Here is a 63071-nt window from a genome sequence, read left to right on the forward strand (position 1 = left end):
GTCCACAAGGAGACGTACATTTCCATTGGATAGGGTCCCGATGATGGCTTTCTTCTTCATCGCATATAGCCCACTGCTGCTATCCGGCCACCCTGAGAGCAACCGGATCGTCCCTCGCTACTTCAGAGAGGACACTTGCACATACCGTCTAGTTTATGCCACATTTGGACCATCTCTTGCCTTTGGGCGTCATCCCATACAAACGCGAGATGACTCCAGCGAGGAGACTCGAGCAAACCGTCAAGAATCTAAGAAGACCGTCTTTTGGTTATTCAGGCCGATGGGTGTCCGCGGGAGCCTACTACCTCTCTGTGCATGACGTCGGCGTTATTGGACCCTTGCCCTCCGTTGGCTACCCGACGGCTGCATGAATATCGTGTAAACTGGTACTCTACAGCGAGTCGATCCAAACGCACGTGTATTCACCGTACCCCTTCCTCCACTCTTTCGTGAAACCGCTCCAGTCTGTACGTGGATGCGTTTTCAGCAGGTACTGCGACGAAGATCGGCAAAAACGGACCTTCATTCTTCAAAGATTCTGGCGCAGAAGCTTCCAAAGCTCGGGTCACGCTACCGAGCCAATCTACAACAGTACCGAAGACGTCAAACACGTAGGCCTCGACGCCGTCAAGAGGGTTGACTTCTTTCGACATCCCGCTGAGTGATATCGATGTACCCTCAAGGTCCGAAAGACAAGACGGTACAGTGGGAAGCGGCCGGCCGTGCCTCCGCCTGTCATTGCGCCATATTTACCCCTGTTGTCTCCCGTGACTTTCCGAGCCCAAGACCTGAGCTACCTTCAGCATAGCGACAACTCTATCGTCGATACAAGAATACAAAAACAGCAACTCATGCGGCAGCGACCGTTACAGTGGTCTTTTCACCCTTACCCGACGCGCCGATCTCGGCGGCACTGATCTCCAGCGCGCCGTTCTCGTCGACGATTGTCGTTACTTCTAACCGCGTAGTCCAGCGCGCACCCTTCTTTTTCGTCGCCTGTTTCGCGACAAACGAGAGGGACGCAAGGAGGTTTTCCTTCTCTACCGTCTTCTCCTTGACCTCCTCTTCCTCTTCCTCCTCTTCCTCCTCGCCCTCTACCGGCTCCTCGTCTTCGAGCTTGGGGAGCTTCACCTTCTCGATCTTTACGCCCTCGTGTGCCTCCCACACCTCGAACCCGACCCTCTTCTCACCCTCACCCTCGCCCAGGTCGACGTCAAACGCGATGATACGGCGCGCGGGCACAGGGGTCTCCTTGATGACAGCGGGGATCCACTGGCCGCCCAGAGCGCTTTCCGCGTTCTCCTCGGGGAAGAGGAAGCCAACGGTCTTGGACGTGACCTTCGCTTGCGTGTACTGGTGGCCATGCGTGAAGGACGCCTTGACCTCGCGCTCCTCCTCGGTGCCCTCCGCGAGCTGCGCAAGGATCCTTGCTTGGAGCGCGCAACCGCGCGAGAGGATGGTCGTCGGGTCACCTGTGCCACCGCCAACGACAGTGCCCTGCGTGAACGGGGTGACAATGGTTTCTGGGAAGCCCTGCGAGAGCGTCTCGTCAAGCCCCGGAAGGCTCGCAGAGCCCCCGACGTACACGATCTCGTCGACGTCGTAGAGGTCCAGCCCGGCGGCAGAGACGAGCTCCTTCACCTTCTCGTACACGCGGTCGTAGATGGCGCGCACCTCCATGTCAAACCGGAGACGTGTGATCGTGCCAGTGAAATCGATGCCATCCTTGAGCGATTCCACGGAACACGTCGCAGCGCCAGGGGACGCGGAGATGGTGCGCTTCGTATGCTCGAGCGCGAGGCGGAGCTTCGCCTCCGCGCGCTTGTCCTGGGTGTCCGTCGCTGGGCAAACCGTGAGCGGCACTTTCGTTTTCTTAGTGAACTCTTTCGCGAAGTGCTTGATGAGCTTGTCGTCTAGTGCGTCGCCGCCAACGGAGTGATCGGAGAGCGTCGCGAGCGAGTGCACGAGGCCATGGCGGATCGAGAGTAGCGAGAGGGAGAGCGCGGACGCACCGAGGTCGACGAGGAGCTGCGTGCGGTCCGCACTGAGGCCTTCGGGTTGGGGCCCACTGGTCGTCGTGACCGCTGCAGCGCCCGCTTCCTCGAGTAGCTGCAGGACGGTGATGCCTGCGTCGCTGGCGGCCTTCTCGAGCGCATCCTTTTGCACTGGCTCAAACCAACTGGGGACGGAGATGACCGCGCCCTGAACCTTCTTGCCAAGGAAGTCCTCTGCAGACTTGATGAGCGACTGGAGGAAGATGGTTGTCACTTCGGACACCGTGAGGACGCGCTCGACCTGCACGGGCTCGGATCGGGGGGTCACGGCGGCCGAGGCGGCGGGTGTGTTCGTTGCAGTCCTAGGGAGGGGAGAGGGAGAAGCCTGGAGAACCTTGACCTTGTAGGCGGGCTCATCGGCGACCTCGGGGTGCTGAATCACGGGGGCAGATACGGAGAGGGTGTTGGCAGGGATCTCGGAAAACCTAGGACGGTTATTAGGGTGTGCGCAATTCGTGTGAGTTGGTATGACTAGACGCACTTCTTTCCAAGGAGATTGCGGAAGCCGGTAATGGTGTTTTGGGAGTTCTTCACAAGCTGGTGCTTGGCTTGGTTCCCGATGTACTGGACAACTTGGCGTTAGCTCTAGGACGGACAGTAACTCAATGAAAGCTCACTAGTTCCTCGCCGTGGAACGAGATAGCACATGCTATCTGACGCTCCCCATCCTCGTTCGCGATGCAGTCCGCAGAACCCTCCTATGTGACCTTTCAGTTGCAGTTGTGAGTGTGGAGGTTTTTCGACGAACCTTCGTGAGGACAGCGATCGAAGCGTAAGAGTTGCCAAAGTTGATTCCAACGACAGTTGGGAGGGAGGAGACCTCTATGGGTGCCTCTGCAGTTCCGTTTGGCTGGGCCATCTCTCTAGGCAAGGGTTGATGGGGAAGAGGTTTGCGAGAGGATGTACGAGGAGCGGCGAGCGGCACAACTTGCACGCAACTAAAAATTAGGACGCGTGATTAGATAGACGCTCGTTATATTCAGGTATAATGGCGCTTCTATCAGGTGTTCAGGACGTCCACCATCTCCGTTGTAATATCTGCGACGGAAAACATCTCTTTTCGTTTCCTGGCGACGTAAAAGCAATCATCCAATAAGTAGTGAACTCAGGTATGATCTTTGGCATCGATAAAGGGGGACGGGGATGGCAGGTGGGGCGCAGCACTGAACCCCTACCATCTACCAGAAAGCCATCTCCGCCAAAATGTCCTGCGGTCACATCGGAGACATCGCTCGCTTGCAACCACCTAAACTATCCCAGTCGGTGCATCGTGAGGAGTGTACTCAATGCTTTGACAACCAAGTGCGGAACTAAAATCCTGTGACACGCGTGGTACGCCACTCACCGCCCCGTGCAGGACAGTCCTCTCGGAGTTGATGTTTGCTTGACTTGCTTCAATGGAGCGTGCCTGGACAAGGAAAGGCACCACGCGCGATCTCACGTTGCGAAGACGGGGCATTCATTCACTTTGAATGTCAAGCGCAAGTTGAAGCCATCGGCTAATAGGGTACGTGTCCCTTGCATGTTCCGCCTCCCACATGTAGGTTGAGTAGCGCGACTTGACATCAGGCTGAAGACGAGGAGCCCCCTGCCAAAATGAAGAAATTGGCTATCGTTGAAGAGCGTGAGGAGGACAAGTACGAACACAAGACGGTACTGAAATGCTGGAAATGCGACGCCCAGAACGGCCTTGAGCTCCCGGACGCTTCAGCAGACCCGCATGTGCAGTCTCTCGTTACGGGAGTCATGCAATCACTGTCATCCGCTCGCCAGTCCGAGGTTAAAGCTTGGGAGGAGGAGATCGCAGCTTGCGAACACACCCTGATGCTGGAGCAGCTCGCTACGGGCCCTATTGCTGCTTCTGGTACGTTCCATTCCTGCAGACGACGAAGTGTGTTTGATGACATGTACCTGCGTGTAGGTCTCGCACATTGCCAGAAGTGCGACCTGAAGGAGAACCTCTGGCTATGCCTCACTTGCGGTTCGCTCGGCTGCGGTCGTCAGCAATACGGTGGTTTCGGTGGCAACGGGCACGGTCTTCAGCACTATGAGGAGACGAAGCATCCAGTGTGCGTCAAGCTCGGGACCATCACTCCAGAGGGTACCGCCGGTACGTTCCGTGCGAGCCTGAGCGTCGTACGCTACGACTAATCCTCCAAGTAGACATCTACTGTTACGTTTGCAACGACTCCAAGCTGGATCCTGATCTTGCGAGACACTTAGCCAACTTCGGTATCAATGTCCAAACCCAAACGAAGACCGAGAAGTCTATGACGGAGCTGGTGGGTGTCACAACGCATACTGTATCCTAGAGTGCTAACCTCTCTCGTACATAGCAAATCGAACAGAACCTCAAGTTTGACTTTTCCCTGACAGGAGAAGATGGCAAGGCGTTGGAGCCCGTGTTCGGCCCAGGATTAACCGGCCTCTCAAACCTCGGCAATAGCTGCTATATGGCATCCGTGGTGCAAACGCTCTTTTCCCTCGCGCCTTTCCGCGAGCGCTACCTCCCCACCGCAGCAACGCACTGGGAAGTCTGCCAAGAGTCCCTTCCCGCGAACTGCATCGATTGCCAGATGCACAAGCTCGCCGATGGCCTCCTCTCCGGGCGCTATTCCCACCCCCGCCCGCACGCCGCATCCTCCCCCTCCGCGCCGAAAGAGACGAACCCGCTCGTGCCCGTGTTCCAGGAGGGCGTGAGACCTTCGGGGTTCAAGGCGCTCGTGGGGAAGGGCCACGAGGAGTTCGCGACAATGCGGCAGCAAGACGCGGAGGAGTTCCTAACGCACCTCATCACCGTGCTCCGGCGGCACGCGAAGCGGCTTGGGCTAGACCCCACCAAAGAGCCGACGGGGGTGTTCGCATTCGGGATGGAGCAGCGGCTAGAGTGCGGGGAGTGTAGGCGGGTGAGGTATCGCGTGGACGCGACGGATGCGGTAAGTGTACCTGTACCGGCGAGGGAGAAAGGAAAGGATGCGGAGGGGAAGACGGTGTATGAGGAGGTGCCGTTGAAGGAATGCTTGGACATCTTGACGGGCACGGAGGCGTTGGAGTATCAGTGTCCGTCCTGCCAGAAGAAGGTCATTGCCACGAAGTGAGTACATTGTCCACTGCGTTCGTAGTAGGATCGAGCTAATGGTGTGTGCTAGGTCGACCAGACTGGCGACGTTCCCGCAGGTACTTGTCGTTCATGCGAAAAAGTTCCAGCTCGTGAACTGGGTCCCTGCGAAGCTCGGTACGTCTCGTTTACGCCACAGCTCTCCACGACTGTATCAAATTGTATTTTCCTAGACATCCCTGTCATTCTGCCAGAGAACGACGTCCTCCAGCTCGATGAGTACCTCGGCCGGGGACTCCAGCCAGGCGAGACCGAGCTCCCGAATGACGAAGCCGGTACGTCCCTTTGCTTAATTTCCCTAGCTCATGTCACGTCACTCAATGCTGACCGAACGTTTCCAACGCGCTAGTTGCAGCGCCAGGGCTCCCGCAATTCAATGAAGCAGCGATGGCTCAGCTTGAGGGAATGGGCTTTCCCACCATCCGCTGCCAAAAGGCACTCCTTGCGACGGGCAATGCGGACGCCGAGGCGGCGATGGAGTGGCTGTTTGCGCACATGGACGACCCAGACATCGACGCGCCCATTCAGCCCCAGGCTGCTGGTGGAAGTGGGAGCCCGGAGCCGTCGGCGGAGCAGGTGGGGATGTTGGCGGATATGGGTTTCACGGAGAAGCAGGCGAGGAAGGCGTTGCGCGAGACGGTGAGTCTTCCATGGTCTTGTCTGGATATCTGGTTCCGCACCGGAATGGTTAGCTCAGCCGCCGATATGTGCGGCTTACGGGACCCGTATCCCCAGGGGCATCGTCGCTCTCGACTCGTCATCACCTCGTCATCTTATGTGCCTCATTGCGGATGCCGATCTGAGCCTCTTGTTCTCTCCTTCAGAGCGGCAGTGCAGAGCGCGCGGTAGAATGGCTCTTCTCGCATCCCGATGATACCGGCGAGGACGCGCCCTCTATCTCCGCGGTCCCGAGCGGCCAACAGCAAAGCACGGAGGTTGGCGGCTCTTCGAAGCTGCCGGCGCGGTACCGACTCAAGGCGTTTATATCTCACAAAGGGCCATCTGTGCACTCGGGACATTACGTTGCGCACGTCCATACAGCGACGGAGGGCTGGGTGTTGTTCAACGATGAGAAGGTCGTCAAGGCCGACGCGGAGAGCGTGCGCGAGCTAAAGAAGCTCGCGTACCTCTACGTGTTCGAGAGGGTGTAGGGTTGCGGTGTCGAAGCTCGGGCCTCGAGCTCAACAAGCGATCTCGACCTCAACTTTCCACCGAGATGTGATCAGAGGCGAGTGTAGGTGGCACGGTGATTACGATATCTGGCCACAAGGTTTTGCAAGCTGTGGCCTCGAGACTTGGGCAGAGGGTGGGACGATGGGACGATGGTGCTAAATTGTTGCACGCGTAGGCAGCACGAGTGCAGCGCGGACCTGGCATAAGACGTTTGTAATTTAGCTAAAATCAAGTTGCCCTCCTTGGCGTCAAGCATCGTGTAGATAGCCTGATATCGATCTTTGTCCGTGACTCGGCATGCGGATATGTTCTGTGAGGAAAAGAGCAAGATTGTGGTCTGGAAAGAAACTGAAGCAGGTGCTGCCTGGGGAGATTGAAACTCCGACGCAGCAGCTTTTTGCGTGCGCTTGAGAGATTGCGGCCTTTGTCTGCTCTACGCCATCTCTGTCTCCTTTCCGTTGCAATCGTCTCTCTCGCAGCCCATAAGAGACAGCGTCCAGCTAACTCGCACAACGACCATGTCCTACAACATCCCGATCAACCAGGTCGACCCGACCGCACCCACTCCGCAGAACACCCCCTTGCAGCATGCGCCGATCGCCCAGGGTCTCTCGCGCCCAACGGTCCCCGACATCACGGAGGACAATGAAGGAGAGGAAGAGGAGTCCACCGGCGCAATCCAGCAAGCGATGCTTGGGCTCGTCCATGGAAAGCTCTCGGGGCTCGTCGGCAAAAGCTCTGGCTACATCGAGAGCCTGCCGGTAGAGGTGAAGAAGAACATCGAGGCTCTCAAGGGCGTGCAGGTCAAACAGGTCGAGCTGCAGAATCAGTATAAGCGCGAGTGCCTCGAACTCGAGAAGAAGGTGCGTGTCTTTCATTGTGGCCTTCCTTGGACGGACGAGTATGTGGGGACAGGATCGTTGGGCGTTCTTGTCTGACTGAGACGGGGCGGGTTTGGTCGCTGCGTCATAATCGTCATATTGGGAGATCTGCGTTTTCATGAAGCATTGGGAAAGACTGTTTGCGTTCGTAAGGACGCGTACTCCTGGCATTGTGAGAATGCGGGGTAGGCAGGCGGATCAAAACCTTGTCTTCGGAGCCGATATCTTTCACTGCAGTGGCATCCGACGATCTGTTCTTGACTTTTCGCCGTTAGCTTTAAGCCCTTCTCGCGTACCGAAGATAAATATGTTACGATCTCGCGAGAGTAGCATTATGCATTTTACGTCTGCGACCAAGACAGGCCCCTGAGTCTTTACGCGTCCTTCCCACTACCCTCCATTATTTCTACAATACTGACGTTTTCTTTCACAGTATCTCGAACTGCAAAAGCCGTTGTATGACCGCCGTCATGCGATCATCACTGGTGCGGCACAACCCACTCCCGAAGAGATCGAGGCTGGTGAAAAGCAGTCGATCAAGGATGATCCCGACTACACCCCCCTCCCGAAGGATGTGCAGCCTGCTCCCGCTGGCATCCCCGAGTTCTGGCTCACTGCTCTTCGTACACACGCCCACTTTGGCGAAGTCATCACCGACCGCGATGCTGACGCCCTCAAGTCGCTCATCGATATCCGCATCGAGTATCTGCCTAGTACAGAACCCAAACCTGGCTTCAAGCTACTGTTCAAGTTCGCACCCAATGATTATTTTGAGAACGAAGTGCTCGAGAAGACGTACTTGTACCAGGAGGAGGTCGGCTACTCCGGCGACTTTATGTACGATCGCGCTATCGGCACGGAGATAAAGTGGAAGGAGGATAAGGACCTGACAAAGGAGTTTGAGGTCAAGAAGCAACGCAACAAGAGTAAGTGTTGATATGTTTCGATCGCCCTCCCTCGCTTTGGATGAGCCTTGTCCGGTCGGCTAACTTCGTATCCCTGCTCAGACACCAATCGCACTCGTCTAGTCAGGAAAGCGCGCCCCACCGCGTCCTTCTTTAATTTCTTCTCGCCACCCCAGCCCCCCTCAGACGAGGCCATCGAGAGCGGTGAGCTTGATGAGGATGAGCTTGAGGAGCTCGAGGAGAAGCTGGAGATTGACTACCAGCTCGGTGAGGACATCAAGGAGAAGGTGCGTCGGACCCATATTGCCTTTTGAGATATCCTAACGTGATCTTCTATACAGATCATTCCTCGTGCAATTGACTACTTCACTGGCAAGGCGCTCGAGTACGAGGACTTCGACGATGATGACGATGACTTCGAAGACATCGATGATGAGGACGACGATGAGGACGAGTTCGAGGATGACGTATGTTTGTACCAGGTTTCTTCGTTTATGTTGTACGCCACTCACCTTTGTTTCTTTCTTGATTCTCAGGATTCCGACTCCGATGGTGATATCCCCGCGAGGAGACGTGCGCCCCCCAAGGGCCGCGGCGCCGGCGCGAATCAGAACGTCAACCCTGAGGAATGCAAGCAGCAGTGATTTTTTCCGCCCTGTTCACTGCCACTCGTTCGTTGTCAAATATTGCATCTTCCCGATACGTACCACTCCTTTGCATCGCATCGATTGTTGGCGTTCCGGGCTTGCGTGGGGCGTGATCGCTCCCGTGGGTGCGATTCGCGTAGTCACTCTCCCTCATCCCAACCTTTCCTCCCGTGACATGCTGTCCCGCATCCCTTTCACTCAACCATATTCATCGGTACATCGCTTCTCCTGCAATCCTGCGCGTTCCCTTCTGCTGGCATAAAGTAAAGCTGTAATCGCCGTCGTCTTTGCCTTCATGTGTACTACAATCGTCTCGAACTAGGATCCGTGGTGCTGCCTGTGCTTAGGCTGTGTAGTCTGTTACATTAGTCCTCCCTCCCCTCGTGCGGTGTCTGCTTGCGATAGCGACGTCGCCGATTAGCGCTGTCTTTCATTAGTCTCTCAGTTGTGTCGATGTAGAATCGCCGAAATGGAATGAGGATGCGCGGAGAGTCAAAGACCAGTCAGTGTTTATAATGCCTGGCAAGTCGCCTAGGGATTGGAAGGCTTACGAGACGACTTCGCCGACGAAGACGGCGGACGAGAACGGTGAAGTATCAGCATGATTCACAGAGAATATGCCAAGCAATGGCATACTCCGCAGGCTCAGGCATTTGTTATATAATGCTTATGTGACGGGAACAGATCTGCTAAACTATCACGTTTACCCAGGGATGAACACAATGGTCTTAGTAGTGGTGTGTGCCGATGATAAGTTCGGCAGCGCTGGTGTAGTCTCAGAGAGACATGGAGGCACAGTATGGGATGTTGCTCTGACCATGATTTGCTTGTGTCCATTTGGACGTTTAAAGGTTGTCGATTCAAGTATATGTCTTCCTGGAAGTTTGTATCAACGAAAGTCCGATACTTCTGAAATGGGTAGATTGTCAGTCGTGCGGACGCATCGTCTAGGCTGGGCCGATATCATCCGCTACTGACCCTGCTCAATATCCGAAAGCAAAGAAAAATGCCCTCCGAGACGTCACTTACAAAGTGCTTCCGGGCCAGCTTAGTGTACGTAAGAACCTGGCTCACCCTTCAAGCTTCAAGTATCACTAATGTAGTCCAAGGTCAGGGCCTATGACTCGGATGGCGCGGGGGCTAGTATTCTGAAGCTCAGTAATCTGTCTTTCAGATCCAGTCGAGGAGACCATCATCCTTGGGGGGCAAAACACCTCCATGCTAAGGCTCTCCGAAGTCCCTAATAGCGATATCGGCTTTCTTCCGGGGCTATACAAGGATAATACTTGAGCTGGAGGGACAACATGGGAAACTATGGCAGTTGCAGGCACAGGCATCGGCTTCTTGAACATTCGCCTGGATCCTGAAAATATCATGAATGTCATAATGAACAGGATAATATCTTTCATATTAGACGTCCATGCGCACCTGCTGAACGACAGAAATAATGTTCTCCGCCGCCGCTGCAGATACTATGATCGTGCTACCCAAACGTCGACATGTCATATTAAGAAAATTTGGGTCATCAACTGAGATATTGTTGTTGCCGGCCCGATACTCGTATAGTGGTTAGCTCGCGCCTTCCCCTTTCTACTGAGCAGACGATCCAACGGATCAAGGGGTGTTGAGTATGCTTTCTGGATATGGCAGCTGCCGCGTGGAACCGTAAGCGGGACTGAATTCTAGATCTCGCGTCTCCCACGCCGCGTTGACGTTTAGCGCGCCGTCTGCTTAACGTCGTGCTCCTTCTTCCCCGGATCCCCGTCCCTTGAACTCCTAGGGCAACATGCCCGAACGATCATATTCCGAGCTCGCAAACTGGAGTGGCAGCGTCTCTTCGGCTGCAGGAACCGTACACAATCTCGACATTGTCAAATTTCCCTCACCATCTTCATCGCGCTTGGGAACCGCTTCTTCGCCGAATCCAGATATTCATACTACCTTTGGCCACAGAGATTCTCGTACGCAAGTCCCATTGTCGTCGGTTACCGCATCAACCTCGAAGACAGGAGTCGCTATGGACGGGACACGCTCGCCAGCGGGAGAGAGACCGCAGGATCCAGCAATCGTGGCTGTGATGAACTCAGACGTGTCCGAGAAGACGAAGGTGGGTATCCGTCATGATCTCAAGATGGCGAAAGTGGTTCAAGTATTGACTCGAACAATTGCCGTTAGGACGCGACGCGACAACGCTTGAGCGCTGAACACCCTAGCGATTTGCCCATGGGCGTTGCAGCAGAGGTGCGCTTTTGTACTCCTTCTGACAAGTGATAGGCTGCTACTGACCAACGGACGCGTAACTGTAGCGAGTTCCCAACGGATCCGGTCACCCACCCGAAGCACCGTCTTCCCCCTCCCATCCGCAACCGAACTCAATCTCGCCGCGCAAGCCGCCGAGTAAGGCTGCACATCCGCCACGACGCTCATTCCAAACAGACAGCGGCGGATTGACGGGACCTCCTGTGGGTGATGACGACGACACTAACTCCTTGATGGACGCGGACGGGGAGACCGACCACGAAAGTTCAGTCTCCGTCTACCCTATTCAGAGCAATATGGGGTCATCAAGCTCTACCACGAACGTAAGTTGGCCTCGGGAACGCCAGCTGTATCTAACCCGACGTTCAGCAGACCGATACGAGGGACTCGACCGAGGCGACCACAGTCATGCGCACCTCTCCCGTTAACAGGAGACAAAAGCGGGCAAGCAAAGGGTCATATAACGGCCAGTTCATGGATGCTGCGCAGAAGTACTACGTAGCGTTATCGGCGAGTTGATTCATTTCGTGCACTGCGGCAGATGTTGACGCCACGCTTGCGACACCAGCCATCTGCCCAACCCTCCGCTGCAGGTCTCTCTCCCTCCACCGCGCCCTCCGGTGCCTATTCTCAAAGCCAGGCGCAGCTCATGTCTGCGGGCGGTCGTGTCGTATGTGATCTATCGCGTCGTTTCCAGATGACAGACTGACTACAGCATGTGTTGCAGTCCTCGTCTCGCCGTCGCCGTCGGTCAAGCTCATTCACCTCGCCGGAAATTCCCCTGTCAGCACTTGCTAGCTCCTCTAGACCGGCGAAGAAGCGTCGGCCCAACCTGGCCTACGTCGAGGTCCCTCCCCTTCCCCCGGGGCGCCGCCGGGCATCGTATCGCCCTGCCTCGGAGATCCGCACGCTTCAGGACCAGATGCGGCACGTGCCCTCAGACGAGGAAGAGGCTGGAGCTGACTACGCTGCGGGCCTCGGGTGGGCGCTGAACACCGCGGCGGCATCGAACGGACGGCAGGTGAGCGCGTCGCCAGCGAAGTCAGGGCGGCGGTCGGTGCGGAGACGCGTGACGGAGCCGGTGGCGCAAGAGATGAGCACGAGCGTGCGGTCCGACCGTGCGATGAGTGTGACTGTGCCAAAGAAACGTGGTCGGCCTCCGAAGGTCATCAAACAGAGGGCCGACGAGGCAGAAGTGGAGACCCGGCCATCTCGCAGAGCGAAGGCGAAAGGGAAGGACAGGGCGTACGAGGCTGATTCTGAGCCAGCGGACAGTGACGGCGAGGATGAGCGTCGACTCGCAGGGCAAGACGAGGAGCAGGCGGAGGACGACAGTGGCCACGTTCTCGCAGACGAGATGGATGCGGAACCAGCGCCGGCGGCAGACGCGTTAGAGGAGTTCTTCCCGTCCGTGAGGATCGACATCGACAAGTATCCACTGGCGGCGGACGGGGTGCTGCATGTGGCATTCCGACGGCTGCTCATTGGGAGTAAGAGTCTTCATTGGCCTCCTCGCAGCGAGCAGAGCGTGACGTCGAGCCTTCCACAGGCACCGCCTGTACTTGAACCGGCATCCAAGGTGGACGCGACGGCTACGTCTTTTCCAGCTCGAAAGAAGCCCTCGATATCCTCAGCTGTGCCACTTCGCTCGTCTTCCATAGCCATGTCTCAGTCCTCTTCGTCTGTAACACCCACGACTTCGTCCGCCACGAAGGTCCGACAACCGATCAAACCTCTTCCGAGACGTCACGTATCCAAACAGCACACAGCTCACCTGGCCCATGACGCCAATACACCACCTACTGCTCACGCTTCGACGAACACTGAAGCTGCATCTCCCGAGAGTCCAGCTAAACGAACGCGTCTCCGAACGTCACGCACGTCATCGACGCTGACGGCTCCTGTACAAACACCTCTGAATTCTGCGTACGCGTCGTCAATGTTTCAGCTATCTCCCCTTCGAAGTTCTGCCGTCGTCTCACAGAGCACATCTACCGTCGCGTCCCAGCCAACTGTTGCAGCCCCCCATTTCTCTCCTACGCCATCACAGCCCTCTCCAACACGTCCATCAGCTCTTCCTCAGCCCTTTCCTGGCTTCTTACGGACGGACTCTCAGCAGAGCATCGACTTTGGCGCGTCGTTCGCGGATTGCGACATGTTCTCCATTTCCTCTACTGCCGTTGGGCCAAGTTCCAGCCCGCATCCTCTGCCTTCACAACAGCAGTTCGGATCACAACCGCCGTCCACTGAGTTCCGGACTCTGCAAGAGATCCTCGAATACGTGGAGGACAACGGGCTTCAAACCGAATTTCCCCAGACCGGTAGCGAGGTGGGGAACGAGCTCAGGCAGGCGACTTTTCAACTCGAGAAGGCGCAAGCTCTGGCGCTGCCATCACCTTCGATTATCTCTGGGGGCGAGTTCCTCGCACAGTCAGGACTAGGCACTCTCGAAGAGTGTGGCAGTGTCTATCCTTGGATGCTTGAAGGAATCGGCCAGCTGAGCGCAGACGTGCAAGCGGGCTATTCAAGCGGCTTCATAGACCCGTCTCTTCTTGGAGGATCAGGTCCCAACGCATCCGTGCAGCTAGAGGCACACCCGCCCTTGTTATCTCCCCAGACATCTCAAGAGTCGGGCCCCGTCGCAGGCCCCTCCCGCGTCCCGGAGGGTCGCCGCCAGCCGTCGCTCGAAGGGTATTCTCGGACGCGCTCGCGCTCGTCCTCTCGGACAGGCTCTCCTACGACGCCCTGGGAATCGGCACCGAATGGACCCCAGCGACAGTTCTCTGTGCTGTCTCGAGACTTACCTGCTGTCTACAAGGAGGGGAAGCGGATGCGCCGTCCGACGGAGCGCGCGATATCCATGCGCCATGCACTCGAGATCACCGACGAGAGCGAGGATGAGTTCCTGCCTAGCACCCCTGACAAGAAGAGGAGCGTGCCGGGGAGGGAAAGGGGAAGGGGGAAAGGCCAAGATGCCGGAAAAGATCAAGCGAAGAAGGGCGCGGGGAAGGGCAAGGGCAAAGAGAAGGCTATCGAGATGACCGCCGATGAATCCATGTCTATCAGGCAGCTAGTGGAGGAGCCGACGTTCTGTCATCAGTGCAGGAACAAGACCCTCCGGGATAAGATGCGCTGCACGTCCATCCGGGCCTCAGGGCAGAGATGCGGCTTGCGATATTGCCAGCGGTGCATTGAGCTCAGGTATGTGTCAGGTCTCTTTTCCATTTCGAGTTGTATATGTACGGCACCTGGCGTCTGCGGTTTCTTGCTCGTAACCTTGACGATGACCTCTGACGTGTGGTCTCCCTTGATAGGTATCCCGATGTATCGTTCGACTCCTATGCCGTCCACTTTGTCTGCCCGCGTTGCCAAAATATTTGCAACTGCACGGCCTGCGCTCGTCAAAGAAACGAGCCTTACATATCCCTCCGCGTTGGAAAGCTACCGAAGGCTGGCCCCGCGCTCATGAAGGAAGCTGAGAGAATTCCCACTCCCAATCGTATATCACGCCAGCAAGTGCCTTCACCTCCCCCTTCCAAGCTCGACCTGGTTCCTGAACAGTTCTTCGGAATAATCTACGGCTTGCAAGGGGAGCGTATGGGGCAGGGCTATATTGCTGATATTCCACGGGTTGTCATCGAGCAACAGACAAACGCTACAGCTACAACGAATGATGCGCGCGCGCCAGTTCGACGGAAGCAACCACGGCAGTTTGGCAAGCCTATTGCGTATATCGGCAAACGGCGAGTTCCGTTTGTGTTACTCGACCCGACCAAGCACCAACCACACCTTCCTTCGGCGGATACTGCGAAGTTTCAAGATCCGCATGAGCACGACTCAGTCGTCGAGATCGGCCAGTCTGCTATCTCACCTACGCCGCTCGAAATGCTGCAAGTTGTCAAGCCCGGCCAATCGATCGAGAAGGCACCATCGGGCCCACCGCTACCTCCACGTCGAACGTATATAGGCGATCGCTCGGCACTTGACAAGGGCACGTATGTATCCATGGACGAGCTCATCAAGCGCGCCCTTCGAGCGGAAGAGGATGGCTCGCTTTCAGACTTACCTTTTGTGGACGACCGGGAAGGCGTCACGGATGTCGCGCCTCCCGTGAGCGCGCAGCACAGCGCCCTGGACGTGCAGTGCGCCATTGCGCTCGCCTTCCATAGATTACAAGCCTCGCCGAAGGACCAGGCAAAGGTCGCGGCGGCGGATGCGGTGAGAACTTAGTTGGTGGGCCTTTCTTGACGAACCATCGAATGTCGCTCATCTCTTGTTCATCTTGACCTCGAATTTGACGCAGTCTCTCATACATAGTTATTTCACTTATAACGTTTTGTCCTCAACTTTGTTATGCGATGCGGAGTACTCTGGGCTGCCACCTCTACCTTATCTTACATTCAATACCTGGACACTTGATTATTCACTGGCCGATTACCCCGACGATACAAATCTAATGCTGGAGAAAGAGCAGATATAGCTAGCCGTGTGTGAGTTTCATGTGAATGAAATCTGGCGAGCTAGGCTGGGAAGACGGGGACTTTGGCTCCTACAGAGAACTGGTGGAAACGGGACATTGGCAGTAGGGACCCTGTTGAAACACAGTAGGCGCAAGTTTCTAGGAATCTATTAAAAACGTAGGACAATCTCTTACGCGCACTCAGGCCATCCTTCCTCGCTGGCGACAGATAGCGATTTCGTTCGTAAAGTCGTGTCCGAATACATGCTTCATTGTCATGGCAGCCTTGCGACGTTGTTGGACGTGCTGAGATTTGCCGTGCGCCGATGTTCACGACAGTCACCACGATACATCCAGGCTCCCACTAGCAGCCTTTGTAGGCCATTCATAGGAAGATATAAGGCTCGTCTCCTGGTCCACCGGGCCAGCATTGCCAGGGGTATCGAAAACAGGAATGCATACGCCGGATACTGATGCAAGTCCTGCAAGATCTGTTGTCAAGAGTCTGACCGAGACATTTGTACGAGTCGACTCACTGGTCCGTGGATTTCGTTCGCTAGATGTGTGATGCAGCGTACCCAATCATCCTTATAAGAGTCGGGCAGCAACGCGTCGCAGAACTGCATTCCGTTCATCCCGTTCAATATCGTCGCGGAAGTGATAGTCCAGGTGGTTTCATCCGACCACAGATTGTCGTGCCACCATACCACTTTCTGCCAAAGACTGCCGGAGCTGTAGGCATCTGTAGACAAAGTCTGCATCGCTTCGCTGTCGCCATACCGACAGCACCTACCCTCAGGCAAGGGGCTTGGGCTTTGATTTCGGCAAGGTTGTCACGGACTCGCTTATGTAGGCCTACGTTCTCCGGCACCTGCATCAAAGCCTTGAACCTTTGGGCGGCCAGCTCAATCACGAGAAGATTCTCGTCATGATAAATCATGTCTCTCTGCTTGAGGTGAGTGTCAATGCCCGTCGAAAGCACTGAAGCGGCCCACAGAGTATATCTCCTTCAGGCGCAGAGACGTCAACCTGGGTCGAAACGCAGTGGTCTGCAGTATCGATAGTAGCGATGCACGACGTATGCCATGGCAAACGTAGGTACGGGGGCGAAGCTTATCCACTTCCACGTAGCAGCATCATCAGGTCTAAGAAGGAGACTGTGTAGAGTATTTGCACTCACCGAGATGCGACGTACCCGAGAGTTGTGGTATGGTGTGAGTTGGACTGAGTTGAGGAGCTCTGGAGACTTTGGGAGAGCAATGTCCTCGTATGAGCTGAGATCTGATGGAGACATTGCTTGCCGTGTCATTGCGTAACTAGTGAGATAGTCGTTTGAGTTGCTACAGACCTGCTGTCGACAAACACAAGACTAATGAGGGGGGGTCAGAAACAACGTGGTATGCCTGCCGTGGATTGTCCCCGTCGGTGTCGGCACAAAATCGGACATCGGACCGCTGTCCAGATAAAGCCCACGCTCTATCCGTTCTGAAAACCCGTAACTATATCTCACGAAGCATATTCATCCGATGTGTCTTCGATCGCACGCGATTGCTCCTCGAGCAGAACACACATGCTGACAAGAGTGGTTATGCCTATGAAACATTGTGTTGTGGGATATAGACGGGATGGCTGACATTCTGGAAACAACGTTACTTTTGCGATCATTCCCTAGTTTGACTGCAATGCGGACTGGCTAGAGCATGGACCCCTTGGCCAAGTCCTCATGTTGCGTCTTTGTGTATTTGAGAGTGCGGTGATTGTGGTGTGCCACTTACCAAATTGGAGACGGTTTCGCAAACTGGACACGGATGGCGAGACATGGTACATCTCCTGCATGGCCTTCTACCGACTCACATGTATCTATCTTCCCAGAACGCCGTACCGTCATATATAAGGAGACAGATACGGTACAGACGTCGGCGGCAACCTCGCCCCCGATCTCGCGACATGCCCTCGCGTCATGTGACAAGGTATAGACAGATGAACAGCTGACCGGACCAGGCGTCAGTCGAGCGCATCGTCTAAAAGCAACACAACGAGCACATACCAGTCCAGAATCCGAGGTAAGTATTCAGCAGAGCATGCCAATCATACGGGATCGGGTGGCGAGGACTCGTATTCAATACCCATCTCCTTGAACTCCTCGTCAAAGTCGCCGAATACGTCGATCATCAGACGCGCAGCGACATCCTTCTCCCGTATCCTTCGAAGATATCCAAATTCCCGAAACCCAGCAGGAAGCTCCACATACATCCATGCTCCAAGAAGCAAGCGCTGCCAGCCGTTCATAGGCAGATACAAGGCCCGGCGTCCTGACCAGCGTGCAAGCATCGCGAGCGGGATGGAGAGGCCCATGCCCCATTCAAGCGCCATAGACAGCCGTTCCGCCTATGTATTCGGTGCCACAGCATGTCAGCGAGCTTAACCGAGACAAGTGACAGAGATGAGATGAAAACTTGCTCGTCTGGAACTATAATTTGCAAGATGAGTAGCACAGATTTCGAGGTCTTCGCGCGGGAGTGCGCTGATAGACTGTTTCTCGTCGAGCCTGAGAAGGAGTAAGAGGGCCCATTTATTGAAGGTGTCCTGGTTTGACCACATGCGGTAGTCCCACCAGGCAAATTTCCCAAAGAGGCCTAATGAACTGTAATCGCCTACGAGACCGTCAGCCTCACGCCGGCCCTTCGTACTCGCGCGCACATTGGTATACATACCGTCACGTACTCGCTTCATAATCTGCGCTATTTCAGGTTCCACTGAGAGCGACCTGAATATCTGGATTCCTTCCGGGTTGTTGAACGTGGCCGCAGCACGATCTCCGGCACGCTCTAGGATGTGAAGGCGTTTATCATCGATTATGTCGCCGAGCACAATTCCTTGATGTAGTGTCCCCATTATCGAGACGAACGCTACACCATACAACCCAGGCAGCTTCAGTGGCGTAAGAGGGGGTAAGCGTCGAGGTCTGTGGCGCCGGTAGTAACGGTGCAAGGCATATGCGGGTGGGAAGGCAGCAGTTGGCCACCACTGTAGCCACTATGACACTCGGTATAAGTTACTCAGTTTGAATGGCCAGATATGGAACAGATTCTTTACATTGAAGCCTTTTGCTAAACTCGTTGGCTGCTCTTCAAGTAGTAGGTGGTCTGGCTGCGGCAGATCACTGAGAGTGCTAGTAGTGTCACAGCTTGTGGGATTCGGTAGTGGATGGGTAGCGTCGAGCTTCCTAGGTAGTGAGTGCAATGGGCCATCCGACAGTGTTGTCCGATCACTGTTGCTCATGATGTATGTTCCAGTGAGTAAGGAGGTGCAGAGACAAACCCACAGGGCTCAACTCACGTGGCGATGCCGAGTTTGGTGATTATTGCCTTTACGTAAGCATTAATGGGTCGGAGCTGCCAGAGGTTCAACTCCCTGGTACATGATGCAACTCTTTTCGCACAACCTGCTTGCGGCGGAAGATCATCCTCAGGCTTCATCTGGGACTCGGGACGCATCGTCGCATCATAGTTATTGAGATACACCATTTGCTCCAATGATAGGAGTCGCTAAGTACACGAACAACTGGATTCGCTACAATGGAAGACTTGTAATAATGGTACGAGTAGTCAGCCTTTACTTCCATTCCACGCTGTGCGGCTTGTTCAAGTCGAGATTGAGTGCTTTGATGACCAGTCTGTAGACATGAGAATCATACTGCCATGCAGCTGTCTGAACGCCGTCGACCGTGACTTCCGTCGGCAACGTCTGAGCAGCTCCCAAGACGGTCACAGTATGGAGCCGCTGTGTGATCCAGTAGTCTCCGTTGGGATATATTGTCACTGCCCCCTTCCGGGCCTTCATCGTAAGCGTTGTGTTAGGCGTAGGAGGAACCGTCTCTCCGTCGTCAATGTAAGCTGTTCCAAATGCATATCCGTCCGCAGCCTGCGCCACGAGGAGGGAATATGGGCCTTGCCGCGTCTGGGCAATGGTGTACGCTGGTTCTTCGTGAAGTAGAATTGCAGATCCGTCGCGGATGTGCACGTTAATGTGCCCGAGGGGCGCACCTAACGTAGTGTTCGTTGATATGGAAGCGTTGACGACCTCCTGAGTATACCAGTCGCGCCAGATCACGCGACCCTGTCCCGGAAAGATACCTGGAATCCAATTTAGATCCAATGTCAAGCGGCACGAGAACATTGCAACGGAACTGACCATCCACTGAGGAGACATTCGGGGTAAGAACGGGTGTGACTAGCAGGTCCCTTCCGATGAGATACTGGCGGTCCACGGCGAAGAGCTCGGGCTCGTCGGGGAACTCAAAAAAGAGCGCACGGATGGGCGGGCTCCCGTGAAGCGATGCATTCGCGAACAGTGTGTACTGAATGGCCGAAGCACACATAACGGAGAAATTTGGTCAGAATTCGAGCACAGCACCTGCATAACGGAGAAGTGGATCGTACCCAGTAAGGGAGCAAACTGTAGCGGACGCTGATAGCGGTGCGGGAAGCATTCGCCACGCTGTCCCAGCGATACGGTTCCTGCGAGAGCGCGCTTCGGACATTGTGGTTCCTGTAGAAGGGCAGGAACGCGGACAGCTGCATCCAACGGTTGCAAAGCTCTTCGTCGGTGTTCCCTTGGAACCCGCACGTATCTGCTCCAACAAAGGGGATCTGGTAGAGCTGGAATTGGAGGACGCCTTGGATGCTGAGATACATGTATTGCCACTTGCTGATGTTGTCTCCGAGCCAGTGACCAGTCCACTTTCCAGAGCTGGGGAACGTGGAACGACTAATCAAGAACGGCCGCTTCCCCGGGTGAATGTCGAGCAGAGCGAGGTGAGTGGCCTTCTCCTCCATGAGCCCCCATACGTTGTGAACATCTAACTCTACGACTCGGTTCGCATGGGTCGCGTTTGTAGAGACGGTATGCGTGGACAAGATTCCATCCGCTGCCGTCACCAAGGTGTTAGCATCCGCATGCTATGACAAACAAGGTGCGCACCATTGTGGATAGCGTACGGCGGAGTATTGAGGTTTACGCCAGACTCGGCTGCAGCACCAAGACCGCGCTTCGAGAGCGCATTAGCTGCGCTGTTATTCCCAAACGTCAATGTACCGTTGATTGTGATATTCCCGCTTGGACCCCAGATCGTTGCGTTGTACCTGGAGATTACCGCAATAAGTCCCGACATGAGGAACAGGAGCTTCATATGAACCACACGAACCCTTCAGGATAGTCAGTGACCAAGTTCCCGGGAGTTCCGGGGAAGAACTGAGTCGGAATGGTCGCCGCTGTCAGATTAGCACCAGTCCCGCTGCCCAGCGGCCGATTAAGCGTTCATTGAAACGACGAAGATGCGGACCCAACGTAAGCTTACCATGAGCCGATACAAAACGAGGAGGGCTCGTTCATGTCTAGCCATATGCCCGAATAGTTGACGCCAGATTGGGACCAGTTTCGCAAGGCTTCCGTCCAGAACGACTGGGTATTGTTCGCGAACCAGTCCGGGAAAACCTGCGAAGGCCATCGTCGATGTGCGAACTTACGGCAGCGCGTGAGCAGGACTCGTTACGCACCGTGTACCCCGGCCACACCTGACCGAGGTACTGAGAGCCATCCGGATTCTTGAGGAAAACGTCGCTAATCGGCAAGGTAAGCGAGATGGGTGATAGAGCGATCTTACCCCAAGACAACGGAAAGTTCACGCACAGTTCAGTGCCCCTAGAGTACGGGTCGTACTGCGCGTGGACATGTCAATCGCACGGACAGGCGGCAGCACGAAGCTTCCTTTACGTACCACGTCGGAGTCATTGACCAGGATTGGGATGGCGGCGTCGACAATGGGAATATAGTGTTGCTGATTGGCGGTCTGTACCAGGCTTAGAATGAGGCTTTCTCCAGACGCGCGAAATGGAACGGCAATATCTCACCAGCTCGTCAATGAACGCCCGTACTTCTTCGGCGGGGAAGCTGACGGGGTCTGTCGTGAAGTCGCGGATAGCATGATACAGGTCAATGTCATTCCACATGACCTCCAGTGGAATGTTCGCCTCGCGCATCTTCACCACTTGATCCCTCGTGTCGTTCACGTCACTGTAGCCCCACCGAGAGAGTTGAAATCCGAATCCCCAGGCGGGTAGCCACGTAGGGTGGCCGATGAGGTCTCCATATTGTTCGATGACCTTCTGAGGACTAGGTCCAGAGAAAAAGTAGAAGTCAAGCGTGCCGCCGAGGAGCCGGTATTCGATCACCGAGACCGGAGAAGAAGGGGGCGTCAGCAGGAGGATATCAGATCCCGCGGCACTGTGGGAGAAGGCGAAGTCGTATCATGTGCGTCAGTCTATGGTCCGGTGGGCATTTCCAGGGAAAACTCATACCCAAAGTGAAAAACACCGTGAGATTGAGAGTGTCTTGTCGTCTGGTTGTAACGGTGTTCCAAGTAGATGGGGTGCGAGCCATACCTAACCGAGAGGCCTGCGTGAGGTCGAACTTAGATCGTCGTATTGAAGAACTCACACATTCTGGTTTATAGGATCCGGGCTGTCCCGTGCCCATAGCGTCTGTATGGTTCCAACCCCGCCATCCGTACCTATGTCTCTCCGGAAACCACTACTGGATAGGACTTCACCAAGCCCGTAGATGTTGGCACCCAGAGGAAGCGCCGACGTTAACTGCAGATACTGGTCCTCAAAGACAAGTGGAAAGCCGTCCAGAGCAGTACTGTTATCGCTCGCGATGATCGGTGGGATTGGAGTAGAAGGCAGCGAGCTTGTACGAGTGTCGAACAGGGGCTGGGCGTCTGGTTCTGACCGCCGAGTGATCCAGAACGCAAACGGGCTAGACTCGTATTGAAATTCAAGGTCTGAGTTCCTCTTCAGGGAGGGATCGTCCTCCGCATCAGGTAGAGCAATTACGTCTGGCAAGATTGTAAACTGAGCCTTGTCGGTGTCAAAGATGTTGACGTGAAGTCTGAGCGGATATGACTAGATAAGTAAAGTGAAGTGGGGCGAGTCTGACAGGAATACCGCATTACCGCGTTTTTGTCTCGTAAGTAACTTTCACAGTCAGATTTGCGACATCGTGGCCAAACGCGTTGCAAGCAGGACCTGCAAGGGTCAGCCATGCCAATATACCGTTTTTGTTTTCTGATTTAGAAAACACTGTGTAGCCTGCAAAGAATTTCTCAGTAATGAAGACGAGCTAGTGCTAAAGGGTCCATCAATATTGCTGTTGACATCGAAACCCAAACTCTCACACTGAGTTCTTAAGCAGAAACCGTGCTACGCAAGCACTCATGAACATCACAGCGCGTTAAGCACTTCAGGCCGACCTGCAGGGCCGTGATGTAATAAGCCATGATCGACCACATGGTACTCAGGAAGACAGTCACATGCGAAGGACGCCATCGCCGACCGCATGCTCAACCATTCCTTAGATACCTGCATTACTGTTCCTTGCATCGCAAGTTAAACGGAAGAGACTTCGGAATTCTGTATGGGAGAGAAGAATAATGAATCGCGAGCTCGCATCTACAATAGATGATGTCCCGCCTTGGGTCAGGAAGGTCTAGAGACTAACGGTCAGGAAGAGAATACTGACATCGTGGTCCGCCTCTAGGCTTACACGACGGTCACGGAACGTGAGTCCCGACATTGACTGTGATCGACGTTGGCGTTCATAGTAGTAACTAATCGGCAAAATGAAAGAGTCACCCATAATGGCAAAGAACGCACCTGGACAAGACGACACGTTGAAGGACGGGATCGTGACGTTGGCGCTTCTTTGCAACAGCTCTCGTTCAAGGTTGGAGGATTTTCGAGCTAGAACGGTTTGCCGTAGGAGCAGGCCACTGACAAGCAGGATCGCCAGCATCGTGTTGCGCGGACGCAGAGGGCGAAACGTGGCCGAGAAAGCCCCGTGTAGCTTTATACTCTTGGGAAGCTGAGTCTTCCGTGTATATTGGTCTGATTGTGATGGAGAGCAGACGCCATGTTGCGAGCAATGAATGCGAGGAAGATCGCGCTTGGGGGCGACGTGGTCTCATGACCCCGGAATGTCGTAAACAAGCCAAGCAAGGCGTCTACATGACGCGACACTATGAGCAATGCAGGGCACTCAGATGAACCAAGAACAGATTCACCTTCTTACAGGCTACTTCATATCGATCCGCCGAGGGGCATCCCCTCTGGAATTGTGTCGGGACCGTCTTCAGGAGCCACGTCATGCCAAGACAGTCGTGACAAGTTATATCGCTTCAGCAACATGCACATGTTTCAAGACGACAGGAAATATACATCTTCTGAGCAGCAAGGAGAGTTACGGGGTGCAGGGCCAGTGTATTGGGATTGACTGACAGGAGTTTGCCTGCCCCTTTGCGCAGTGGCGGTGACCTTGCTGTGGGCGCTCGAGCGGGAAGTGGGCGGGCGGAAGCGGCATCTCCCGAGTCGCACATGTATGATGTGGCACCACCGTGTCGCCCGAGTCGCTAGCGGAGTCGGAGTAAGTATGTTAGTAACAACTTCACGATGGCTACGTTTACTCAGGAACATCCCCTCTCGAGACCAGAGTGGCTCTTCATACATAATATTGACCTCGAGTGGCCAGCAGCCGTGGTTCGCGATCAAGGTCAGCTCGGGATATTCTCGGTGAGCGTCGTTACTGATTCGCTGTTCCCTTCGTCATCTAGTAATCTCCTCCACATTCAGGTCTACCGTCTCATAAAATCTATACCTGCTTCCGGATGAAGGCTTTTTTGCTCGCGAAGTGCATAATTGCTTCTGGGCACACCGCAAATTACACATCATTCCCCCGAGTTTCCTCCTTGCTGGCGGCCGCAAGGAATCCTGGACCTACCCTACTTGTGGTAGGAACTTTCATGCTAAGGAAGACACATCGTTTTATCTCTCAGAGGAAGTCGGCACCAATTTCTGTCGGACAAGGTCTACTAGATGATGTCTTGCGCCATCAATTTCATCTTCTGCGAAATGTTGCAAGTGTGTTCCTTGTTGAAAAGTGCTCCTACACTTCAGGCGGAGCCTAAGCTACGGCATATCTGATACCACGTCACCTCCAGGGCTTCTCACACCACCCGCTGCCCAGGCATGTCTCCGAACACTCGCCATTCGATCAACACCCTCTAAAAATGATCGATATTCTCCGTGGTTGAAACCTGACCCTCAAGAACCTACCTTCTCCCCGGCGAAGGCGCTCCACCAACCTTGACGACTCACCTTGGCCTTGTATGGCGGTGGTGCAGAGGCGTCTTTTGCTTTGCAACACCGCATCTGGGGGATCTATGGTGCAGAGCCCAGTAGACATGGTCCGTAACCCACACCGCACATATGGCTTTCTGGAATAACTTCGTGGGGAGCTGCACCCGCGTGCAGCCTGCCCGACCATCGCAGGAAGCTCAGACAACACCTGGTGCTGCCGAGCATGGGTGACTCTCCGGCCCGCTCGACATCTCTCCCGCTACCTCCCCTGGAAGAAGTCCAGGCCTTCTGATGATGCAAAGCCAATCCCTCCGTGGGGTCTACATCCCCCGCGCGAAGCCTCTGTACTGCATGTAGCGGGGCTGCGGAGCCGTCCGAGATGGGTAGGATAACCCCGGCGCGACATCCGTTCGGCCCTAGCACGCACTTTATCCGACTCATCTGTCTACGAACCCTCGAAGATGTCATACCCGCGTTCTTCTCTTGGACGGTCGTGCTCCCAACACCTGCGCCGCACCTGCCGCGTCTCACGTTGTCTAGTCAGATGATGTGCGCTGCTCTCCTACCTCTGGTGTTCCTTCCTACGCTCAGGGTCCATGTATGTGCCTTACCTATTCCATGCATCGCCGACCGCATGCGCATCTGAGAACTTGTGAGGAAAGATGCGACGTGCCTCCTTCCTAATCTTTTCTCTCGGCTCCTCGTGCGCATACACGGTTCCCCTTCTCGTCTTCCGGTAGCATGGTGGAAAGCCTGGCCGGACCCGGCAGGCCTCGAGGTTTCGCTAGCAGCAAACCCCAAGGTGCCAACTGAATGTTATGTGTGTTAGACTTCTCTCGTTCTGGATCATCTCGTGCAGAAATATCTCTTTCCATGCGGTCATTCAGCACTCGATCGGACCGCCCACTATGGTGAGCCGTAGCCAGCGTCATTCAACAAGGTCGTGGATGCTTCCGTCTAGTGCGTGTTTCGAGCGTGCCACTACTGGAAGAACCAGCGACGCCATCCGGTACCCAATCGAGCTTCTTTCGCAGACTGTCTCCTCTACACCTCCGTCTAAATGCGCGTGGCTAAGTCCTCCATTTGTGGAGAGCTTCATTATTACGCTTCAGCTTCACCGGCGTGTCGCCGTCCAGACGACGAAGATATTCGCATTGCGCAGCCCGAGATCACTCTTGTAACCGTCATTTACCTTGTACACCCCCACTCGATAAGTAGTGGTGGATTGATACCACACTTTTCTGCCTACTATGCATGACAGAATTCCTTTCACGCTCCTCAGCCGTAAAGTCTTCATTATTGACGCGTATATAGGCGCCCAATGTTCATACTTGACCAGCTGAATGGCTAACCAGCAACATATAGGCCGCTATTGGTCACACCGGCTGTGTAACCAGATACCCAGCATGTCCAGCACATATCACGGCTCAAGATCGGCCTAGATAACCAGATTTCACATAGTAACTTATCGTACATCCACATCGGTCCACATTCCGTGGCAAAGCCGGCGCGATGGTGAGAATAGGCAACGGCCATTAAGGAAGTGTTCTAACGGGATAACCTCGTATCCACACGCTGGCCGCGCTCCGTGCCGAATGCCGCTATGAGTCATTGATGCACTCAAAGCCGCGGCTTGATGAGGTGCGTGACTGAGTCCGGATCGAGCACCGACTGCGGGTATGGCAGCTGCAACGTACGGAGGTGCTCGCTTGCACCGTCGACCGCAAGCGTCTGACCGGTGATATAGCGCGCAGCAGGGGTGAAGAGGAACACCGTCGCATTCGCGATGTCCTGCACACTGCCGTCGCGGCCGACCGGGGAGTGGATGCTGTACTGGCTGCCCTGGGGTCCCTTGGCGCTCAGACGGTCCATGCCCTCCGTTCCCGCAATAGGACCTGGGGCGATAACGTTTGAGCGCACGCCCTGAAAACGCACAAACATGTAGGGTTAGCCATCTTTACCCGAACGCAAAGAATGTGTATGTTGGGAATGTTTTGCGCTCACCTGGGGGCCTTCTTCAACTGCCAGGACCGCAGATACTGGAAATGGCGCGTTTAGAAGTGAACGGTCAGTACCCGAAGCTTCCTACTCACTTGCGTCGACGGCGGCTTTAGCTGCGGAGACGTGAACCTGATAGGGTGTGGCTGAAAGCAAGAACAAAGAGCGAGCTTCAGGAGAAAGAACCCCGGCGGTAGCTTGCGATGTTACGTACCGCGGTAGTGCAAAGTCGCACTGACGTGAATGTACGAACCCTTCGAGGCACGGATGTGGGGAAGCGTCGCCTTGATAGTGTTGTAAGTTCCGATCTGTTCTCACAGATAGGGTCAGGACGTTGTTCCATCCGCTGACCGCGCGTTAGAGCAGGGCGCACCGTGTCAATCTCGATGACCGTTCTGAAGCCGTTCTCGGACAACTTGGAGATCGGCGCTAGGAAGTTCCCAGCCGCACCTATAAGATGGCGCAAGGACAATCAACTCGGGTGGTGTCGTTCAGGAGAACACGCGATTTATACACACCGCAAATAACGAAGTCTATTCTGCCGTATTTCTCAATTGTCTTCGCAACGGCATCTTGGAGCTGTTTGGGATTTCTCACATCGGCCTGGACCGCAATACACTGGTTTCCAGTAGCAGTAGATAGCTCCTTCGCACTAGCTTCGAGCCGGTCCAGCCTTGTGAAGTGGGACATCAAGATGCCAGGATCATGGCACAAAAGACGACCTACTTGCGCCCAACAATAGCAGCACTCGCGCCGTGTTTAATCTACTCAACAGAACGTTGTGAGCTGAGGGTCGCGAGTAACAATGATTAGACTTACCACAGCCTGGGTCATAGCCTTACAGATTCCGGAGCCGCCACCGGTGCAGAACAGTACCTTGCCTCTGAAAATGTCGTCCTTGAAGACTGTAGTCGAGTCTACTGCTGGCGGCTCAATGTAGGGCTTCGCCATTGTGCTTTTGCGTGGTACCCGGTCAAGGAAGTGCTGGCGTCGAATGTCGAAGCGGACCACCGGCTGAGATTGCATCCGAGGTGACCGGGAGGGCGCCCGAGTAACCTTATCCAGAATACAGGTGATCAATCCGGCGGCCACGCAGTGCCGAGATGAATCAAGCGCCCATTGCGTTCCTTCGCGTGTACTAGGATCTCATCCCGACCGGTATGTGTTCGAAGTACGCCGTTATGCTACTCCTGGCTAACACTATGGTCACTATGGTCATAAATATTGGTTCCTCTTGGCGTATCGACTTCGGTTAATGCACTTCGGACATGCGCATGCCAGTGACACCCGATGCGACCCCGCTTACTCCAACTGTCCGCCCCGCCTCGTACGTCCGACGAGTTGGACAGCACAGTGATAGTTTGCGTAAAAATGTATGCAGTTCTAGATTGCAAGTTGATTGACTGAGAAGCCTGGCGGCTCGGTTTACGGTGACGTTAATCTCAGACCAATGATTCGCTCCAAGTAGACCTGATCTACTAGCGGGCTCCAAGAAAATAGGCGATCAATTCAGCCAGCTGCGCAGCCGGATTAATGACGACCTCCATCATAGGCGTCTCCTACAGTTGTTGGTCCAAGGTTCGCACCTCTTCCATCGAATGGTACGAACAGCCGGGCGTCGTAAGGCTGATGAATCCCATTTCAGCTATCAACCAGCCAATGGAGTACTTCCGAATCTATGTCAAGGTACGACAGGACAAGATGAGTAGAAAATTTTCCTTGCGGAGTTGTAGTCTCCCTACTGCCATAGCCGGTCTGCTGACCAGCTGGTTTGCGGAGAGCCCCAATGCGGCAAGGAACCATTGGGCGCTGCAACCCATCTCCTGAGAGAGCCCTTGGAAACGAGGCTTTAACGTTTGCTACAGTCTTCTAGGAAAGTTGAGACCGTGAGACTTGCCTGCTATACAATCCCACCCTCATCATGGCTAAGCCGGTGACCGTAATACGTATTTGCTCGCAGTCCTGTGTCGTAAATTAATCGCGTTGGCTGACAAGACTGTCTCACTGTCGTCTGCGCCGTTGAGAGATTAGTGAGCATACTTCCTGAATGATGAGGCTGTCATGCTAACATATAGACATACACGTGCTGGTCATGGGGCCTTCGCACGCAGCCGCGAAGCCTCCTTTTCTGTGGTCAATCATTGCCAATGCCATGACTGCGCTTCCGCCTCTACTTGTTTGGACAGGGGTGGATACTGCGCCTTTGTCTTGCAAATGACCCACCAGAAGCGAAATCAAAGAGAACCTCTCTAGCTTTCCCTCACGGGCTAATCGGCGGTCCGAACCCAGATTCCACGCGTCGAATGGGCTCTGGGCATGTCCGGGTCTGCCGCTTCGTCCATAACCTCCCACGTCTGTACTCTGTACGTGAACCCGATCGGGGCTTTTACCTGGTGACTTCCTCTTCCCTCTGCTCGGTCCTCACGCGATTTCACATTCTCAGTCCCCTCCTCGATTGCCCTCGGCATTCGAGTCGCATCCTGAGGCGCCAAGGAGGGGTAGTGAGTCCGATGAAGCCCCATCACCGCTATCCCGGTGCCTGTATAGGCGACGACTCCCACTCGCCACTGAATTTATCATCATTCACGACCGGGAGTAGGGCGCAAGATGCGCCTGCGAACTTCCATGAAGCGCGTCGTTGTCGGCCGGCGAGACAGCATGTTTGTCTAGTATGTGTCCACAGGCTGTCCTAGTTCACATTTCTGCTGCGACACTTCCTTGGTGCTTTGTTTTGCCCTTCAACAGCTCGGTCATGGCCTTTCGGCTCCTACAGGACATTCTCAGCCGAACCCAGTGCCCGTCTCCAAGTGCCCTTGTGGAGCAAGCTAGCGACAATATCCAACCCTCGCCTTCCCCGCTGCGTGTGCCATGCTCTGACTTGCTCATCCAAAATCCCTGTCCGGCCCACCAGCGCAGCCACACTAGCACTGCGTGTGTGCACGCCCGGGCGATCGCAAGCACCCCGCAATCGCCGATGTTGCGACGCCTCGGCAACAAGATAGGGAAATGGTCAGCCTCGTGGTGCGCGGACATGGCGGACATTGTGTCTATGTCCAGGAACCGCATGCCACCCATTACTCAAATCGTCGAGCAAAGGAGCGGAACGAAATTGAACATGTGCAGCTGACGATACGGATGCGCATGCCAGGCCGTGGACGTGGCGTGCGTCAGTGTCTCGTCCCGTCGAGCCTCCACATTCGAGACGAACATTCCGCCTGGAAGCCGCAAGCTCCGGGATCGGAACGCTCGATGCAGAACTTCCCTCTCGTGTCCATAGACGCTTCGGGCTGGGGATTCGGAATTAGGAGTAGAAGGGAGCGGCAAAGACAGGGGCCGTTCCCTCTCATGACTCCCAGTTTTTCTGGGTTTCTTGTCACCCTGCAAGGCAGCTTGTACCAACTCGGGCGCGCAGTACCCATGGCCATATGGCTCCCGCGGGTCCTCCCGCGGGCGCCTCTGGAGGGAAAGTTCAGCAATTTTGTTCGGAGTCGGTCTTTGTGCGAGGATCTTCGCGGCGCGGCGGACGTGGGTGAGCGCTTTCGTCTCGCTTGTGAGTACCCGAAAACACTCGTTAGGGATAGATCACTAGGCCTATGCGTGGCGTGCACCCACGAACTACACATACGCAACTATTGCTAGCTATACCATGTCGCCACACTTCCCTGATGCGTGCTTGAGGCGCAACCACATGGACATGTAGGTCTCTTTCTGTACTACAAGTGTGTAGACCGGGCAGTGTGATCGCTAGTAATTGCATGACTCGGTGTCGCCAGATTCCCGTCCCGGCGAGCGCTGGTAGGGAGGTTGCAAAGTTACCTTAAGGGTTTAGGGGGGTCAGTGCAGTAACGTGACTACCCTTCCAAGGTATTGAGGCAGTCGTACTTCCGCCCTGCCGCCGGCGAGGGGTCTAGATCCCGGCACGATGCCGTACAGCGTAGAGACTACTACGCAGGGCAGAAGAAAGCGCCCTGCTGACCCTAGCCGACCCTGGAATTGTGAGTTGGAGAGCCGCGAACTAGTAGTTATATAATTGAGGGAGACGTATACACATCGAATACATAACACGACGCGTGCAAGATCAGAACGATTGGAGACGTGCAATGCTACATGTTTGTGGCGCAGGGTCCGCTTCAAGGCAACAGTAGAACCGGAAGTAATAAACACGATTTGCAAATGACATGCAGAAAATGTAGACAATGATGCCAGAGCGCCATAATCCTGCTCCATTAGTCCATGAGATTAGTGTAGCTTATACCGAACTGAGACCTAGAAAGCTATCAGCGAGTCCTGAGCGGAGCACAAAACAATTTGAAAACGAACAAGTCAGGACCAAGCCGGGCGGATCGACCATAGTGACGGCATGCACTCGTGTGGAGCACTCAGCGTCTGCCAAACGTAGAGTCATCCCAATAACCCAAGTGCGCAGCAGAGTGCGTATTCGTAGCCGACCGCGCGCTCCCACTCTCCGCCGGCGACGCCTGCAGCGAGTACGGAGAGATCGAGTGCGAGTGCAGACCCGAGACCCTTTGCGAGCCCACCGTAGACCTCCCATATTGTTGCGGCCCCCACCCGCCGATAGTTTGTGGCGTCGACGACCCATACTGCCCGTAACCGCTTTGATCCACGCCTGTGTTTGCGGCGCCACTCTGTCGTCGACCTGAGCCAGAGACACCGCCGGGCACGGCGGATGATGAGAAGTATTCGTGTGAGCTAGCGGGCGTCGACACGGACGCCGCAGGCGAAGCGAGATCCATCGCTTTGCTCGTGGGCGACTCGTTCGGGAAGAAGGCCGAGTTTAGCGTCGGGAACTGGTTGGTGGTCGCTCCGTAATGGTGCGATGTGGACGCGCCAGAGCTACTCGACGCGGTAGTAGAGGACGTCGCGCTCGACCATGGTCTCGTGGGCAGCGAGGGAGAATACGCCTCTGCCTTGCCGTTGGTCGAGTTGGACAGCGCGCTCGGAATGGAAGATATTGATGATCGTTGTCGCGCCAAGTTGATGTCCAGTGCGGGTAGGACAGGCCAGTTGGAGCGTGTAGGGTCGGATCGCGGCGGCGCTCGGCTGGGCTGCCACAGACTGTGGTCGGGATGTGCACTGCCTTGCGACGCGTAGAGAGAAGACGACTGGGCGGAGTTCTGATACAGAGACTGGGACTGATATCCCTGGGCGAGCGCGCCGACATCGCTCATCGACGCTGGACGATTGGGTCCTATATGACCGGTCGGCAGTGAGTGCGGGGGGAGGCGGGAAGACTGTCCCAGATGCGAGGTGTGGAACTCTGAGGAGTAAGGATATGTGCATGAGGGCGCGGTTGAAGGGGCGACAGTATCGTGCGAATGATACATAGGTGGAGAGGGGTTGAGCGTGTGCGGACGCGTGTATTGCGCCTCTTGCGGGGACGGGATCATGAGCGAGTCGTCAGCATCGATAGGAGAACCGTCCTCTAATGATGGATCGTCGGGGTCCCCGATATGGTTCGGGTCTGATGGATCGTCGTGGCTCGGTTCCGTCTTACGCTTCTTGCGCGAATTGTTTGGCCGCCTGCGGTAGACATAGTCGGGGTACTTGGAGTTGAAGTTGTCCTTCAACTTCTTAGCTTGGTCGAGATAGAACTTCTTATCCGACTATCAAGAAGAAAGCATGGTATGCGAGTGAGCACTCGCCCGCGAAAAACACTGCGAAAGACGTAGTTTGCAAACAGACCATTTCCATGGAGTTCCATTCTTTGCTCAAGATCTTGCTCACGTCCCCTGTGCGCATCATCTGGTTCGCAGCAGAAATCTGTGGTCTGCGTTTCCGAGCGAAAATCATGAAAGCGTTCATTGGACGCTTTGGAGTCCCGTCCGCATTCAACGTCTGGGATGTGAGCGCATGATATGGGTCCTCTGTTGACCGGGTTGCGCGGGTCAGCGATGGCACAACTGCGTAGTGAAATGCACTCACCAGGAGAGCTGCCTTCGTGATCTGCATTCTCCACATAGTTGTTGAACGCCGTGCTTGATTCTGAGTCGGAGGGAGAGCCGTCTCGATCATGTCGCGCGAGGTCCGTTTTACCGGCGTCGTGGGTAGGCGGGTCGGCAACTCCCGAAGGAGTATACTGCGACGTCGGGTGATGACGGCTCATTTGGGCGAGGGGCAAGTTGGGAAGGACCGCCACGGTGGACAGTGTAGAAGGTGAAAGGCGAAAACAAGAGCGGGGTGCAAAGTACGACAGGTGTAAGGACCTGAGGAAGGCCTTGGGTGCGGGACCCTGAGGTGCAGACAAGGCAGTGGAGACTAGACGCTTGTGATGAGACCTAACGGCTAGCTCAAGAACAAGGCAGGAGGAGGAGTACGGCGGGAATGGCTGGCGTTATAGCTGAATGCGTGGTGGAGGGAACTAGATAGTGAAAAAGGAAAAAGGCCGCGTTCTCTGGCGCATCCCGGGGAAGTCAGAGAGAGGAGGACATTGGATGAACCCTCGAAACGGCCGGGAGGGGAGCAGTGGGCTGTACACAGGCACGCACGACCAATCAGCAGGCCTGTGGACGGGAAAGTCACTGGCGAGTGACAGTTCTGGCCGTTCGAGCCCAGAATACTCGACCAGAAATCGCCGATTTTCCACTGACTAGCTATCCGGATCTCCCTCGCAAGTTTGCCTTTTTAGATTTGTCCAGACTGACGGTCTCTCCTTTCGGCTAGCTTTGATTTATCTGTCACGAATCTGCCCCTTCTCCGGTCACAGCGCCCACTAGAGTGGGTCTCATGATGTCCTCTTCCCCAACTCCGGCATGACGGTCGCATAAGCAGCGAGTAGTACGTCCGCGCACTTCGTCGCCGCGTCGCCTTCACTTGAAGAGGTATTGCTCCGAGTCTCGAGCCGCCTCCGCCACGATAACCTCCACTCCTCGTAGCCACCGCGACAAGGTGATGACCGGTGCAAGGTCGGACTGAGCTTGAGAGTGCACGGCTGTACTTTCTGTTCATGATGCCCCTGCACATTTGCTAACGTACTGGCTATGGGTGATCTCAGTTCGACCGACGCGGGCTCGAGATGGAGCTGATTCACCTGCGGGAACGACCGATGGGCCGAATGATCGGAGAACCGGGGCGTGCGCGCTGCTATCAGAAGACAAGGCCCGCACCGGTCGCGCCAGAGAAGAGGACTCTGGACGAGGCGGAGAGCTAACCCCAACGTGTTGTCGTGAGAAACGCTGTCGACGTCGGAGAGTCCGCTGCTGGCATGTCGCGGAACCTATTAGCACTTCGACCGAGATGGTCGTAATCGCTGATGCCGTCACGACTCCGGTACTAACAAGGCGCAGGCAATGGGCAAGTGGACATCCTACGACCCAGTGGGATGAGTGCTACTATGAATTAAAACAATCGCACACGAGAGTACGGACTACAGTGAACTAGAGTCATCGCACGGTGTAGCACTGATTAGTCCGAGAGGCACAAGCGCTCACAGTTGCTCCCAGATCACAGTGCGCATAAGAGATCGGCCGGAAGATCTGGTGAAAGTCCCGCACAGCGTTGTTTATCGGAAGAATCCTACACGTACTACTATCCATTCAGATTGCTATAATTCATTCATTTAACTTTCGTCTCGTTCCACCAGATCTAGCAGCTCCCACTCTTCCGCGCGGAATGACGATCAGGCTCCGCCACCGAACCGTCCTGCGCACGATTCGCGACTTCGACGCCGGTACGCGGTCGGTGTTCGCCGTCCTGTGATCTCGATACTGAACTCGTGCCGAACGCCGTCCAGGAGGAGTCCGGGAATATCAGGAGAAAATGGTGCGCGGCAAGCGCCTGATTACCGAATTTTGGCAGAAAGTGCAACTGCTCTTTCGCTCTCGCGTTCCTTGTCTCGCTGATGAGCCGATCTTCGATATGTGACGCACCCTCGAACTTGATGGACCCCAGTGCTGACTGAGGTCCGAGCGGGCGGTTCGTTATATTTGCCAGTCCGAGACCAGTGTGCCGCCGGATCGCCACGTGTAACGACCGGTAGTGGCTGATCGAGCGAGGGCGAATCTAATCGCCAACACAGTTCTCGAGGCCTCAGCTCTGCCGACACCGGCACCTGTACTTGAGCTGGAAGGTACGAGGTGTACATGACTGACAGTGATCGGATGTCGAGTAGGGAGGTAACCCTACAAGTGCTGTGTTGATACGCATAGCTGCCATCGGCTTGGTCCGCGCCCCAGTGTCAACAGCGCACCGTCCGGGGCTCTGAGACCGCTGTCGATCGGTTATGATGGTCGCGCTTCCCCATGCTACGATGGCGCGCCGAAAACGTAAACGAGTCCTGGGCGCCGGGGTATCGTCGGGAGCATTAGCCGTCTACGGTGCTCCGAATCAACTCGCAAAACCCCTTTGAAGAGAAGGTACATGTTTCGCTTTGCATGGACATCTTGTCCTGGAACTCAACCTCGATGCGACGATCTGCACGCTTATGAGCACATAGACATGGATAAAATGCCCTCGCAGCAGTCCAGTAACGCTATCAGCCACGCCCGCCACTCGAAGCGCTCCATGCGGCGCCATGAGCATGGTTCGATACTGTTGTTGAAGCAGATGCATGATTCGCGGTCGATAACGGTGCAAAATAGTATGACTTTCGATGTCACTACTTGTGTACTGCGGCGCGGTCGTGTGGACATGGCGTCTACCCCGGCCGCGTCGGAGAGGACGTCCTAGGCATGCGGACGATATGCACTAGCCGTACGTCACCGTGCGTCTAGACCGAAGATCAGACTTGGGTGTGTGCGCTTTCCCCGACAATCTACATTTACGTCCCGAATAGACCGATGGTGCCATAGCTGACCAGTCGACCCTCGGCCAGCCTTGATGCCGCCCTGCTACGCGTTCGTCGCAGACCGTCCCACCGCCAGCGGCCAGAAACGTCGACTGTACACCGTGGGCACTTCGCCCGACAGCGGCGGCGTCATCAGGCTTGGCAGAAGCAGGCCCCTTCTTCCTTCTGCCGAGATTCGACAAATGATATTCCGCCCGCAACGTGGTCGCTCGTGCCTCCGTCCTACACTGACGTCCGATGCGCGGACGATAATTTCGTTCCTCTTCGACTTCTTCCTCCTCGACCGCGCGGTACGATTTGGGTCCTGGGCACACTCGCAGTCGCGCAAGGCCGCCGAATCCGCTGTCGGCGATTGCAAACACCAACCGCACACATGTGACCACCGGTGCATCAGCACCTCTTCTGTCAAGCAGAGGTCATTTGCTCACCCTCAGTGACGCAGTGGGGAAATCGGTGAGAAGCACCTCATGCTCGCCAGCCCGAGCATGTAGTCATGAGGTGCGCGTTTTCCCTTCGCGCTACGAAGAAGCGGCGGGGCGTGTCTCGCCGCGCTGCGTTTGTTTGTACCTCGTGACGACCGTCGTTCGCTATTGATGTCGTTATTGCTTATTGGCGGTCGAAAGACAGATCGAAATGAGACAACTTGTCGTTTGTAACGCGATATTCTGGCTTCCATAATGGGACGCCTCAAAGCGGGATTTGTGGCCTCAAGCGGTGGTCTGCACCTAACAGGTTTTTCGCCCCACGTACGGTTCTGCCTGGATAAGCACGGAATGAAGAAGTCAAGGCACACGGTCAGGTGTACGGAGGTTTGTTAGGGGTGACAGATAGAATCCTCTGAGCATGTGACCTGACGCGCCCTCGAGCACCGACGATCACGAAATATGGTATCTGCGTAGAGCCTCCACCCATGAGAGGCTGAGACGAGAAGGGAGCGTCCAGGAACCCACCCTGGACCCGTTGCAAAACGCACGTCATGCCGACTCTCCGCGACGTTTCATGGAAGTAATTCTTGGGCTTCTACAATGGCCACTAGAGCCACTCACCCTCCCCGAACGTGAAGTATGAGACCGTCGCACATCGGTGTGGATTAGAGCTCAATTTGGATCCGATAACTACTCGCCGACGTACGGTATGAAATTTAGGGTTGGGTGTGTCGCTTCATAGCAACAAGCCTGTACCTGCTTCGTACACGGCCCGCCACATTGCTCGCAAAACGAGAGATATGAGAAGTTGTCTTTCTTGTGTTGTTGAGCCGCAGCTTCACAGAGACTCCGCATCACCCCTGATGCTGAAATCCGACACGACGTTCGCTCCGAACGTCTTGTAGTGGATCTCTGTGTACTCTCACCAACGATGACTTGAGGAACTATGACTCCCACAACACGCGATATGCAATCTTTGTGTCTAGCAATGCATCGAGTTGGCTTTCCGTATTAGCCTTGACGAGAGGAGTGAATGGGTATGGCTTACTGAAGCTGGGTGGCCTGTGTCCCAATGTGGTGTTGGGTCGCGGAATGGAATAGAGTTGCGTCTCGTGCTACCACGACCGTGAGATTTTTGATGGTGACCCTGACTCTCCCATCCGCACCGGACATCGAGGTACCCAGCGACACATCGCTCCAATGGAGGATCCGAAGGAAGCACTTCGGGTGCAGGGGTTGGAAGCAAGCGTCAACGTTTACGCGGCCTGTGAGAGCCGGAGCCTCTAACGCAGGTGGTTCCCTGCGAAAGTGCGTAAAGAAGCGTGAGGGATGAGCAAGGAATATTTGGTAGCGTGTCAGACGCGCGTCCAAAGGGAAGGACAGGTCAAAACTGAGGTGTATACCGTCGCCCGTCGTCGACCATTGACCAAACAGATGTGATGGCTTGTCTCACGCATCAAGTGTATCCACTGGACGGTGCGAGTCGCATTGCGAGCGTGGGCGGACGAAGCTATGATTAGGTCATGGAAGGAGCCACTCTCGGACGGAGGTACGCGTATGGGATACGCTTCCCGCCACCCTCGAGAAACTCACCGTGCACTCTCTGTAGGCGTGAACACTGCAAGAGTGCCACCGAATGCACGTCTCGCGTGGTTGGACATGCTGGATATCGGCGGCTTTGAGCTATCGATTTGATCATCGGATTAGAAGCAGAGTTGGGATTTGGGTTCGGCATGACATACCACTGGCTCGATAACACAGAAAAGTTCCGCGAGTGCCTGTCCCTTTCACCCCTTCAGGTCCGTCCGAATCTCGTTACGGGTCGGCTCTCCGTGCTGAATCGTTCTCGTAAGTGGTGTTACACTTCGTAGACATTCCGGAGTCCAAGATATTGCAAGAAGAAGTCGGGCATCACCTAGGTCAGAAGTAGTGCGCATCGACGCGACGATATTTGCCGACACGCCAAGCAGATGCCAGCTGAGGGAGCGTCAAAGTAACACCGTATAAGGTTTGTGTCACGTGCAACCGGCTCCGTAATCGAAACCCGGTCTGATAGGGCAAGCCTGGCGTCCGATACGGTCAACTCGACTCATATGCATACCACGGCACGTTCAGCTTTAAGCAGCAAAGTATAGGATCAGCACTTCACGGTCAAGAGGGAAAGTGCTGCGGCAGATTGGAAGATGAAGACCCGCATTGTTGACGCCAGTATGTGTCGGGGACTCAACCCGTGAGATCAAGTACTGACGCAATCTCTTCGCAGATTTTCCTCGCACGCTCGACCAGCGTGTCTATCACCTTGGCCTTCGCGCTGGTGAAGTGGCCAATCGTATTGTACGCCCTTTCAAACTGTCCCTTCCACGAGTATGGAGGCTAAGCAATACCATCACAGATCACGCTAGGCACACCTTCGCGGGCTCATGGCATCGCTTCTTACCTGGACCCAGTCCCGATCGCGTTTAAACTCACGTCTGAACGTGGTTTTACGACCATTACTGGTCGTTACAAGGGAGTGCCCGTTTCGATTGTCAGCATTGGGATGGGTCATCCGAACGCGGATTTCTTTGTGCGGGAGGTAAGAGAATGTTTGAACGGCGAGATGGTTGTGGTGAGGTCAGTGAAGTTCTGTCTCTGCGCGTTTCTTGCGCATTTCAGCTCACTTAATTATTCTGATACTATCGCCGCGCCCAAGGCTCGGGTCTTGTGGCGCCCTCATTGATGTTCCCGTGGGATCTGTCGTAGTTCCTAAGGGTAGTATTGCTGTTACGAGGAACTATGATTTCGACTTCGTGTCCGGAGCGTCGGAAGGGCAACCTTACCGACTAAGCAAGCCGGTACGTCCCTATATCCTCCTCAATGAATATAATCGATTGACCGATGCCCTCAAGGTGATGGCGGATCAGCTCCTGCACGAAGCGGTGAGAGACATGCATTATGCTCCTTAAGTTGAGGTCAATTTCAAACCCACACTAGATAGTCAAGGCATTGAGAACGACTCAACCTACGGGGATCAACACATCAATTGTAGACCACGCCCTCAATGCGTCTGCAGACAGGTAGACCATATCTTCACAAGCCGCATCCAATCTTGAGCCAATAGCTACATGTGCAGCTTCTACTCTTCACAAGGACGCCAAACGTCGTTTCCGGACCATAACTCGGACCTTATTTCTCGCCTCATGACCGGACACAGAGATCTGGCCACATTCGAGGTAAATCTCCCGATCCTAGCTCAGGCGCCATTCTCACGGGTTTCATGTCCTTCCAAGATGGAAACGTTCCATATCTTGCACCTTGCAGCGTGCTGGGCACCCGAAGTGAAACCGAGTAGCGCAGAAGCGCCCCCTCTTCAACACGCACCAACTGAGCCTTCCATCCCATCTGCCGCGCACTCACCATCCACCCAGACAAACATTTCTGATGTCGTCGCCTCTTCCTCCGGGAGCGAGTTGCTAAGGCCTCCACCCCGCATCCGGGCGGCAGCTGCTCAGATGGTGTTTGCCTCACGCACGTCACAGGACTTCATAACACCCCAGGATGTGGCGAAGATAGAGGCGTGGACAGGGCGTGCTGTGCTGGAAGCTTTGGCCGGGATCGAGATCGAGCCTGACGTAAGTGCCATACTGTCCAGCTCCACTTGATGGCTTAGCTGCTTGCGTGTGATTGCAGAGGTTGCACGAGGAGGTTGGAAGTGTATGGGAATTAAAGGACGACGCTGAGGCGGTCCCCCGATAGACGGGGAGGGAACATGTTGCCTGATTTGTCATGATGGACACACAGGACATATTGAGGAATAGAAATCGTATAGAGAAGTGTCACTACAATACAAACCTTCTTACTTATTCAGCGACGTATGTGTGGTATATCACGCGACCAAAGTGAGTGATTGCGTTGGTTAGGGTTAGGGAGATTAACTCCAAAACCGTTGGAGAGACTCGGTATAGCATTGGCACAGTACCTCATTCTCTATCTCCATAAGGGCGAGGGTGACCAAAGTGAAGCTCACGCTTTATGTGAATAGCTGCTCTGATCTTGTGATCTCAAAGCCATGACGTCCCACCGAGCTTTGTGGTGATGTAACTTGCCCTTAAACCACCGACGTCGAGGTTGAATCAGTGGGATCTTCCCATGCTTAGATCACAGCAACGGCGGCCGACGTTTGCCCCACGTGCTGCACTGAAAATACCAATGTTGCAGAGCTTCTTCGAGATATCTCAATTGTCGCGGCGACCATATCGAGCTGCAACATGCGCCGCTTGCTGCTAGTGCAGCCTTCAACTGGAGACCCTGTAGCTTGCTTCCATCTGAAGGCCAAAAGGTGTCAAGGTTTAGACAAAACGGCAAACGGAAAATTGAATGGATAGAGGGAGTGAAGCGACTCAGCTTACTCCACTTCAGCTTACTTGGGCTCAGCTAGGAGCGAAGGAACAGCGTTCCAACATGGCACATGGCATACATGATCGGGCGCATCCGTGTGCTTCTCTGCGTGTACCAATAGCTGACGATTGCATCCGGGCTCGTTGTCAACGGTGAGGATATGTTTTGAGAGAGACTAAAATTGGCGGCACCGATGACAGACTGCAGCTGAGTGATGTACGTAAGGACATTGCACTACACGCCTCGCATTGTGTACATCTTGTGGGTGTCTGTAGGACAATCCGGCGATCAGAATACTGACAAACACCGCCATACATTTCCAAGAAAAGGTTCATTTCAAAAGCATGTGGATCCAGGAAGGAGTGCGAACCTGCGTAGATTCTCGTGCGCGGCCAGGGCACGTCTGGGAAACCAGGAACGCACCGATGAAGGGCCGGCTGACCCTTGTAGTTGTAGTTCAAGCCCCGACCTCGTCGTCTGGTCATCTGGCACGTAGAGCGGAAAATCGCCCGGTTCCAAGCGGATCCAATGGGAGCCCAGGGGTTACATGAAGACAGATTCTTAGGCATAACCGCACCCTGAACTCGTCTCGGGGTACAGTTTTGGCAAAACCACGTTACCGGAGGGGTCTAATCTGTTCGATCTGTCCATCAGCAACCCAGCCGATGGAGACTCTTGAGCACGGACCTTTTCTGCAATGTAGATTGGGCGCGAGATTGACGCTACATCGCCAGGAATGTCCGTCTGTGTACAGGCACGCCGCATGCTGGGAATGCCAGGCTATGTTTGCTACCCTGATAACCGGCTTCAGATGGCGAGAGATGGAGACCGCCTAGTCTGGAGATAGACAAGGAGCATGAGAACGCCAGACCGGAGCGGAAGCGGGTGACCGCAGCCATCGACATGGGACCCAGAAGAGCGTTCCCTGTCGAGATCTACGCACTCAGCTTACACACAATGCAGTGGGCTATAGGCAACGCATCCACGGCAGCCATGTTACCTACAATGCTCGCGGATAGAGGCAAGAAGTACTGCGGGTGGCCTTCAAGGGATTGTCGCACGGATGGCGCAATGCAATCTCTTCGTACCTCGAGGACTTTCCAGCAGCAAATGGGCGTCTAGGAGCTTCACCCCTGACGTGCATCTCCACTTCCCCATTCCTATGAGAGATTTGGACGGAGATATACCGTAGAAACGCTGCATTAAACCTTCGTATTGACGACTTGCTGGTGGATACTTCGGAGCCGAGGTCGAGACTGGTCTGTTAATTGCCAAAGAGCGTGGGAGGCGCCGACGACAAGCGAACATGCGAGTAGCCAGTCAGTCTCACTATACACCCCATTTGCCCAAGGCGGAGCATATCTTACCTGAGCTACCGGTAGAAGGGCAATAGAATTATGCGGTATCGCCGCTCTTCCCAGCGACAGCCATCTATCGTATCCGGACGGGCGCACCAGGCTTCCAGGGCTCCACGCCCCTCGATACAATCATCGACGTTCGTCGCACGTCATGCAGCCTGCGAACGCGACGGCGGACGCGCAGGCATGGCGATTGCGTCGGATTGGAACGAATATCACCGTCTAGATCTTTTCAAAATAGCCAATTAGACTTTCAGAGCTACCACGTGATGCAAGTTCCTAGTTACGCACCTTGTCCTATCAAGCCAGCAGTAGAAAGGCAGCGAATGGGGCGACTAGGGTGAGCAACATCGCGAAGCCAACTCTATTCTACGCGGAGAAAGCTTGGATAATCTTCTGGGAAACTTGACGTACGTCCTCCCACCCACTTGTGAGCCGAATTCATTCGCTTGTATACCCTACTCGCGCAAAAAAAATCGATAAGCAACCATACGATGAATCGCGAGAGCTGGACTTAATGAAGCACAGCGAAATTCGACGCACGGAGGTGGTGGTATAAAGTACAGCACCAGAAGCGCTTTGACATTCCAGCCACTGCTAGTACTGGGTCCATTGAACTCCATTCAACTACAGAGCGTCATCGTCAATCTATGCTCCCTGGACTTATCCTCGCGGTTCACTCGCTATCGCGGTGAGCCTTTAGGTGTCACGGCCACGGGCTGTTCGGCGACGCTGGGAAATTATGAGAAGGCAGCGCTCTGTATCGAGTACCTCGCGTCTCCACCTTCGATTCTTGGGCGGCATCTATCCTTGGAGGCCTGACCGCTCCTTGTACTCTATCTCCCAAACATTGTTCGGCGACATGAGCAAGAGCACGGGGGCTCGTCAGGTATGTTGCCAATACTACACTTCGAAGTTCGCACCGAGCAATCATTTTTATCACTTTCCCCTACCGATCGACGGACAAATCGGACAACGACCAAGGGCAAGGCAGGCCGCGTCCGCAGTACTGGCAGATGCCGATCGTCCCTGCGCGCGGTGGCTGTGACGACCAAAATTGGTAAGCGGTGATTCGGATCATCGCTGGCTTGCTCCAACTCCCAACTCCCTCGGTAGGAAACACGGTGGTGCAGGGTCGACCGTGCTGAAACAATCAGCCGTCGCCGCTGGCTGTCGTGGCTACTTCCGCCGTCGTCTGAGCTGGCGACTTTCAAATTCGCCGAGGCCAAGATCCTATACTGATAGAGTTCGGAATCGCAAAGCCAGCAGAAAAGTAGGATTTGCGCAGAAGTCTGCGAACGACCTTTGACCAAATCTCCTACAGTGATTAACGGGTCCTTGGGACAGTCAAATCGTGGTCCCTGTATTATGCCGATCCCTGTCCCTTCTGTTCAAATCGAAGTAGGTAGTCATATAAAGCATCACATGAATTATGCTCACCTGTAATTGGGGGATGAACCAAGGGCGTATGAACCAGATCGAAGCAACTGTTGTAAAATTTCCGTTATCATGGGTCCTTGGGACAAGCACTTAATTTCCTTGTACAGTCGACACCGTAATAACCCATACCCCTTGGGATAAGCCCCCAAGTATGGGTTATAGCAGGTTATGGACTTAGACAGATTAAGCGCTATACTAAGGGCTCGTATAATGGCCGGCGTCTGATGGGCGCTTGAACACCCAGTCCCGGGTGACGCCAGGGATTTGCTATAGGCGTTGAGCCCGTGAACTGTCTAGGAGCATTTCAAAACGTCAGGAGGTCATAAAGAATAAGCTCAGATAGTGAGTCTAGGCAAACGTAGCCGCTTGAAAGCCTCTGGCAGTGGTGGATATCGCGTAGGCTATGGGTTATCCCGGCCTGAAAGACCATGGGATATGGACTATAACAGTATTATGGGTTATGTAGTCGATTTCCCCCTATACCAACTCGGGAGATGTGGTTTCTATGGGCTATTACAGATTATGGGTTAGAACAGGTATGGGTTATTACGGTGTCGACTGTATATACATATATAAATTATTCCTGGTCAGTGCATTGGGAGGGGAGCGGCAAATTGGGTAGTGTCCCAAGGACTCCCAAGGAGCCGTTAATCACTGTAATCACTGGAGGTCTGACACTGGCCAATGGCCATGAGGCACAGGCGCGACGCCGGTGTACTCGGACACTGAGCATCTACCATATAAATACACTCAATCGGTAGACAACCTCTGTTCCTCACTTTCTGACCTACTTTTCGAAACCGCACGGCAGTAGTCATGTAAGACTGGTACCAGTCATCTGTCACCGGCGTCGTCCCTGAACTTTGCGAGATGCCGACACATCCACATGACCACCTCGGGCGTGGCACGGCCCTACAGTCGCCGCTCGCAGTACGGCTACGTTGTAGAAGCCGGTTAGACAAACCTAGTTTGCAATGACACGGATGGTCCACTTCCGCGGACACGATGCACGCGTACAGCAGACCTGTAGGTGAAGCGCAGTCTGGCTTATTATTAGGTATACTAACGCATGACGTTCTGGTCATGATGTCGATAATGGATGCAAGTCCGCCTTGTCCGTGTCTATCGGGAGGAATGCTTCGTACAAATACACAATACCAAACAGCAGGAACAGCCCGCTTGCCGCCAACGTCACTGCGGGAGGTGAGTCAGGAGTCAGTAGGGCTCCTACCGGCAGTCCCGGAGATATATCAATTGCGCACGTACCATGCTTCACAGATATTTTCGTGGATACATATCGACCCCCCATGACGGCGAGCGCAGTACAGCACGAGTGGCCGACTATCGTGCCGAACGCTACAACATACAAATTCTGCACGCGAGGCTCGGAGATGAGGTTATATATATAGAACAAGGGCAAAGCAACTACTCACATCGGCGGCGGCAAGCGCGATAGTCGATATCTGGCTGCGGTCTCCCCACTCTCCAAGAAATGTGAGCACGAACGCCTGCACAAACACAGGTCCAAGGAGATAGCTGAAGAAGTTGCGCGCGGACTCGGCATAGGTCTTCATAGCATGCTTCGTCTGTGAGCGCGGTGACGCGGGGCGCCCGCTATTGGACCGTCGCCGTACATGTCCGGTTCCGTGACCTGCTTCAATGGATTCGAGTGGCACGACGACCTGTCCGCCCTCCCCGACACCACCCGTACCGTCGTGTGTAGCCTCGTCCCCCTCGATGTCCTCCTCCGCTTCCTTCAACTCCTCCTGAATTTTCTCGTTCCCGCCCTTCATTTCGCGACCTTCCTGGAGCATCTTTACACCAAAGACAAGGAAGAGGGCGGCTGCGCACGCCTGTGTCCACTTGCGGGGGATGAGGGCGGGGAGGATGTGACCAAGCCCAGCGGAGAGGAGCGACATGACGACGAGGGAGCCGAAAGCCCCAGCGAAAACGATGAGGCGCGGATGGCGCATGGCCAAGATGGCGGCAATGAGAAATGTCTTGTCCCCAATCTCAGAGAATATGATCATCGCGAACGACCGCCAGAGCGCGTGGAATGCACCCTCGTCGGATACGGGCAGAACATCTTGGGCCATTCAAAGCCTGTCTGGTGTTCAGCTCACAACATGCATGAAACAGATCGGACTCATACCTCTAAGCACCTGGTATATGTCGTGAATCAAACCAAAAGGAGCGTAGGGTCGAAGGGGTGTAGAAAGGAGGACCGAAGGATGAGGAGACGGACGGACAGGTTCAGTCCCAAGACACGTACGGGCGCCTGAACGTACGCACAGTCTCTCACGTGAGCGGATGGAGCCTTCGCCAATCGCCGCTGTCAGCGAATTCGGCTGACTTGAATATCCTCCTCCGCTTTCACCGTGCCTACGCGGCAGTGGTTTTCAAGTAGCCTGCCCCTATTCATCACGGATGGTTATTGCGAAGCCGGTCGATGACCTACCTGCGGGAAAGAAGCAGAAAGCGGACTAAGGTCGCCTTTAACCCACTGCACGTCGCGACTTTGACGCCACCGTATGCCCTTGGAAGATTCTACTGAGTGAATACTTGCTATCTCATTGGACAGTGTACAAGTCCACTCACGTCCTTGATTCTAGTCTGCAGCAGCCCCGCCTGCAAGCAGTAGGATATGTCAAGCAATGCGACACGAGTGCACGATTTGGAGGTCAAGTTGCTCGCTGTGAGACCTGCTTTTACTCGGTCTAAATCAATATCGTCAGGGTCGAACAGAGTTATGTCTTCTCATAGCGTCCACTCGGTACCGGATCACCGATTCGTACACGTACGACTAGCCCTGTGCGGAACCGATAGTCCTCCTTCCCGCGCTGTCTCCCTTTGCGCTGCCTGGGAGTTGCCCCTTCGCGGACCTCAATGCTATTTTCAGAGACATACGCAATATGCTCTTGCGCAGTGTGTAATACTCTCCTGCATCGGCCTGACGCGAAGCTACCTCGCTACAGATGTCGTAACCCAAGCCTCTAACAGAGGAGCGAGCGCACCCTCGCTGCTACCAGCTGAGCCGTCGGGGACAATCAGGTTGAAGGGGAGGTGCTGAAGACGGCAGCCCCTGTGACCATTCATTACGTGGTGAGCAATCTGCAACGTGTCCTCTTCTTGTCGCGGGAGCCCGTGGGCCCGTGAGGATGGATTCCACGGACCGTGGTAGCTGCTGACCCATATCTCTCAGCCGAAGGTTACCCGCCATAACGGAGCTGCTTAATTCTGTCTCACCACTCTCTTGTAGTCGTGGCGTATATCCAAAATATTACTCGGCGATGGCAGTTATAATCGCACCCAAAGCAATGCACCGGCCATTCTCCAGTGTTACGTCGCACTCGCTCGTCGTGGTCTAGATCTATGGCACAGGTAACATCATATCATGTACATACGCCTGTGGCAGCATTCAAATTTACTTGTTGAGTGATACCCCAACACCGTGATTCCATCTGGTTACTGCATGCAAGGCAACGAGCTATTGATCGCGGCTGTTCTTATACATACAGCACGCATTGCACTAAGCTATTGCGATTAGCTTCGAGCAAGCGTATGGGCCTAATCCGCTTTCTCTTTCTTGAGCGCAAACTACAGGCATCGCTCGATCAAGCCCCATTGAGCAATAAGAAGGTGGGAGGAAACATACCACCGCGACGACCGTGCCATCGCTGAGCTTCTCCTTCCTTGGGACAAGCTGGTAGCCGAGCCATCCGGGTACGATGCGCCAGGCCGTCCAGTAGAGGACACCGAGGGCAAGGACCCCGATCCCGACAAGACAGTACCTAGGGTCAAGTATGTCAAGCAGTGCGAACGAGAGCACAATCATGATGACCGCACAAGTAGTAAGGGAGAGGAGGGGTGTCTCCGATGCCGTTGGTGGGGCGAAGGAAGGGCGCGATGATCACTGAGAGACGTGCATGAGAGCCATATCACGCTGACGAGTTTGGGATTTGCAAGACGTACGGAAGATGGACGCGACCAAAAAGAACGCCGCAAAGGGCAGCCAGACTGCGACGACCAGCTTCAGCAAATCTGGCTAAGCGAGAAGGCAACGAGGCAAACCCTTGAAAGGGCGCGGAAGATCAGGCTTGTGGTATCGCAGCCAGAAGAGGCCAATCACGACGGCGGAGTTGATGATTTGCTGGGGGTATCCTTCCACATCGATGATGAAGGGGTATGCGACCGCGGGCGGGGGCCCAAGTATGATGATGATCTTCGTAACGGCTCAACGGTCGTATTCAGAGCCGAACAAAGTTCATGCGCACCGAGGGAATCATGTGGACGAGGAGTCCTGGAAGAGGCGATTTTCCGGTTGGCCAGTTTGAGGCCCAAAACTTGTTACCGAAGGGGAGGGGAATACCATCCTTCGCAAGCTCCTGATTGATGCGGGCAGCTGCAAAGGACTAGAGGGTACTTGGTTTTATTAGTAGAACCAAACCAAAGTCCCCGGTACGTACAACAGTAAAGACAATCTTAGTAGAACTCGCAATCAGCCTTTGATCAAATGATTCGTCTTGGGAAACTCACTCTAGAAAATCAGGAGCGCAGTACCATATATGACTGATCAGCTCAGGTCTCTGGCGTGTGGTGTCGGAGGCCGACTTACCCCAAAGCACTGCAGCCGTGATTAGTCACGAGAGAGCGTGATATCTGGCCGCAGTCACCCACCTCAACGCAACGAACACAGTCAGGGCTTTCTGTGCTTCTGCGCCGAACACGTTGTGGAAGAAGAGAGACGCCACCGTTACGCCGGTGTTGATGATCTCTTCTTTGGTGGCAGCCCTATAATCGACATCCATTCTTCCCTTGTTCTGGAGCACATTGTCATACAACGTTACTCACGCGAAGTATGCTACGTTTGCCAAGAGGAGAAGTATGGTTGAGATACCGAGACCGAGAGGGCCGGCGATTTTGAGCGTCCGGATGGGGTCCTTTACGTTATTCAAGACGTAGTTGACATTTGACCATCCGTTGTAAGCGTTGAGTACTTTGAACATAGCCGTTGCGTACTAGACTGCACATGAGGAACGGTCGAGGAGCAGAGGTCGCTGACAGGATGATACATACATCGTTACTGCTGTGTGAACTTCCCGCAAATACGTTACGAAAGTTCGCGTGCGGGTCCGTCACCGAAGTGTTTCCGGCAACGACGGCCCAACCCGACACAACAATGAACAGGAGGATAACAATCTTGAAGACGGTTACACCCTGATTGGACAAGGGCAGTGTCAGCTCGATCATAAGCGCTGTTTACCCTACGTACATTCATTACCCACAGACCGAGCTTGGGGAAAAGTCCTTGGAGGACAGTCACGAACACAATGACTTGTTCACATATGTAAGCCGTGCGTACTTTCTCGATATACCAAACCAGACATACCTCCGATCGAGATACCACGAGTAACCCATCTGTCGGCCGTACGCCCTGCAGCCTCAAGAATACTACCAGGCAGGTTAGGCCCGACGACATATGGGCTCCAGTTCGATGGTGCGACCTACTTCTGTGCAAAGACCTGAGGGACAGATATTAGCATATCCCTGGTTTGGGTAAAGAAACGCACTGACAATACAGCTAGATGCAGTAAATCCAAGCAAAATGGCATTGGCAGCGAAGAGGACAGTGGCGAGGTACTTTGGTTTTTTGTACACTGCCTCGAGGTAGACCTTTTCTCCACCGGAGCGCGGAAACATCATGCCGAACTCAAGCCAAATGAAGAGGCCACAGAATGACATTATGAACCCGAGAACCCATAGCATCAGCGATGCTCCGACTGAACCCACTGAACCCAAGATAGTCGAAGGAGTGGAGAAGACGGCGGTTCCGATGATCCGTCCCACACTTGGTAGCGACGAATGAGCATTTCCACGTGACTGAGCAAATTGCGAGACACCTCACATTAGGAGTGTGCAGCTGAAGATGCCAAGATGGCGACCCATACCGCCAGCCGCATCTGTCCCACCAAGGATGAGTACTCGAAAGATCGGCCCCGGTCGTGCAACGCGTACCTTCCTCCAGAGACAATCCGGCCGGGTTCACTTCCGTGTCAGCCTCAGCGACGGAATCTGCCCCAAGTTCTTGCACATCGCAATCGCTTGCCGACTTCTCCACTTTCACATCCACCTGCTCGTCGAATATTGCCGCCTCCACATTTTCCGAGCTTTTACGGCCCTTGAAGGTAGGCGGAAACTTCCAAAGGGATGGCATAGAAGAGAGACCACCTATGCTGGTGAGATGATGCAAGGGAGAGAGGGAGCAGATGTGGAAGGAAGATCTATATAGGTCGAAGCCAACGAAGTCGAATAGGCCCGATGCAAGAACATGGTCACCCCGTCGGAGTCTTGTCTATAAAAAGCCGCGAGAGTTGCGCTATAGCTCCGGCATGCACTGTAGTGCCGAAAGTCAGAGGTAAAGACATGAAACATCGTAGTTCAGACTTGCGAAAGAACCTATCTTGTTCGTCAGCCCAATCGATGAGATCCCGTGTGAGCACTGTTCGGATAAGAAGACTTCAACAACACGGATAGCCTTGAGTTTATTGTAAAGCACCGAACCAAACATATGTCCAACAGTCACAAGGCTGGTCAGTCCGTTGAATACTTCATTCAGGCCTCTTTGCTAGCGCGGACAACTTCCGAGAACCCGTCAGTGTCAGTCTTCTCCTTCGCACGTTTGTCATCTGTCTCGGCCGCGTGACTGACACCTGTACCGTAGTCGTTCAGTGAATTGCCTGAGGGTAGGCGATGCCGATGTCGGAGACATTCTGTGAGCAGATGTTCATCAAGACATGCTCAAGTATCTATGTGAAGCTTGTACTCACTGATATGCACACGTGCCGTCATGTCTCTGGACGCAGAGCACGACCCGAGAAATTGACATCCGGGGACAGCGCAGCGCCACGCAGTTCGATGCCACTTCGTGAATCGTGACTTGCCATGACACTTATTCCAGACTGTATGTGACGCAAGCTCGCTATGTATGTCCTCAGCCCTAGGTCATGCTGGCAGCGTCGTGAGGAAAAGGTGCTCTCGTGGTGGAACAACGGTCGGACTGAGCGTTCCGTATGGGCCGGTATCTTGGTCCGATAGCGCCCGGATTAGCGTCTATTGTACCTCTCGTGATTGCTCTTGCACAACAAGATTGGACGACAGATTCGTGCGCGATAACTTAGACAGTATGTCGAGTCTGCACCTCGTCACTGCAACAGTGCAGCAGCTCTTGGCTTACACTACAAGCTTGGTACGAGATGAAAGAGTTGTATTCTTTGAGTAAGCACATTTTCACGTATTCATCAATGCTTCTCATTGAAACTACTCAGGGACGATGTTGTATGTCCGCCTACTTTGGAGCACGTTTCCGGATACTTGTTCTGACATCAACGTCGATAGCTTGAGGCTCTAGAACGCGACATGCAGCTATCTATGGCTCAAATGAGAAGATGTCGAAACGACTCCCCAACTCTCCCCATTAGTCGACTCCCTCCGGAACTACTCCGCATGATTTTCGGGTATCTCCGAGACCCTCCTTCTCCCCACCGTTGGAGGAACTCGACGCGCGCCCGGTTCGCGTCCTACAAACCTCTCATCGCGGCCATGCTAGTTTGCTACAAGTGGCACTCTATCGCTTCTCAGACTGCTTCCTTGTGGACGGACATCGACGTCGTACGCCAAGGCTGTTTTGCTTCTGTCTTGTTGAGCCGATCTTCGGCTGCCCCTTTTCGTTTACGCGGACGCTTCACCGAGTCAACTTCTGACCAGAACAACTCGCTCGAGGACATCATTTCAATCCAGCGTTCCCGTCTCCTCCAATTGGATCTTTGGGGGTCCTCCGAAGCTGAAGTTGCGTCTCCGACCCGCATGCACAACCTGCTAGCGATGGACATGCCTCTGCTCCACATACTCTCCCTGTCATGCGAGCCGGTGGACGACGTTGCGCTTCCCTCAACAGCTTTTGGAGCTTCCGGGAAGTTCCCCAATCTGAAAGCGATGCTCCTGGAGAACTTTCTGTGGGTCCCTTCATGTGGCCTGCCGAAGCTTACGCATCTACACCTCGCTCAAGTGGACTCTTTCACGACTCGGGACGTGCGCGATCTCCTCAGAAGTACTCCAGCCCTCGAAGTATTGGACATCACGCTGTCATCAGGACTCACTGTCGCACCAGGTTCTACGGCCCCGGCATCACCCGTCGCCCTTCCTTGTCTGCATAGTGTGTACGTCTGGAGTCTCGGGGATATTCACACGGGAAGGCACCGCCCTATCTATACCGCTTTTCCCTCCTTCACTCGCGTCGCGCATCCCAGACCGCCTCGCATTCAAGTTGAGCGGGAACTTCACCGCGTTCCGTACCGCGATTCACGGCAATGACATCTCCTTCAAGTTGGATCTTCGTGCTTCCGGAGCTTCACAGGAAGCTCGAGTGTCCTACGCGTTCGACGTCTTACCGAGAATGCTCTCGTTGTCCGGCATCGAGGAGCTTCACTTCAAAGCTCGCGATTGGGACACAACACTCCTTCTACACCTCGCATCATTCATGCCCATGGTCTCAAAGCTCTTAATCAAGCACGATGCGCACAGAAGTGAGGACGCCCGCCTTGAAGATGTGACGGAGATGGGGAAGCTCCTTGGCAATTTGCTCGAGGCAGACGATCCCGTACTCTTCCCGAAACTGACTCATTTGGACATCGTTGTTGGTGTTGCACCATCAGATTTCTGCGAACTCATCAGCTTCGGCCTTGAGAAGCGCCACAAGGACGGACGGCGCCTACAAAAGCTTCGTATCCGGTTGGAGGATGGTGATCCGTTCGCATATTCACTGGGGAAGAGGACCGTCCCGAATCTGGACCAGAGTGGAATCAGGAATCATGTCGACTCCGCGCGTCTACATGGCGCGCGCGGTATATTCGATTCACCCAAGGGTGCGGAGGACGATGAGAGGCCGAGATGGGGGATTTGGAAGGACATTGTAACGCGGCCGCGGCATAACTACTGGGAATGATAGGGTGTTTGGGCAGCGGGCGTCGTCAGTCCACTACTTGATGCCTTCGAAGCCGAGGTAGGTATTGCCGCAACGTGTGTGTTGTGTAAGACAACCGTCTTTGTCAACGTCTTTCGATGTGACAAGTACAATGTGTGGGGTTGGAGGGACAAACACGAGTGTGCACCACGCTTACGCGAAGACCCATATAGGGCAACTTAAGCGCCATGCTCCGCTACCTTGGCACGTGGCGCCGACAAAGGTCGTGGCAGCTGCAACACAGGAGTCCGGCGCGGAGGACCTCTTTATCGTGAGTATCGGTGGAGTTATGATGATGTTCCATTCAAGCACATGTTACGTCTGTGTCTAAGCTAACCATGTTGACGGACGTGGGCACGATACTTGGGCCGCCAGGCCCTCATGTTGCCCATGAACGGCCGCATCCAGCGCGTGTGGTTCTACTTCACAGCGTATCTAGCAGCTGGTCAACGGCACCAGCATCTCTATAATCCCACTACATTTCACAACAAGCATAGCGTCGCCAAGACGATCTGCAACGCACATCACGAGCTCACACAGCAGCTCGACAGTGCCTTCCGATCACTGGGATGGGGATCAGGCGCTGGCCCGGAGTCCTCATGATGCTTCTGCCCAGGCACTATACCAATTTGCCTTCTCATACTGTTTTGGCCTCTCTCGCACTTGTATGCTTGTACGTTGTTGTCTCCAGCATTGCCAACAAGCTGCGTGTGAGGTCTTGCTGTCCCCTAGTCAGCTATCCCCATGTCGCATTGTTCGCCAGCGAACTTGGAAGCATCCTCTCTTGTATAACAAGGTATGTCTTGCCGAAACCAATGCCTGAGGCAAGGAGCTCAGAGGGCAGCCGATCACTTCCGCCTGGTGATTCTTGCCAAACTCCGCGTAGAAGCACGTAGTCACGTGTATCGGCACTGTATCTGGCGGTCGCTTTCAACTCCCCACCGTTCCTCCTTGTTCCCTTGTTATCAGGCTGCACGCAGCAACCGGCTACCGCACTATGGAGGCCAATGGTGTCCCACCAAAGCCAAGCTCTCCCCCAGACAACTCTGATCGTGAAGTGCTAGTGATCACTAGCACCAGTGGCGGCGGGAACTCGATCGATCACTCCGAATCTGTAGTTCTCGATAGCAGCAGCAGAGTAAGACGCATAGACGTGAGGAAATTCCACTCAATCATGAATGAGAGCTAGTATCACTGACGGCCAAATCTAAACCAGATCATGAAGAATGCACCCATTGGAGGCTTTGCGCTCGCGTATTGTGCGCATCGACTCTATCGCCGCTACTGCCCACGTCGTCTGCCTGTTTTTACCCCATTCAAGTTGACTGAGCTCTACTTCTTATGGGGATCGGCTCTCACCCTCTCTTGCTACGCTTTTGTTTCTTTCGCGGACATTATACGAGACAGAGATCTACTAACAATCTACTTGGGCGGGGATGCTGTGGCGCATATGACCGCAAAGCAGCGGGAGGAGATTTCCAGTTCGTCGGATCAAATCCTGTTCAGAGGAACACGAGGGGTGACCTTTCGGTCAGCGTTGGAGAGCATACGCGTCGGTATGTGCTCGGTCCTCTGCAATGCCCGTTCTTTTGGCCATATCTCTATTGCAATTAGTGTCGGAATGTTAGCTCATTACCATGACTTTCTGACAATACACAGGCCTATACGATACATACACACCTTTTCAGAAATTGAACTGGTGGCACCATCACGCACGGCACGATCGGAGGACTTGGGATGCGTGGGCTGGCGCGGTTGTCGCTACAGACGTGAAGCTCAACCAACGAGCGTCGGGCGAAGTCCCCGACCCCCTTGCTATATCTGACCTCGACATCTGCGCGACACATCTTGCAGACTATAGCTCATTGGAACAGGTAGTTATTATCAGCTCTCCCTACAGCCATGAAGAGAGCACTCAATCGCATCGCGTTTTGTAGTACACGCAAATGGACAATAGGCTTTCCATCGCCTTTGGGATGTCAATTCCATTCGCAATGCTGGCTCGCCGGACGGGGCTCCGGATGCTGTATCTCCCTATGAACGGCTTGCAGAGGGTCCTACTTGCCGCAATCTTGTATCAATCATTCGTTGTCCTTCACTCCCGATTCGAGAATATCAAGAAGATCAAGGACAAAGGGAGATACGCCGCCATCGTGACGGCCATGTTCCACAATTCCAGCTTCGACAAGGCAATTGAAGAGCATCGGAGGATCGTTCCGCCTGAGCTAGACTCGTTGTTCCGCGATGACTGAAGAATGCGATAAATAGACTCCGATAGCGCCGAGAGGCGCATAAAATGTTCAATATACTACTACTACAGGGCTCTGGACGGTACTAGTCAGCGGACGAATGTCTTGTCTTATTACTACCATCCTGGTGTACAATAAACCCTAGCGGTACAACTGGTTTCATCATCAGGTGGCGCCGTCGGCAGGCTAATCATTGCTCCACTGTGGCGATACACTGTTGTCCGAGTGGCAAGATCTCAACCGGCTGTTGATTTATATCTGAGCAGGGCTCGCAACCATGGAAGGCTGAGGGATCAAGCAGCTGATCAGCGTTCTCAATTGACAGAATGAAGGAAGTGCCAGGATGCTAGTAATACAGACTTGGATGCACAGAACTCGAAGCACGCGATTACAGATAAGCCTTCGTAAAAGATCCCCTAGCTCAGCTTCGTGAGAAGCATAGACAACATATCTTCAATTTTCTGCATCCTGCCATCCAGCGTGTCCAGGCGTTGTTCCAGGCGTTTCTCATCGGACGAGCTTGGGTGAGAGGTAGAAGTGTGATTTGCCAAGGTATCAATCTTCCTTTCCAACGCATCAAGGCGCAGCGTCGAAAAGCGTTGCATTTTGTTAAACCTGTCCTCCAGCGCACCAAGCCACACGGAATGGTTGCCTTCAGCCTTGCTCTCGCCGGGCGGAAGCTGACATAGCACGAGACTGTGCATCGGCTTGTGCTTCCCCTTTATCCCGGGGTTGCTCGCCTCGCAAGTAGTACATAGGAAGGCGTCGTCTGTCGCGACCATGACATCAGTTGCAGATACACAGTTTGGTTGTAGGAGGCGTACCTTCACACTCAATACAATACCAACAGGGGCGAGTGACTCGACTAAGGCACCTTATGCAAGATACTTCACGACTGACGATGCGCTGTGCTAGTACTTCTGCGTCGCGTGCTTCCTCAAGAGGATCTCCAGCCTGTGAAAATCCGAGCGCGTTCGCGTCCAAGAGAGCTTCTTCCGCCCGAAGGAGCGCGTCATGCGCAGCGCGGTATGTACCACCGAGCTCCCTGTGCCTGTGGACGACTTTGCGAACCTTGAGCAAACGATGAGACGGCAGATGCGGGGAGGGTAGATCGACCCTTCGGTCCGGGCCAATTACTACAGCCAGACATTCCGATCTGTCACAGAAGTCTAGCGTGCCCCGAGCGGTATGACAATCCAGGCAGATTATACGAGCCCCAATGACACCATTTCGGCAGTGAGCACAGGTGACGCCGCTGTGATGGGTCAATGTTCAGAAGGCTACAAATTGAATAGGACCGTGGGACGCACTAGTGTTTTGGTGCAAGCCTGTGTCGATACTCGTAGACCATACGGTAGTACCGCGCTTCCGCCGGCGTCATGCTAAGGAAGCACCTCTTCATCGCCTGAAGCTCGGCCTCAGTCTCCGGAAGACTAGTCCCCTCCATGTCTGCGCGTATGAGCTGAATATAGCGTAGACGCGTTGCCTCGCGTTCTCTCAATCGAGACCGAGAGAACAGCCGCCGTCTGACCTCGTCGTGTATAGCATGAATAGCAAATCGCCAGAGGGCCTTGGGCTTGTTCATATCCAAGACGTCGAGAGAAGGCCAGAACCGCATGACATCGCAAGAGAGCTTCTTGAGATAGAAGGTGCCGTCCTCGTTGCGGGAGGCGCAGGACCAGGTTCCGGAGAAGACGCGCCCATCTCTGCTTAGGGTGCCCCGGAAGCGTCTAGGCCAGAAACGAGCAGCATAGGTGATGGTGAAGATGTAAGTCGTGTCTCCGTCTAGATCTTGCTCAGCGGTCCCTAAGAGTCTCCAGCGTGTACCGGTCGGATCAACGCCAGAAGCAACGAATTGATGAGCTTTAGACGTTGAGACATGGAGTTCGAGTGAGATCATTGGCTCAGAAGGATACACATCCTCCTTCCCTACGTATCCACACCAGTGTCCAAGTCTATGTGGAAGGGAAGTCAGACGTTACAATGGTCATACAGTGAATTTGTCCGGAACTCACATTGTTTGCAATGGTCCTTCTGCGTTCAGATCTTCTGCTGATGGGACGAATTCTGGGCTGACGAGAGGATCGTCCATGTTTTCCACCGGGTGATTGAGAATGACATGAGGGGGGTGTCTCGACGGCTCGTCAGCGTCGGTAAATACTGGATCACCGTAGCGGACCTCTCGAAGCCGGTCGAAGGACCACAATGAGGAAGGGTCGTGCCAGTAGTTGAACTAGCAAGGCGGATCAGCGTCGATATTGATGATCAAGCCACGCAAACATACCATCTCAAACGCGAAGACCTTGAACTGCTGAGTCGGCTCGTGGTTTTGTTGTTTGAACAAATCTGGTAAGTCCTGCACCTCAGCATCTAACTCATTCAAAGTAGGTACCGTACGCACTCTCCAGATTGTGGTAGCGATCGTTGATCGCTTGGAAAACCCACTCAAGCGTATTCGCAGAGTCCCACAACTCGTCCTTGTGGAGAACGGTCGTCCGCGCAAGGCGCATGATCTCGAGATCGCGTTGGAGTAGGAGATAGAGCAGGACAAAGACGTTCTGAAGGAATAGCAGCTATCAGCAACGCTTCACGATTGCCTGAAAAGAATAGCACCTTCTCTATTCTTCCGGGTCCGGTGACGAGTATCAGCGTGTCCGCGGCATCGATGTCATACCTAATGGTCTCTAGTCTCTCTCGCATCCGATTCTCTTCATCAACCACGTAGCTCTGAAAGTTCTCTCGCATTGCATCGTTCCACTCGGCTCGACGGAACCCCGTGGTGAGTTCGGTAATGAGGGACCAGACCGAGTCGAGATAGCGTTCGACGAATCGTCGGTTGGCGGGGAGAACGTGCGACTTGACGGCAAACATCTTGTCAAGGAGGTGGTCGATCTGAACAACGTAATGAGTCATCGCCATCTGCCAGCCTGACGTTCCAACATCAGCGCGAATTCGTCTTCCCAAACAGAGGGCAGCCTACCAACAGCCCAGTATGCCATCCAGTGAAGCAAACTGCACGGAAAGTAACTCAATGTCAATTCGGACCCAGAAGCTTGCGGCGCACCTCCAATCTGCGGGCCGAGCAGTGGTGAAGGCATTAGCCTCGCCCACCGTGATGAAGCCAGATGCATCGTCGTCGAATGCTTCTATGATGGCTTGCAGCCGAGTCACGTTGATGTACTCCAGCGTCCATTCGTCCTGCTCGGTGATAAGCGTAGGGTAGTCGCAGTCGGTGAATGTTTGCTCGTTCTTCCGGAGCTTGTCGAGCTTTTCCAAGCAGTAGTCACGAAGCGCGAGGACAAAGTGCCGCGCTTTAACGTTGCCTCGCCAGCGCTGCATACCGTTATTCAGTCATCCTCTTCATCACCTTCAATCAATTTAGACGTACCATCTCCTTCCAGATATTGCTCAGATCCTGACAAGGGAAATGTCGGTCAACATGAAGCTGGTCAAACGCGGAGCTTGCACCGCTCACCGGGTCGATGATCCTATCATGAGGGCCTGCGGTGACGGCACTAATGACACGATCACCTTGGTGGTGAATAATCCTCCTCATCTCATCCGCGAGCTGGCTCTGCTGCATCCTAAATTTGCGCTCAAAAGTCTCGTAGTTGTTGGCAATGGCGATCTCTGGATCGTCGAGCAAATCGGCACGGGCCGCTTGGAAATCCATGGTACTCTCTCGTCGCAGGGTCTTCGTCCGACTGCGGGAACCAGAGCCAGAGGCAGAACTCGACATTGTCGCCGATCTCTCCTTGCAGAGACTCCTGAGAAGCAATCCGTCTTCCAAGACCGCCTCCTCTCCACCGCGCTTGTGCACGAACGCTGCGAGGTCCCGTTGTTCAGGCGATACGGTGTCGCGGAAGTAGTCGATAATCACGTCCATTCTAGGAGATCTGTGAGCGAATAGTGCTCGAGTATGGAGTCTATCTCCACGTACTTGGCATCCAAAGTGTCTAGTTTGCGCTGCGCGATGTCAATGTTGACTCCGAGGTGGACAGCCAGAGCGAACTCAATATCTGCACGACGCTTGCTGAACCGTCGAATGAAGATCTGAAGTACGTCGTCCCATCGGAGTGCCCGGAGCACCTTGTGGAGGAGTTTCTTCTTGGCGTACGCGTCGCAAGCGTTTGCACACTCCTTGATGTCCTGTTGCATTAAGTTGACATGGCCTTGTAACCGCTCCTGGATAGTTTTTCCATCCTTCCCAAGGTGAGAAGGTCCATCCTGTACGTTTTGAAGCCTAGGGCAGTGTCGGAACCAGCTCGGCCACGCGTGACGTTAGGACCACTTACTCCGCGAGGGCATACATCATATCTCTCATTTCCAGAAACAGAAGGACAATCTTCCTGTCATTTTCTCGTCGTTTGAGGTCGAGTTCGATCGCAACCTTGAACGCGCCCACAGCCACTAACGCAAATGGTTGCATCAGCAATGTTTGATGTAAGATAGGGACGTGGGTCACATACGTGCTATGAACGGATGGACAGCCGCTACGTCCTGTAAAACCTTCAACAGCTCGGGCAGGCCATCAACGATGGTATTTGTGCCGCTCTGCAGGAAGCTCATCGTTCCGGAGCCGACCGCAGCGGTGAGGGGCGACATCATGGTGCCGATGTACCCCATCTCTGTGTCGATCTTGAGCACGGAATCTTGTGTCCAAGGGAGCATGTCAGAGCAATATGGTCAAAGTGGGAGAGTGACATACCCTTATCCTTTCCATCCTTCCGCCTTTTCTTGTACTGGTTGAGGCTCGCTGCTGCGGCGCCGAGAGCGAGGGAGGCCGACCGGAAGTGAACAGGACGCTCATCACCCGCCAGTGGTTCGTCGCCTAGCGTTGCTGAGGAAGAACTTGAGCTCGAACCCGGTGAGCGCGAGTGGAACGTCAGTTTCTTCGCTTCTAGGGTACTAGCGCGCGATATCTCAGGGGACTTCGTCAGCGATGCCCCCAAAATCGTCTCTGGGCTGGTAGAGATCGACATGGTGAGGGAGAAAAAGGGAACGAGGAGGTCTGGAGTGCTGTTGGAGCGATTCTCCATTAGATATACGGTACGCGCTCACGACAGACTCGGATGTACGCGACCACAACGACAGCATGAACTGAAAGGTGTCCAAAGGAAGTGCCTGAGCTACCCACGAAGACGCAACGGAGCGCGGAGCCAATTGAGACCGCACAGTCATACATCGGAGGGTATGGCCCCGCTACGAGATCGCATGACCGTGAGGACTGTAGAGGGCCGAGAAGATGCGCGCGCGCCATCCGCAGTCCGATGACTGACAGAACCGCCTTCCATTCGATGGCGACGCTTCTTCACGAAGGCTCGGCGAAAATGTTCAAGTTAAACTCTATCCGCGAATAGAGTTGTTCTGAAGCTGATACCCATCCCCTCCTAAAAGGACGGTTCGGTGGATCGCTGGCCTCTGCCCGGCTGTATCTCGATGTAGCGCAGACTTCAGAACAACTCTAACCGTAAATGATAGCCATGGTGCGACGTAGCTGTAATCACCTTCGAGCCCACATACTGCCGTAAAGTTCCGGCATAAATGCTTCGCGCCGGTATCAGGAAAGTTCCGACGTCCAGGTCATGATTGATATTACACCCGCCCGAACGTGTGAAACGTAAGCGATACACAGAAGATGGCTCTATTCGCAATTGAGAATAACAGGTCGTCAATCAGCAGCGAGGACCCGGACATAATCATGTAGGCTGTGAAATAGAGTTGTAACGAACCGCACTATGCATCCTTCGCGGGGCGATCGACAGGAGTAGTTGGCCCGGCACTCTTCGGTTCAGGTACCCCGATGCCATGTATGTGATATTGCTCCCCTACAAGCTCCTTCGTGGCGACCATCAACTTGTCCAGTCTCAGGACGATTCCAAATGCAGTGGTGACGCCGACAGAAAATGCCCTGTCGCCGCAACAGGTAGTCAGAAGCAGCCGGTAGAACATCGGGAGAACACTCGCAAGTATTGTTCGTTCGCGAGCGTGTCGATGGTCATCGTCCTCGGTAGCCCATAGTCATCGTCTGCTTCTTGGCGAATGATGTTGAGACCATGTGTGTGGACCATGAACCTGTCAAGCAGCGGGCAAGGTGTAATCTGGGGTAGTGGATTCCCTGTGCGAAGCGCGGTCGAGATCATGCCTGCGAACATTCACCCGCAGTCAGCCAGGGTTTGCGAAGCCACCTGACAGAAAACACACTAATCACCGCGAGGACGTCACCCTGAAAGTCGGCGTCGAGGAATCGTGTTCGTAGCAAGAAGGCTCTGGACCACGCGGGTTCCAGGTGCTCCAATACAGACATTAAATGTGACAGGAGGTTCGATATTTGCCTGCAAAGCTTAGTATGGAGACGAGCGCTGGCGAAGAGGCAAATCAGCACCTACAGTTGGTGGTCCAGGATCGCTTGATAACGCTCAGATGGCCATCGCCCCCTGAGCGAGAACTGCACGATATTGTCGATTGGGTGAATAGCTTAGGAGATAGAAGAGGCAACGCACCTCGTATACAATATTCGTCTTCAAAATGATAGAGCGTTTAAGCTTCAGCCGAATGGCTACCAAGCTCTGTGTAATTTCTGCTCTCGATACCTCTGGATGTTCTCGAGTATTCGCGAACGATACAATAGAGCAGTATACTGCTCCCAGCTCTGCAACCGTTGTAGACATCATAGTCCGCTGATATTTCCTCAGGGTCGTTGAGGGCGGCAGGAAAGAGAAGAGGCTATGAAGACGTTGGGTCAGACACGGCACGAAGCGATTCAGCTATAGAAGAGGCTCACAAGGCCGCGACAACACCACACACAACCAAGACAAAACGCCTCTGCCGAACCCATCAGAATGGTGCACTGAGTTGCTCCCGACATTGCTCACCCATGCTACGCCCCAACCCTGGTAGTGGAACGGCAGAATCGTATGGTTGTTCTGCCACGAGAAACCAACCACCTGAAGGACAACGTGCTCAGCAAACCAAACGAACAAACCGTGTAGCAGTATGCTCACTAGACCTGCGGTGACGAAGAAGATGATGTTCGTCATGGGGGGTACCGGCCAATAGAGACGCCAAAAGAAGAGGAATGGCGACGAGACTCCAATCACAGCGGCCAGCCCATATGCGTTGCCGTTCCCAGATCCCGCAGAGATGTACCACAGGGCCAGGCCGAGGGCGCCGCCAAGCGTGGTGCTGAATATTCGAGCGAAGAGCCCAAACGTCGTGTCACCACGGAACCGAGCAAGGGTAAGCTGACCCATGAATCTGCCAAGAAATGAGCATCGGTTCCATTTCCGCTTATGCTGAAAATATGACGCACAGGCCCCAGACGAATCTTTGCGCTGTGGACGTTGTGAGTAACTTCATGATTCGTGAGATGGTCAATAGGCATACCGTACGCAAAATGCGCTGTTCTTCGCAAGAAGCTAGGTACGCACAAGATGACTGTGCGAGCAAATTGAACGCGAGATTTCGATCACCTCCTGGAAAGGCACATACTAGACAATAATCCCGCTTTCAGCGCAAACAGTGCATTTCCACGCGTTAGGCCTGCAAGCAAGTCGTGTATCCCGTGCATGATCCACTGGAAAACGTTCGTGGGAGGTAGCGCATCCGGGTCTCGTCGACCGGTCATACCAAGATCTTCGGCCCACGCGGCGTCTATACCCTGGATGACATCTATGACACACAGCAAGTCAGTGTCCCGGAGATTCAGCGGGGCGCAGACATCGCTTACCGGGATCCTCATCGTCACCTTCATTCATCCCGTCGGTGCCTGTCGAAGAAGCACCCCACTGCAAGATGCGGCGGAAAGGCTCGTTCGGCCACCAAAGCCTCGACCTCTTACAGCCCTGCTCGAGACTGATTATATTGTCGAGCTGTGAAGCACGTCAGAATAGGGATGAGCATGTGGCGCAATCGAAGGCACAAGGACGAACGTACAATTTCTGTCAGAATGCCTGAGAACCGGAGAAGATGATATTGATACATGAAACAATGGAATAGATAGCGATGTGGCGGGGGATCGGGGCCGTCGACGTTCAAATGTTTCGGGTCGAACGCGCGACGATAAGGGTCCAGAACGCGGAGCCTATAGGTTGCTCTACGTGAATAACGAGTAAACCCACAAGGAAGGTAAATTCGCGTACCTCTTCTCTTTCTTGAATCTCGTCCACACCTCCTTGACCCTACTGCTCAGCGCCTCGAGCTTCGCCAGGCGCTCCGCCCTAATCCTCTCGACTGTCTTTCGCCGTCCGAAACTCGTCGACCGCGCCTCTGCGAACCAAGTCTGAACGCCCTTGAGCACCTCTTGCGACATCTCCAGTAGCTCATCGCACGACTCGTGCAGCAGCGCGACGAACTGGTCTGTGTATTCACGCCTGTCCTGGAACCGCGTTGCCTCCATCGCCATATACCTCTGGGACTCGAACACGCCCACCGCCGTCTCAGGCGATAGGATGGACCCGCGCTGGGGTGCAAGGGCGTGCGCGAGGCTGAGCAGCGAGAAGTGCAGGTGGTGGTCGTGGTGTTCTTCCTTGTGGTGCGTCAGGCGTGAATGGAGGTAGCGCGAGAGGTTCCCGTTCATCCGCGGAGGCTCAAGCCCACGCCGGTGTGCGTTCCGCCTTCGCGCGACATGTTCAAGGTCGTCTCTAGGGCCGTTCGGGGGCGACCCGGGGACTATGGGTGTCCCGGGACGCGTGCTCAGTGGGGTGCTGCTAC

At 54.4% G+C, this 63071-nt stretch overlaps 19 protein-coding genes across 19 annotated transcripts in view; 7 read left to right on the plus strand and 12 right to left on the minus strand.

Annotated features, from left to right (window-relative positions):
• Positions 1–704, minus strand: part of DICSQDRAFT_110019 (haloacid dehalogenase) — a 1201-nt gene extending 497 nt beyond the window's left edge. The window contains exons 1-5 of the mRNA XM_007368642.1: positions 521–704; positions 417–465; positions 306–363; positions 146–248; positions 1–92 (exon numbers count right to left, since the gene is read on the minus strand). The exon at positions 1–92 is cut by the window's left edge and continues 3 nt beyond it. Of these exons, the coding sequence (XP_007368704.1) occupies positions 1–92; positions 146–248; positions 306–363; positions 417–465; positions 521–653 (435 nt within the window). The 5' untranslated portion in view covers positions 654–704. The remainder of the gene's footprint in view (positions 93–145; positions 249–305; positions 364–416; positions 466–520) is intronic.
• A 145-nt stretch (positions 705–849) lies between these two features.
• DICSQDRAFT_66782 (actin-like ATPase domain-containing protein) lies at positions 850–2913 on the minus strand (the record flags this gene model as incomplete). Its single annotated transcript, XM_007368643.1, has 4 exons — positions 850–2479; positions 2536–2618; positions 2672–2752; positions 2815–2913. 4 exons carry the CDS (start codon positions 2911–2913, stop codon positions 850–852), a joined length of 1893 nt encoding a protein of 630 aa, XP_007368705.1.
• Positions 2914–3257: 344 nt separating this feature from the next.
• DICSQDRAFT_149017 (ubiquitin carboxyl-terminal hydrolase 14) lies at positions 3258–6323 on the plus strand (the record flags this gene model as incomplete). The annotated part of the gene is made up of 10 exons (XM_007368644.1): positions 3258–3356; positions 3412–3561; positions 3624–3918; positions 3976–4164; positions 4218–4336; positions 4391–5148; positions 5204–5289; positions 5346–5447; positions 5522–5811; positions 5997–6323. 10 exons carry the CDS (start codon positions 3258–3260, stop codon positions 6321–6323), a joined length of 2415 nt encoding a protein of 804 aa, XP_007368706.1.
• Positions 6324–6863: 540 nt separating this feature from the next.
• Positions 6864–8775, plus strand: DICSQDRAFT_66789 (nucleosome assembly protein; the record flags this gene model as incomplete). The annotated part of the gene is made up of 5 exons (XM_007368645.1): positions 6864–7214; positions 7678–8152; positions 8234–8418; positions 8473–8613; positions 8668–8775. 5 exons carry the CDS (start codon positions 6864–6866, stop codon positions 8773–8775), a joined length of 1260 nt encoding a protein of 419 aa, XP_007368707.1.
• Positions 8776–10553: 1778 nt separating this feature from the next.
• Positions 10554–15702, plus strand: DICSQDRAFT_182469 (uncharacterized protein). Its single transcript, XM_007368646.1, has 7 exons — positions 10554–10885; positions 10954–11019; positions 11085–11360; positions 11410–11547; positions 11606–11707; positions 11765–14238; positions 14352–15702. Exons 1-7 carry the CDS (start codon positions 10565–10567, stop codon positions 15265–15267), a joined length of 4293 nt encoding a protein of 1430 aa, XP_007368708.1. The 5' UTR covers positions 10554–10564; the 3' UTR covers positions 15268–15702.
• A 1692-nt stretch (positions 15703–17394) lies between these two features.
• DICSQDRAFT_156708 (uncharacterized protein) lies at positions 17395–18471 on the minus strand. Its single transcript, XM_007368647.1, has 4 exons — positions 18211–18471; positions 17957–18150; positions 17544–17884; positions 17395–17484 (listed from the first exon to the last, which is right to left on the minus strand). Exons 1-3 carry the CDS (start codon positions 18389–18391, stop codon positions 17585–17587), a joined length of 675 nt encoding a protein of 224 aa, XP_007368709.1. The 5' UTR covers positions 18392–18471; the 3' UTR covers positions 17395–17484; positions 17544–17584.
• Positions 18472–19111: 640 nt separating this feature from the next.
• Positions 19112–22508, minus strand: DICSQDRAFT_172868 (uncharacterized protein; the record flags this gene model as incomplete). The annotated part of the gene is made up of 13 exons (XM_007368648.1): positions 19112–19632; positions 19691–19856; positions 19939–20426; positions 20480–20640; positions 20703–20792; positions 20856–20992; positions 21055–21118; positions 21188–21216; positions 21276–21347; positions 21409–21781; positions 21856–21939; positions 21995–22447; positions 22504–22508. The coding sequence occupies 13 exons, from the start codon at positions 22506–22508 to the stop codon at positions 19112–19114; spliced, it is 2643 nt and encodes an 880-aa protein (XP_007368710.1).
• Positions 22509–23276: 768 nt separating this feature from the next.
• Positions 23277–23702, minus strand: DICSQDRAFT_149022 (uncharacterized protein; the record flags this gene model as incomplete). Its single annotated transcript, XM_007368649.1, has 2 exons — positions 23277–23558; positions 23619–23702. The coding sequence occupies 2 exons, from the start codon at positions 23700–23702 to the stop codon at positions 23277–23279; spliced, it is 366 nt and encodes a 121-aa protein (XP_007368711.1).
• Positions 23703–26127: 2425 nt separating this feature from the next.
• DICSQDRAFT_110031 (NAD(P)-binding protein) lies at positions 26128–27653 on the minus strand. The gene is made up of 8 exons (XM_007368650.1): positions 27508–27653; positions 27415–27452; positions 27207–27361; positions 27062–27138; positions 26903–26996; positions 26784–26834; positions 26695–26729; positions 26128–26613 (listed from the first exon to the last, which is right to left on the minus strand). The coding sequence occupies exons 1-8, from the start codon at positions 27637–27639 to the stop codon at positions 26311–26313; spliced, it is 885 nt and encodes a 294-aa protein (XP_007368712.1). The 5' UTR covers positions 27640–27653; the 3' UTR covers positions 26128–26310.
• A 3044-nt stretch (positions 27654–30697) lies between these two features.
• On the minus strand, positions 30698–32935 carry DICSQDRAFT_139297 (uncharacterized protein). The gene is made up of 3 exons (XM_007368651.1): positions 32632–32935; positions 32392–32573; positions 30698–32312 (listed from the first exon to the last, which is right to left on the minus strand). The coding sequence occupies exons 1-3, from the start codon at positions 32810–32812 to the stop codon at positions 31068–31070; spliced, it is 1608 nt and encodes a 535-aa protein (XP_007368713.1). The 5' UTR covers positions 32813–32935; the 3' UTR covers positions 30698–31067.
• A 5080-nt stretch (positions 32936–38015) lies between these two features.
• Positions 38016–39735, plus strand: DICSQDRAFT_90533 (purine and uridine phosphorylase). The gene is made up of 9 exons (XM_007368652.1): positions 38016–38124; positions 38180–38250; positions 38309–38529; positions 38609–38750; positions 38805–38834; positions 38890–38972; positions 39029–39128; positions 39186–39527; positions 39586–39735. The coding sequence occupies exons 1-9, from the start codon at positions 38100–38102 to the stop codon at positions 39649–39651; spliced, it is 1080 nt and encodes a 359-aa protein (XP_007368714.1). The 5' UTR covers positions 38016–38099; the 3' UTR covers positions 39652–39735.
• Positions 39736–40887: 1152 nt separating this feature from the next.
• On the minus strand, positions 40888–41416 carry DICSQDRAFT_156714 (uncharacterized protein). The gene is made up of 2 exons (XM_007368653.1): positions 40981–41416; positions 40888–40927 (listed from the first exon to the last, which is right to left on the minus strand). The coding sequence occupies exon 1, from the start codon at positions 41196–41198 to the stop codon at positions 41016–41018; it is 183 nt and encodes a 60-aa protein (XP_007368715.1). The 5' UTR covers positions 41199–41416; the 3' UTR covers positions 40888–40927; positions 40981–41015.
• Positions 41417–44126: 2710 nt separating this feature from the next.
• On the minus strand, positions 44127–45332 carry DICSQDRAFT_182475 (uncharacterized protein). The gene is made up of 4 exons (XM_007368654.1): positions 45244–45332; positions 44525–45194; positions 44358–44463; positions 44127–44285 (listed from the first exon to the last, which is right to left on the minus strand). Exons 2-4 carry the CDS (start codon positions 45185–45187, stop codon positions 44173–44175), a joined length of 882 nt encoding a protein of 293 aa, XP_007368716.1. The 5' UTR covers positions 45188–45194; positions 45244–45332; the 3' UTR covers positions 44127–44172.
• Positions 45333–45578: 246 nt separating this feature from the next.
• On the plus strand, positions 45579–46525 carry DICSQDRAFT_156716 (uncharacterized protein). The gene is made up of 3 exons (XM_007368655.1): positions 45579–45645; positions 45704–45771; positions 45827–46525. The coding sequence occupies exons 1-3, from the start codon at positions 45623–45625 to the stop codon at positions 46159–46161; spliced, it is 426 nt and encodes a 141-aa protein (XP_007368717.1). The 5' UTR covers positions 45579–45622; the 3' UTR covers positions 46162–46525.
• Positions 46526–46658: 133 nt separating this feature from the next.
• Positions 46659–49305, minus strand: DICSQDRAFT_172873 (high affinity methionine permease; the record flags this gene model as incomplete). The annotated part of the gene is made up of 16 exons (XM_007368656.1): positions 46659–46688; positions 46747–46882; positions 46938–47004; positions 47064–47108; positions 47163–47313; positions 47366–47503; positions 47707–47715; positions 47765–47882; positions 47943–48109; positions 48168–48308; positions 48364–48425; positions 48481–48542; positions 48600–48613; positions 48666–48939; positions 48997–49051; positions 49107–49305. 16 exons carry the CDS (start codon positions 49303–49305, stop codon positions 46659–46661), a joined length of 1668 nt encoding a protein of 555 aa, XP_007368718.1.
• Positions 49306–50276: 971 nt separating this feature from the next.
• DICSQDRAFT_182477 (uncharacterized protein) lies at positions 50277–51294 on the plus strand (the record flags this gene model as incomplete). The annotated part of the gene is made up of 3 exons (XM_007368657.1): positions 50277–50366; positions 50417–50426; positions 50487–51294. A coding segment is annotated over exon 3 (786 nt), but the record flags the coding sequence as incomplete, so codon positions are not given.
• A 2212-nt stretch (positions 51295–53506) lies between these two features.
• DICSQDRAFT_139303 (uncharacterized protein) lies at positions 53507–54374 on the plus strand. The gene is made up of 3 exons (XM_007368658.1): positions 53507–53666; positions 53770–53984; positions 54048–54374. The coding sequence occupies exons 1-3, from the start codon at positions 53561–53563 to the stop codon at positions 54360–54362; spliced, it is 636 nt and encodes a 211-aa protein (XP_007368720.1). The 5' UTR covers positions 53507–53560; the 3' UTR covers positions 54363–54374.
• A 285-nt stretch (positions 54375–54659) lies between these two features.
• On the minus strand, positions 54660–59220 carry DICSQDRAFT_110045 (uncharacterized protein). Its single transcript, XM_007368659.1, has 15 exons — positions 59068–59220; positions 58829–59011; positions 58655–58769; positions 58300–58602; positions 57835–58246; positions 57748–57774; positions 57424–57692; positions 57340–57371; positions 56973–57286; positions 56761–56917; positions 56644–56705; positions 56375–56592; positions 55670–56314; positions 55184–55614; positions 54660–55128 (listed from the first exon to the last, which is right to left on the minus strand). Exons 2-15 carry the CDS (start codon positions 58983–58985, stop codon positions 54776–54778), a joined length of 3495 nt encoding a protein of 1164 aa, XP_007368721.1. The 5' UTR covers positions 58986–59011; positions 59068–59220; the 3' UTR covers positions 54660–54775.
• Positions 59221–60095: 875 nt separating this feature from the next.
• DICSQDRAFT_66814 (uncharacterized protein) overlaps positions 60096–63071 on the minus strand; it is a gene marked incomplete at both ends in the record, with an annotated part of 4920 nt that continues 1944 nt past the window's right edge. Inside the window, 14 exons of the mRNA XM_007368660.1 lie at positions 60096–60270; positions 60321–60504; positions 60564–60694; positions 60749–60807; positions 60863–61085; positions 61144–61184; positions 61235–61306; positions 61364–61616; positions 61672–61693; positions 61746–61796; positions 61851–62030; positions 62089–62230; positions 62295–62442; positions 62501–63071. The exon at positions 62501–63071 is cut by the window's right edge and continues 713 nt beyond it. Coding sequence (XP_007368722.1) covers positions 60096–60270; positions 60321–60504; positions 60564–60694; positions 60749–60807; positions 60863–61085; positions 61144–61184; positions 61235–61306; positions 61364–61616; positions 61672–61693; positions 61746–61796; positions 61851–62030; positions 62089–62230; positions 62295–62442; positions 62501–63071 — 2252 coding nt within the window. The remainder of the gene's footprint in view (positions 60271–60320; positions 60505–60563; positions 60695–60748; positions 60808–60862; positions 61086–61143; positions 61185–61234; positions 61307–61363; positions 61617–61671; positions 61694–61745; positions 61797–61850; positions 62031–62088; positions 62231–62294; positions 62443–62500) is intronic.

Source organism: Dichomitus squalens (genome assembly GCF_000275845.1).
Source record: "Dichomitus squalens LYAD-421 SS1 unplaced genomic scaffold DICSQscaffold_38, whole genome shotgun sequence".
NCBI classification, from domain to species: domain Eukaryota; kingdom Fungi; phylum Basidiomycota; class Agaricomycetes; order Polyporales; family Polyporaceae; genus Dichomitus; species Dichomitus squalens.

Bases quoted from the DNA above. Each gene is read 5' to 3' on its own strand.
- DICSQDRAFT_182469 (XM_007368646.1), top strand. From the start codon at position 10,565: ATGCCCGAACGATCATATTCCGAGCTCGCAAACTGGAGTGGCAGCGTC. The intron at 10,886-10,953 runs GTGGGTATCCGT...AATTGCCGTTAG, and splicing joins ACGTGTCCGAGAAGACGAAG to GACGCGACGCGACAACGCTT. The intron at 11,708-11,764 runs GTATGTGATCTA...CATGTGTTGCAG, and splicing joins TGTCTGCGGGCGGTCGTGTC to TCCTCGTCTCGCCGTCGCCG.
- DICSQDRAFT_156716 (XM_007368655.1), top strand. From the start codon at position 45,623: ATGCCCTTGGAAGATTCTACTGA. The intron at 45,646-45,703 runs GTGAATACTTGC...CCTTGATTCTAG, and splicing joins CCCTTGGAAGATTCTACTGA to TCTGCAGCAGCCCCGCCTGC. The intron at 45,772-45,826 runs GTCAAGTTGCTC...CAATATCGTCAG, and splicing joins CACGAGTGCACGATTTGGAG to GGTCGAACAGAGTTATGTCT.
- DICSQDRAFT_156714 (XM_007368653.1), bottom strand. From the start codon at position 41,198: ATGTCGATGGCTGCGGTCACCCGCTTCCGCTCCGGTCTGGCGTTCTCA.
- DICSQDRAFT_90533 (XM_007368652.1), top strand. From the start codon at position 38,100: ATGAAGACCCGCATTGTTGACGCCA. The intron at 38,125-38,179 runs GTATGTGTCGGG...ATCTCTTCGCAG, and splicing joins GACCCGCATTGTTGACGCCA to ATTTTCCTCGCACGCTCGAC. The intron at 38,530-38,608 runs GTCAGTGAAGTT...GCCGCGCCCAAG, and splicing joins GGCGAGATGGTTGTGGTGAG to GCTCGGGTCTTGTGGCGCCC.
- DICSQDRAFT_182475 (XM_007368654.1), bottom strand. From the start codon at position 45,187: ATGGCCCAAGATGTTCTGCCCGTATCCGACGAGGGTGCATTCCACGCG. The intron at 44,464-44,524 runs GTGAGTAGTTGC...CCTCGCGTGCAG, and splicing joins TCGCGCTTGCCGCCGCCGAT to AATTTGTATGTTGTAGCGTT. The intron at 44,286-44,357 runs GTACGTGCGCAA...CACCTCCCGCAG, and splicing joins GAAAATATCTGTGAAGCATG to TGACGTTGGCGGCAAGCGGG.
- DICSQDRAFT_156708 (XM_007368647.1), bottom strand. From the start codon at position 18,391: ATGGGGACACTACATCAAGGAATTGTGCTCGGCGACATAATCGATGAT. The intron at 18,151-18,210 runs GTATGTATACCA...ACGGTCTCGTAG, and splicing joins TATGAAGCGAGTACGTGACG to GCGATTACAGTTCATTAGGC. The intron at 17,885-17,956 runs GCAAGTTTTCAT...CCGAATACATAG, and splicing joins CAAATTATAGTTCCAGACGA to GCGGAACGGCTGTCTATGGC.
- DICSQDRAFT_110031 (XM_007368650.1), bottom strand. From the start codon at position 27,639: ATGGCGAAGCCCTACATTGAGCCGCCAGCAGTAGACTCGACTACAGTC. The intron at 27,453-27,507 runs GTAAGTCTAATC...TCTGTTGAGTAG, and splicing joins AGGCTATGACCCAGGCTGTG to ATTAAACACGGCGCGAGTGC. The intron at 27,362-27,414 runs GTAGGTCGTCTT...CCACTTCACAAG, and splicing joins GCTGCTATTGTTGGGCGCAA to GCTGGACCGGCTCGAAGCTA.
- DICSQDRAFT_139297 (XM_007368651.1), bottom strand. From the start codon at position 32,812: ATGAGCCGTCATCACCCGACGTCGCAGTATACTCCTTCGGGAGTTGCC. The intron at 32,574-32,631 runs GTGAGTGCATTT...CCCGGTCAACAG, and splicing joins TCACGAAGGCAGCTCTCCTG to AGGACCCATATCATGCGCTC. The intron at 32,313-32,391 runs GTCTGTTTGCAA...TCTTCTTGATAG, and splicing joins AATGGAACTCCATGGAAATG to TCGGATAAGAAGTTCTATCT.
- DICSQDRAFT_110045 (XM_007368659.1), bottom strand. From the start codon at position 58,985: ATGGGGTACATCGGCACCATGATGTCGCCCCTCACCGCTGCGGTCGGC. The intron at 57,693-57,747 runs GTACGTCTAAAT...AACGGTATGCAG, and splicing joins GCAATATCTGGAAGGAGATG to CGCTGGCGAGGCAACGTTAA. The intron at 55,129-55,183 runs GTACGCCTCCTA...TGGTCGCGACAG, and splicing joins GTATTGTATTGAGTGTGAAG to ACGACGCCTTCCTATGTACT.
- DICSQDRAFT_139303 (XM_007368658.1), top strand. From the start codon at position 53,561: ATGACCGCAAAGCAGCGGGAGGAGATTTCCAGTTCGTCGGATCAAATC. The intron at 53,667-53,769 runs GTATGTGCTCGG...GACAATACACAG, and splicing joins GTTGGAGAGCATACGCGTCG to GCCTATACGATACATACACA. The intron at 53,985-54,047 runs GTAGTTATTATC...CGCGTTTTGTAG, and splicing joins ACTATAGCTCATTGGAACAG to TACACGCAAATGGACAATAG.